General features: G+C 44.2%; 1 protein-coding gene across 2 annotated transcripts; it reads right to left on the bottom strand.

Annotated features, from left to right (window-relative positions):
* Positions 1-10,036: 10,036 nt before the first annotated feature.
* Positions 10,037-51,213, bottom strand: DYNC1LI2 (dynein cytoplasmic 1 light intermediate chain 2). 2 transcript variants are annotated; one of them, XM_075838633.1, is made up of 13 exons: positions 51,050-51,213; positions 45,161-45,234; positions 44,300-44,416; positions 38,684-38,914; positions 23,503-23,672; positions 21,427-21,520; positions 20,849-20,984; positions 19,580-19,691; positions 19,435-19,494; positions 18,280-18,321; positions 15,292-15,409; positions 12,333-12,452; positions 10,037-11,413 (listed from the first exon to the last, which is right to left on the bottom strand). In XM_075838633.1, exons 1-13 carry the CDS (start codon positions 51,172-51,174, stop codon positions 11,310-11,312), a joined length of 1,503 nt encoding a protein of 500 aa, XP_075694748.1. In that variant the 5' UTR covers positions 51,175-51,213; the 3' UTR covers positions 10,037-11,309. The 2 variants fall into 2 exon arrangements, with proteins under 2 accessions (XP_075694748.1, XP_075694749.1); XM_075838634.1 differs by lacking the exon at positions 51,050-51,213 and adding an exon at positions 50,906-51,017.
* Between the last annotated feature and the right edge of the window lie 982 nt (positions 51,214-52,195).

Raw genomic sequence — 52,195 nt, 5'->3', positions numbered from 1 at the left:
TACTGCTGCTGCTACTACTACTACTATTACTAATAATAATAATACTGCTGCTGCTGCTACTACTACTACTACTAATAATAATAATACTGCTGCTGCTACTACTACTACTACTACTACTAATAATAATACTGCTGCTGCTGCTGCTACTACTACTAATAATAATAATAATACTGCTGCTGCTACTACTACTAATAATAATAATAATAATAATACTGCTGCTGCTACTACTACTACTACTAATAATAATACTGCTGCTGCTACTACTACTACTACTAATAATAATAATAATAATACTGCTGCTACTACTACTACTACTACTACTAATAATAATAATACTGCTACTGCTGCTACTACTAATAATACTGCTGCTGCTGCTGCTACTACTACTACTACTACTACTACTACTAATAATACTACTGCTGCTACTACTACTATTACTACTACTACAGCTACTTCTTCTATTACTACTAATGCTGCTGCTGCTACTACTATTAATAATACTACTACTGCTGCTACTACTACTATTACGGCTACTAATAATAATAATGCTACTACTGCTACTGCTACTATTACGGCTACTACTAATAATAATACTGCTGCTGCTACTACTACTACTACTACTATTACTACTACTAATACTACTGCTGCTGCTGCTGCTGCTGCTGCTGCTACTACTATTACTACTACTACTACTACAGCTACTTCTTCTACTACTACTAATGCTGCTGCTACTACTATTAATAATAATACTACTACTACTACTACTACTACTACAACTACTTCTTCTTCTACTACTACTACTACTACTAATGCTGCTGCTGCTACTACTACTACTACTGCTATTACTACTACCACCTACTTACTATTCAATGACCATCCAATAATCCCAAATATTTGGTCATCCAACACCTATCAGGACCCATTGACGTAGGAAATAAGTAATTTTACAATGGTTTACCTCCTTGCCATGCGACACTAAGGAACCAATATTACACCTCTTCAAAAGGGAACAGCGCCATTCGTAGGGCTGAATTTTGGGAACTTCCCAGTATACTGGTATCATTTCTGCAAACCGGACAAAGAATTTTGTATCTGGCACAACCCGTGGCCGGCAGTTCCCTGGAAAATCCACATATCAAAGACCCAGTCTACAGAGGTGTCGTGCTCCTAGTCACCAGGTCTCACTACATCATTCGCTCCATATCCGATGTGGGTAATGCCCTATGTCTGCGCCATTTTTTACCTTTCAGCTTCACTATATCCCGATATTTTATATCCCCTGGTATGCTATAGCTGGATACCAGGGCTCAGGATAGGTCTTATGTATAATAAAATATGTTGCAGCAACAAGACAGAAAGTAGCTTTTGCCTTTGATTGCACCTGAACTGCAGCCACCGATGTGCATCATTGTAAGGTATGTTCACACGCAGCAGATTTGGTACAGAAATTTCTGAAACTGAAAATCAGTTCCATGCACGTGAATGTGGTTGTTTCTGCAGCAGGTGCAAGTTCAACACAGAGGAGTCAGAACGTCACAGCGTGTGAATATACCCGAATACGGTTTCATTTTAATGTCCGTGTTTTGGCGTTAATACACATCGGCGTTGGCCGTAATGGATGGTTTTGGCCGACGATCATTTGTAAATGGACTGCTGCCTGCTAAAAATGTGTGGTCAGGTTGGAATTTTTTTTCGTCCGTTAACGCCAGAAAATAGACATTTATGGCATGATCGGCCAACCTACTCTGTTATTTATTTTTTATTCTCCCCCTAATCTGGCAGTTTAGTCTGGTATGATGGCTGGATCGGCCATACAAACAATCCGCTGTGCGGGCGATTATCTAATGTGCATGGCCAGCTTTAGGGTATGGGTCAGTGGTAAGTATATAGAGCAGTCTGGTCTGGGGTCTGAAAATATTTAGGGGTCTGGTCCTGGATATGTATTTAGGGGGGTTGAAGTAATGTAGGGGTGTGGTCTCGAGTCAGAATTCATTAAGGGGTCTGGTAAGGGTTCAGAAGTTATTTAGGCATCTGGTCTTGGTTCTTTATATAGGGGCCTGAAGTAATTTTGTGGTCTGGCCTGGGGTCTGAAGTAATTTTGGGCTCTGGGAGGTCTGACGAAATTAAGGGGTCGGGTCCGGGGCATGAGGAGACAGACGCAGATCTGCGTTCTCTTAAACATGAGATTGGGGTGTTCGAACCCCTTAAAGAGGCTCTGTCACCAGATTTTGCAACCCCTATCTCGTATTGCAGCAGATCGGCGCTACAATGTAGATTACAGTAACGTTTTTATTTTTAAAAAACGAGCATTTTTGGCCAAGTTATGACCATTATTGTATTTATGCAAATGAGGCTTGCAAAAGTACAACTGGGCGTGTTGAAAAGTAAAAGTACAACTGGGCGTGTATTATGTGCGTACATCGGGGCGTGTTTACTACTTTTACTAGCTGGGCGTTCTAACGAGAAGTATCATCCACTTCTCTTCAGAACGCCCAGCTTCTGGCAGTGCAGATCTGTGACGTCACTCACAGGTCCTGCATCGTGTCGGCACCAGAGGCTACAGATGATTCTGCAGCAGCATCGGCGTTAGCAGGTAAGTCGATGTAGCTACTTACCTGCAAACGCTGATGCTGCTGCAGAATCATCTGTAGCCTCTGGTGCCGATGTGTCCTCGCTCGTCTGACACGATGCAGGACCTGTGAGTGACGTCACAGCGTGATCTCTCGAGAACACGCTGTGTCTGCACTGCCAGAAGCTGGGCGTTCTGAAGAGAAGTGGATGATACTTCTCGTCAGAACGCCCAGCTAGTAAAAGTAGTAAAAACGCCCCGATGTACGCACATAATACACGCCCACTTGGACTTTTACTTTTCAACACGCCCAGTTGCACTTTTGCAAGCCTCATTTGCATAAATACAAAAATGGTCATAACTTGGCCAAAAATGCTCGTTTTTAAAAAATAAAAACGTTACTGTAATCTACATTGCAGCGCCCATCACATGCAATAGCAGATAGGGGTTGCAAAATCTGGTGACAGAGCCTCTTTAACAATAAGCGTAACATCCATTCTGTGGACTGAAACATTCAGTACATTAAATTTTTTTACGTTTTGAGAAGGTCGCTCACGCTCACTCTTAGGGTATGTGCACACACACTAATTACGTCCGTAATTGACGGACGTATTTCAGCCGCAAGTAGTGGACCGAACACAGTGCAGGGAGCCGGGCTCCTAGCATCATAGTTATGTACGACGCTAGGAGTCCCTGCCTCTCCGTGGAACTACTGTCCCGTACTGAAAACATGATTACAGTACGGGACAGTTGTCCTGCAGAGCGGCAGGGACTCCTAGCGACGTACATAACTACGATGCTAGGAGCCCGGCTCCCTGCACTAAGTTCGGTCCGGGACTTCCGGCCGAAATACGTCCGTCAATTACGGACGTAATTAGTGTGTGTGCACATACCCTAATGGTAATGTGCGCTCAACCCAGGGCCAGAGGTTGAGCGCCTATTACATTTACGCTTAATCCTAGGCAGCTACTGGATTGCCATTTCTGCTGCAAGTGAACTTTGCCTTAGGCTGGGTTCACACGAGCACATTAACGTCCGTAATGGACGGACGTATTTCGGTCGCAAGTCCCGGACCGAACTCAGTGCAGGGAGCCGGGCTCCTAGCATCATAGTTATGTACGACGCTAGGAGTCCCTGCCTCTCCGTGGAACTACTGTCCCGTACTGAAAACATGATTACAGTACGGGACAGTTGTCCCGCAGTGAGGCAGGGACTCCTAGCATCGTACATAACTATGATGCCAGGAGCCCGGCTCCCTGCACTGAGTTCGGTCCGGGACTTCCGGCCGAAATACGTCTGTCCATTACGGACGTTTATGTGGTCGTGTGAACCCAGCCTTACATTCAATCCCAGGTAGTTGAGTCTGTGCATGTCTGCAGAGGAGAAAGCAATCAACTGTAGACAAATTGATCTCTCCAGCAAAACCCCCTTTATGCATAATGTCCTGTATACAAAGCAAATCAAACAAATAATACTGCCCCCATGGACCAAAGTCGCCCTTTCAAATTTTTAATATCCAAAACTACCGTTCAGACATAGGGGGCGGCATCTCACTGTGATCTCTAAACCATCTACATAGACAGAAAAACAAAGACACATACAAAAGTTTTGAAAGCAAGAAAAAGATCTTTTAAGTAACCCTCATCACTTACCTACTTTTTTATAAGGAAAACTCCAGTGAACACCAAAGTTTTCTATGTGATTGTCACCTGTATCATGATGTCGGATGTCACTGAATAATAAAAAAATAAGCAATGGGTCTGGGCTGTTGCATAGCAAAAATTCAGGAATGCACTGGGTGACAACCACGAATTCTGCTGTTGTCACTGACTGTCCTTCAGGGGGCTTTCTATAGATAATGTAATGCTATTGCCATCCCTGCAGTTTACACAGTGCCTGTAACATGCATGCTGCTGTAAAGGAAACTGCTCGCAGCCACTCATGTGCCTTAGACCTGAATCTGTGACTTCTCAGCATTCTGCGCACAATTCTGAATGATCTATAGAACTACTTCTTCTGATAGCTGTGATCCAGCCACACTTCTATACCAGAGCTACAGGGCTGCGGCTGATAGGGCATGATGGGTGTTGTAGTTTAGCAATAGCTGGAGAGCCACAGGTTCAAGAACATTTGGCTGCAGTCAATCCATTATAGCACAGAAACGAATCATGACCAGAAACAGCGACTCCACCAGCAGAATAGTGAGTGCAGCTCTGGAGTATAATGCAGGATGTAACTCAGGATCAGTACAGGATAAGTAATAGTATTTATTTATCAAGTCATTCATCTTATGTAAATATTTAAACTGAAAATGAAAATGTTGTTCAAAGGTGAATATAAGGGGCATATAGAAACTCCGGTAGGGCACATTCACCCTCCCTTCCCCCCCACTTAGATAATTGTAGGTTTTGCAACTCTTGGCGCAAAAGAAAAATCCCAGTCACATTATTAAAAGATCCAGTAAATTTTACATGTAGGCAGAACATTAGAACACAGTGCAGACATTTGAATAGAATTAGCTGTAATATTTCATTCCGTTCCATCTTTTTTTCCCCAGCAGGAGGCGCCATTACACTGCACCCAGACCAGCAATAGACATCAGTGATTTGGGGAGCTGCAGCCCGGTGCTCCCCTGGAGTAAGGTCCAGACTAGGTGACATTCCTGTGCAATCTTGTGTTCAGGAGGGTAACGAGATGCCATAATAACAGTGTCATTTTCCCTACTTGAGTTGCAGTTCAACAGCGGTAAATGGTAAATGTTACAAAATAAGTGTCTGTCTGCACGGACTTCTATTTCTATTGGCATCGCTACAACGTCATTATGTTGCTGAAACTATATGTATATCTGTCTGAAAAATGCAACATGATAATGTCAAAAGAATCGCAACGATTTTTGTCAATGTGGTGGATATAAGAATTAACAGAAATGCTAGCACAGGCTTCCAGTATCCGTAGTTTCAGTTGCTGCACATCTCGTATCTTCACAGCATAGACAATTGCCTTCAGATCACCCCAAAGATAAAAGTCTAAGGGGGTCAGATCGGGAGGCATTTCTTCTGCGGTGTTGCTATCAGTGTGTGAAGAGTGGGAGAAGAGGGTTGCATTGACAATCCAACACAATGGGCAGCACTTTGAACACATTTTATAAGTGGTCAGAAACTTGTAAATAACTCATGAAAGAATAAAGTAACGTTAAAACCAAGAACACCATTGTTTTTCTTGTGAAATTCTCGATAAGTTTGATGTGTCACATGACCCTCTTCCCATTGAAAAAACTAAAGTTGGATACAAAATGGCCGCCATGGTCAACACCCAGCCTTGAAAAGTTTCCCCCCTCCCATATATACTAATGTGCCACAAACAGGAAGTTAATATCACCAACCATTCCCATTTTATTTAGATGTATCCATATAAATGGCCCACCCTGTATATTATATCTAAAGGTAAACTGTAAAATCATGATCAGGGTTCAACCTACACTCAAGTGCGCCCATCACCTGCACAGAGGAGGCAGTCATTTCAAGGGACTCAATATTTAACATAAATCTTTACCTTTTATCATCATGTCATTTTTATGTTCAACTTTCTGTGCAGATTAATTTGTCAATATATCTTCTATATAGCGGACAGAGCAGTTTCTCTGATACAGAGCTCCAAATCCCCTGCATAAAGTTCAATGATAAAATTCTGTCGTCTTGCAGTCACCACTAGAGGGAGCCTACTGAATACTATTTAAAGAGACTCTGTCACCACATTATAAGTGCCCTGTCTCCTACTTAAGGAGATCGGCGCTATAATGTAGGTGACAGCAGTGCTTTTTATTTAGAAAAACGATCTATTTTTACCACTTTAAGAAACTCATTAAAAATCGCTCAATGCCCAACTGGGCGTGTTTTTACTTTAGACCAAGTGGGCGTTGTACAGAGGAGTGTATGACGCTGACCAATCAGTGACCAATCAGCGTCATACACTTCTCTCCATTCATTTACACGGCATCGTGTTCCTACTAGAACACAATGTGCAGCCACATAATGTGTGTGTATGTGGCTGCACATTGTGTTCTAGTAGGAACACGATGCTGCTGTGTAAATGAATGGAGAGAAGTGTATGACGCTGATTGGTCACTGATTGGTCAGCGTCATACACTCCTCTGTACAACGCCCACTTGGTCTAAAGTAAAAACACGCCCACTTGGGAATTAAGAAACAAATTAGCATAAATCTAAAAATCGCTCATAAAGTGGTAAAAATAGATCGTTTTTCTAAATAAAAAGCATTACTGTCACCTACATTACAGCGCCCATCTCCTTATGCAAGAGACAGGGCACTTATAATGTGGTCACAGAGCCGCTTTAATAGAGGGGGTCACCAGATTTTGCAGCCCCTATCTGCTATTGCAGCAGATCGGCGCTGCAATGTAGATTACAGTAACGTTTTTTTTTTTATTAAACGAGCATTTTTGGCCAAGTTATGACCATTTTTGTAGTTATGCAAATGAGGCTTGCAAAAGTCCAAGTGGGCGTGTTTAAAGTAAAAGTCCAAGTGGGCGTGTATTATGTGCGTACATCGGGGCGTGTTTACTACTTTTACTAGCTGGGCTTTCTGAAGAGAAGTATCATCCACTTCTCTTCAGAACGCCCAGCTTCTGACAGTGCAGATCTGTGACGTCACTCACAGGTCCTGCATCGTGACGGCCACATCGGCACCAGAGGCTACAGTTGATTCTGCAGCAGCATCGGCGTTTGCAGGTAAATCGATGTAGCTACTTACCTGCAAACGCCGATGCTGCTGCAGAATCAACTGTAGCCTCTGGTGCCGATGTGTCCTCGCTCGTCTGACACGATGCAGGACCTGTGAGTGACGTCACAGATCTGCACTGCCAGAAGCTGGGCGTTGTGTAGAGAAGTGGATGATACTTCTCATCAGAACGCCCAGCTAGTAAAAGTAGTAAACACGCCCCGATGTACGCACATAATACACGCCCACTTGGACTTTTACTTTAAACACGCCCACTTGGACTTTTGCAAGCCTCATTTGCATAAATACAAAAATGGTCATCACTTGGCCAAAAATGCTCGTTTTTTAAAAATAAAAACGTTACTGTAATCTACATTGCAGCGCCGATCTGCTGCAATAGCAGATAGGGGTTGCGAAATCTGGTGACAGAGCCTCTTTAAGTATAGAGTTTAAGGTATTACAGTATGCAATAAGTGCCTTCTAGTGGTGACTGAAGGTAATCAGAATTTTATCATTGAAAAACGTCTATGCAGGGGATTTCGAGCTCCATATAAGAAATTAAAAAGAACGGAGCTCTAACCACAGGATTTTTTTTAAATAGACATTAGCCCCAATTACATTAGACAAAGAGAGTCAATTAACAAGGGAAAAGCCAGGAGCAGGGATATTCCCTAGAGGAGAGCATATGATTGTTAAAGGGGTTGTCCAGGATTCAAACAATATGGCTGCTTTCTTGCAAACAGTGCCACAACGGTCCATGGGTTATGTGTGGTTTTGCAGCTCAGTCTCATTCATTTCAATAGAGCTGAGCTGCAATATCAGACAACCCATGGACAGGTGCGACGTAGTTTTTGGAAGAAGGCCGCCATGTTCTTCTAGTGTTTGATTACATAACTCAGGGCAAAAAAAATGGAACTTCCAGTGGTGAATACAGACATCCTCCTACTATACACATATGCTGGAATATATATTGGATTATACTGCGTTTGAGCACATACACCGCGTTCCAAATTATTATGCAAATGTTATTTTTCGCTGATTTTCCTAAATAGTCGATGCAAATGACAGTCAGTATAATCTTCAAGCCATCAACCGTTGGAGTATAATGCAAATTTTATTGTACAAATCTCCTAATGATAACAGGTTTTTTTTTAGAAGTAAAAAACTCAAAATACACCGTTTCAAATTATTATGCACAACAGAGATCAAACATTTTAAAGCTTGTAAGGAGAACTAAAATGGTAATTTTTTGATTTTGCAGCATCAGGAGGTCATATTTACTGAAATCAAAAGCTCTTTCAATCCAAAAAAACGTAACAGGCCAAGTTACATGTTAACATAGGACCCCTTCTCTGATATCACCTTCACAATTCTTGCATCCATTGAATTTGTGAGTATTTGGACAGTTTCTGCTTGAATATCTTTGCAGGATGTCAGAATCGCCTCCCAGAGCTTCTGTTTTGATGTGAACTGCCTCCCACCCTCTTAGATATTTTGCTTGAGAATGCTCCAAAGGTTCTCAATAGGGCTGAGGTCAGGGGAACATGGGGGCCACACCATGAGTTTCTCTCCTTTTATGCCCATAGCAGCCAATGACACAGAGGTATTCTTTGCAGCATGAGATGGTGCATTGTCATGCATGAAGATAATTTTGCTACGGAAGGCACGGTTCTTCTTTTTGTACCACGGAAGAAAGTGGTCAGTCATAAACTCTACGTACTTTGCAGAGGTCATTTTCACACCATCAGGGACCCTAAAGGGGCCTACCAGCTCTCTCCCCATGATTCCAGCCCAAAACATGACTCCGCCACCTCCTTGCTGACGTCGCAGCCTTGTTGGGACATGGTGGCCATTCACCAACCATCCACTACTCCATCCATCTGGACCATCCAGGGTTGCACGGCACTCATCAGTAAACAACACGGTTGAAAATTAGTCTTCATGTATTTCTGAGCCCACTGCAACCGTTTCTGCTTGTGAGCATTGTTTAGGGGTGGCCGAATAATAGCTTTATGCACACTTGCAAACCTCTGGAGGATCCTACACCTTGAGGTTCGCGGGACTCCAGAGGCACCTGCGGCTTCAAATACCTGTTTGCTGCTTTGAAATGGCATTTTAGCAGCTGCTCTCCTAATCCTATTCATTTGTCTGGCAGAAACCTTCCTCATTATGCCTTTATGTGAACTAACCCGTCTGTGCTCTGAATCAGCCACAAATCTTTTCACAGTACGATGATCACGCCTAAGTTTTCTTGAAATATCCAATGTTTTCATACCTTGTCCAAGGTATTGCACTATTTCACGCTTTTCGGCGGCAGAGAGATCCTTTTTCTTTCCCATATTGCTTGAAACCTGTGGCCTGCTTAATAATGTGGAACGTCCTTCTTAAGTAGTTTTCCTTTGATTGGGCACAACTGGCAAACTAATTATCACAGGTGTCTGAGATTGATTACAATGATCCAAAGAGCCCTAAGACACAATACCATCCACGAGTTTCATTGAAAAACGATTAAATGTTTATGACACTTAAATCCAATGTGCAAAATAATTTGGAACACGGTGTAGATGTTGTTCTCAGGCAGAACAACCCAATCCTTTGTCATATTGTAGCAAGTGACCATAAAATTCAATATGCAGCAGCAATACGGGAGGATAAAACACAGAGGTGTAGCATTACACGGCGTGAGGTTCTTGTCGTGCATTGAGACACATTAAAGACTAAATATACAAAATCGGTTGTTACCATTTATTGAAACTGCAAGTAATAGGTTTAATGGCCTGCCAACGAAGAGGTTAAAATAAATAAATTAATATAAAATTCTTACGGGGTGGTGTAAGGCAAGACAAGGCGCCGAAAGTGGTTTTGTCATAAGGAAACCTGCAGCAATATTTTCCCATAGTGCTTTGCATTGCGGACCAGTAAAGCAGGAGCTCCTTGTGCCTCCTATAATGAAAAGGCGAGCGTTCCCAGTATAACGACCTGCAATAGAACATGCAGAAATACTTGCCTTGCGTCTCTCTACAGCTTAAAAAAGTCCATGGCGAAAAAATAAAAATCTGATAAAAAAAAAAAGGTTGGGCCGGACACAAACCCTACTTCTATATGTTGAGGCCTCTTAACACATCCAGGAGGGGGTTACACCGAGAGGTTACGCAGTGGGAATCTGGACAGATAACAAAGAGGTTGCTGCTCGAGCAATTGCAAATAATATAATATATATTTTATATATAAAAGTGACTGTTAATACAGTGCATAAATCCACCAAGCGCCTCCTAGTGGCACATCCTGAACCGCTCTAGGCACTTGGACCTGACCAAACATGCTTTGTTTGCCCCATGTGATCGCCACCATACCCAACCCCAAGAACTTTTACACTGGCAGCAGATCAAAATCCTTAATACCTTTGCTGCAGCCTATATGAAATAAAAGCAAAGGATTCCCCAGAACCGTTGGAAAGACAGATATTAATGAACCTATCCACAACAAAAGCATCCCGCAGGAAAGGAAGGGGTTAAATGTATAAAGGGGTAGGTCACGCTGCTAGTCGTTCATAACCGGGCCTACAAACTAAACGTTGCCGCAGCCGGCAGCACTTTCTTGTTTCAGTTTAAGATCCAACTTGCGAGATCCCTTCTCCATCCACAGGGCCGGCAGCACGGAGCGCAGCTAAACGGGGGAAATGCCATGGCCAGAACCATAATCTTACCGTCTGACCCTGACCGGATGGACCGCAACCTGTTCTAAGTGCTTACGGGGGCAGAAACAGGAGCGATTCTAGCCGCTTTCTGCACTCGAGGGGTTAACCAGGTGGAATATTTCAAGGCAAGCTTCACGTAGGGGGGCACGTAACACTGGAGTCGGGCTAGTAGAGCCCGCCTCGTTCCATGACAAAACCTACAGTATCCGCTGTGTCAGAGCAGCCTTTGTATCATTAAGTCCAATATACATTGTTATTATTTGGTCATTTACATAAGTGTTGTGTAATCGAGTGCTTCATACGCTCATCAGGCCTCATTCTCCGTAGCGGAAGAATTAGCTAACACGGTGTCCGGCTGGCGGCTCATTCTGTCCAGCTCCTCCTGGACGTTGGTCAGCACGGGCTTCTGTCCTGTATAGATAGAGGGCACACCATCAGCATAGAGAAAAGTCACTGAATAATTAAAGCATCACGAAAAATATGTGTAAGGGACTGAGCTGCAATACCAAACTAAACCCTAGAGTGGCGCTGTTTCTGGAAAAAAAAAAATAGGGATTTTTTTTTTTCTTCTCATACACATCAAGGCAACTATTTCTCAGTGATATCCAATTCTGGAAAAACACTGGCAGCTCTAAGTGAAGCCGTTTTGTTAGCCGTTTTGTTTTTCATCCATCTATCGCGAGAATGGTGCTTCCTTAACTCTTGTTCTGCCAGGCAAGGTTGCTTCCGTAAGGGCCTGTTCACATCACCGTAGCCCTTCCATTGAGGGGTTCCGTCAGAAGTTTCCGTCAGGTTAACCCCTCAACGGAAGGCAAAACGGAAACCTAAGCTTCCGTTTCCCTCACCATCGAGATCAATGGTGACGGAATCATTGCTAAAGGTTTCTGTTTGTCACCGTTGTGACAGGGTTCTGTTGTTTTGAGGGAATCAATAGCGCAGTCAACTGCACTATTGATTGTCAAAAACGACGGAACCCGGTCCCAACGGTGACAAACAGAAACCATTAGCAATGATTCCGTCACCATTGAGATCAATGTTGAGGGAAATGGAAGATTAGGTTTCAGTTTGCCTTTCCGTTGAGGGGTTAACCCGATGGAAACCCCTCAATGGAAGGGCAACGGTGATGTGAACATGAAGAGACACGCGTGTACACACTCAAGACGGACGTCTCTCTATTCAGACCCCGGCTTTGGAGTGGTCGCCACAGTCCTCCTGGCGGAACAGGGGTCAGGACTCCTATCAGACATTTATTGTGTATACGCCATAAAAGTCTGACGACGGGAGTACCCGTTTACACCCACATGCTACAAGAACGCATCGTTTGGCTTACCTGGTTTCTTGGCAGAGCTCGGAGCAGACCCCGGCCCACCTGGACTCCCAGGAGATCCTGTCTTTTTACTCAACAGACTATTGAAGAAACTTGCCAGGACTCCTTCACTGGCCGCAGCATCTGTAATAAGAAACACAATGGATTGTGAGATGATTAGTTCTACAATTAACGTGTAATAAATATTGTGGTGCGTTACTTAGACTGCCCACTCACGGTAGAGGACTAATGCTCAGTCTGGACTACGGCGCTAAATTGGTCTTCTTTCTGGGACACCAAGACACGGTTTTAAATAGAATGCAATTCATATCCCGCTAGATCAGCTGGCACAGAGCAGTCTATGTATGGGCACTCATCTCTCCGACAGTCAGCGGATTCAGTGCCACGTTTCTGGAAACATCTTTCTGGTGATCGCCATTTAATATCTATGACAGCCCTGAGCCAGCCAAGAAGCGATCAGAGATTTAGTCACCATAATCCTTCCTAGAAGAGCATTTCCTTGTACTGCAGTAACCAGTGTATTGAGTGGCTTCCAATAGTGTCCTCCACCAATGAATCAAAGTCTTTGGATTTTCGAGACTATGTTTAGACCTTTAAAACACTTCTAGACCGTAGAAACGTTAACATCAATGCATTTATTATTCACAAGTACTAAAGAAACACACAAATCCTCAGGAACATGGGCATAAATGTACGATCAAGTAAGGGTATGTTCACACAGAGTTTTTTGCAGGCAGAAAATTCTGCCTCAAAATTCAGTTTTGAGGCATTTTGATCTGCCTGCACGCCGTTTGTTGCCCGTGGCCATTGAGCGTCGATGCACAAAAACGCCGTGAAATGCGCTTTCTCTGCCTCCCATGTCAATGAGAGGTCAGGGACGTAAACGCCCGAATATAGGGCGTCACTTTTTCCCGCGAGACTGTTTTTCCGTTCGCGGGAAAAAACCGCCTCCACCTCCCACGGAAATCAACGGGAGGCATTTTCGACGCGGTTTCCACATAACAAAAACTCAAGGGAGAACGAATATGCTGCAACCCGGCAGAGAACCTATCACAATAACGACGTTATATAATGTGCCAGAGAAAAATCCCAAAATCATGTCACCAGCTGCCTGTCACCTAGAAGAAAACAGAAAACATCTTCCAAGGCTATATATAGCTATATATATATATAGCTATATATATATATATATATATATATATATATATATATATATATATATATATATATATATATATATATATATATATATAACCCCTTAATGACCAGGCCATTTTGCACGTTAATGACCAAGGATTAGTTTTGTTTTTTCACGGTCGCATTCCAGTCGTAACTTTTTTTTTATTCCGTCGACATAGCCGTATAAGGGCTTGTTTTTTGCGGGACGAGTTGTATTTTGTAATTGTAACATTTTTAGATGCTTATAATATATTGATTAACTTTTATTAACTTTATTTTAGGAGAGAATTGAAAATAAGCAGCTATTCCAGCATTAATTTTCACGTTATAAATTTACGCCGTTTACTATGCAGCGTAAATAACATGTTCACTTTATTCTATGGGTCGGCACGATTACGGGGATACCAAATATGTAAAGGGTTTATAGGTTTTCCTACATTTGCACAATAAAAAGCCTTTTAGGAAAAAATTACTTGTTTTTGCATCGCCGCATTCCAAGAGGCGTAATTTTTTTATTTTTCCCGGGATGTGGCCATATGCGGGCTTGATTTTTGCGGGACAATGTGTCGTTTTCATTAGTACTATTTTGGGGTACATAGGACTTATAGATTAACTTTTATTTATTTTTTTAAGGGGGGAATGGAAGAAAAGAGAAAATTTTGCCGTTGTTTTTTGCGGACGCTGTTCATCCGGCGGTTTTAATTAATGTGTTCATTTTATTGGTCAAGTCGTTACGATCGCGGGGATACCATATATGTATGTGTTTTGACACTTTTACTTCACTATGGGATCTGTTGATCGCATATATAATGCTTTGGTATACTTCGTATACCAAAGCATTATTGCCTGTCAGTGTAAAACGGACAGGCAACCTGTTAGGTCATGCCTCCGGCATCGCCTAACAGGCGTTTGCTGAAAACAGACCTGGGGGTTTTTGTTAGGCCCCCGGCTGCCATGGAAACCCGACGGCGACCCGCGATTTCTTTGCAGCGGCGTCGCTCCCTCCCTCTGTCAAACACATTAGATGTCGCTGTCACTATTGACAGCGGCATTTAATGGGTTAAACTGCCGGAATCGGAGCGCGCTTCGATTCCGGCAGTTGCAGCAGGAGCCAGGCTGTGTATAACAGCCGTGCTCCTGCCGCTGATCGCGTGGGTACAGTGACAGTACCCGCGCCATCACAGGACGGATATATCCGTCCTCCTGCGCGATCTAGCAGCTGCAGAGGACGGATATATCCGTCCTTCGGCGTTAAGGGGTTAAAGGTGTTTTCCCACAAACACATGTATCCCCTCTCTATTCAGGCCGCCACCGCATCCAGGCACAGAATAACCAGAGAGGTTGCCCCTGAATGAGCACGGCTCAGAAACGGCCTAGAACTTAAAATAGCTGTCGGACGACTGTATCCCACGGATGTGGCATAAAAATCATAGATGGGAATAACCCTTTAAGGTGCCCATATACACTAGATGAAGGTCAGCTGAACCTGCCATTTTTGGCAGGACCAGCCGAATATCTAATGTGTATAAGGGAGTACCATGCTCGCTCCTTTGTTCCAGCGAAGCCTGACAACAGCTTATTCCCCTTCCCCATTTAAAAACCCCAGCACGCTCGGCCAACGTCGGGAGGAAACAAACGTTTAATCAGCCATCTAAAGAGTATGGACAGCTTTATTCCTCAGTGGATCTTTCGTGAAGAGTCTATAAACACTGTCGGGGTCCAGGAAGAAGCATCCATGTTTTTCTAAGATAACTGGTAGATCCGGTGAGTGTACGACACTTACTCTTAATATTGGGGTCTGGTTTTTTGACGGCCGCCATTGGTGAGGAGCTGGGCACGGTGGTGGGTCCTGTACGACCTGGAGTTCGAGGGGAACTGGTGGGAGCTCTGGCTGGAGACTCCTGAAAGGTAAGAATTGTGGATTTTAATGGATTTCTTGCTGCAGTCATCTTCTGTATACATCAAGAGTCAAAGCAGGAGTTAAATCTTCCCGGCTTTGAAGAATGATCGCTCTTGTTTAGTTCAGGACCAGTCCCACACCCAATAACTTGTGAGCATCACGCTGCTCTGCCCTCAGGCGTTCAACTATTGGGGCTACACTGGCAGATAGCCATCGATACATAAGATGAGACATATGAACGGTTCCACGCCTAGAGACGATCTATATCCATTGTAAGAAAACTAGTCTGAGGCCAAGTAGCTCAAAATAGAGGAAGAAAACTAATCAGATTTTTCAAGTAAAAGTTATTAAGAACCAAACCCAATGACAGAACAAGAAGGCACAGAAAACTTTTACCTATGTCGGAGCTGAATGCCATGGTCTGACTAATGAATCAATTCTTAAAGGAACACTCCTAGAAAACTGATATACTGCGTTATGCCTAGTGCAGGGCCTGAGGGGGTGGAGCAGGACGTCTCTCTTCAAATCCCTGAGTCACGCTCCGCCTTCTCAGGCCGTGCACTGGACATAAATAGTGTATCAATTTTATTTGGAGAATTGCTTTAAGGAAAATGGCTACAGTCATAACATGTAAAGCTGGCCATAAATATTAGATATATGTCGGCTGAACCCAGCGATTTTGGCAAAACCGGCTGACCATCTAATACGTATAGCGGCGGCATCTGGCTCTCGCAAGACGGCAGATGCCGGGGGAGAGAAGGGTCGGGCATATTGAATTTCAACATTCCGATCCCTTTATTGGTTAGTAGATAAGGCAATCCCAGAGGCTCTCACCCTTCTCCCTATTGAAAACACATGCATGCTCGGTCGAGCCGAGGGTGCATGCGTATGAGGGAGTCGGAAGAAATAGCTGTCGGACTAAAGTGTACGGCCAGCTTAAAGAGGCTCGGTCACCAGATTTTGCAACCCCTATCTGCTATTGCATGTGATCGGCGCTGCAATGTAGATTACAGTAACGTTTTTATTTTTTAAAAACGAGCATTTTTGGCCAAGTTATGACCATTTTTGTATTTATGCAAATGAGGCTTGCAAAAGTACAACTGGGCGTGTTTACAGTAAAAGTACAACTGGGCGTGTATTATGTGTGTACATCGGGGCGTTTTTACTACTTTTACTAGCTCGGCGTTCTGACGAGAAGTATCATCCACTTCTCTTCAGAACGCCCAGCTTCTGGCAGTGCAGACACACAGCGTGTTCTCGAGAGATCACGCTGTGTCGTCACTCACAGGTCCTGCATCGTGTCAGAAGAGCGAGGACACATCGGCACCAGAGGCTACAGATGATTCTGCAGCAGCATCAGCGTTTGCAGGTAAGTAGCTACATCGACTTACCTGCAAACGCTGATGCTGCTGCAGAATCATCTGTAGCCTCTGGTGCCGATGTGTCCTCGCTCGTCCGACACGATGCAGGACCTGTGAGTGACGTCACAGCGTGATCTGGCAGAAGCTGGGCGTTCTGAAGAGAAGTGGATGATACTTCTCGTCAGAACACCCAGCTAGTAAAAGTAGTAAACATGCCCCGATGTACGCACATAATACACGCCCACTTGGACTTTTACTGTAAACACGCCCAGTTGTACTTTTGCAAGCCTCATTTGCATAAATACAAAAATGGTCATAACTTGGCCAAAAATGCTCGTTTTTAAAAAATAAAAAACGTTACTGTAATCTACATTGCAGCGCCGATCACATGCAATAGCAGATAGGGGTTGCAAAATCTGGTGACAGAGCCTCTTTAAGATTGTGGGGCTTTATATGGAGAAATTGCATTTCCATAAAATGATTAAGGGACAAATGAAATGGAACAAAGCCCAGAGGAATATTCTGGGGCCCCAGATTTATGTTAAAGAGGCTCTGTCACCAGATTTTGCAACCCCTATCTGCTATTGCAGCAGATAGGCGCTGCAATGTAGATTACAGTAACGTTTTTATTTTGAAAAAACGAGCATTTTTGGCCAAGTTATGACCATTTTCGTATTTATGCAAATGAGGTTTGCAAAAGTACAACTGGGCGTGTTGAAAAGTAAAAGTACAACTGGGCGTGTATTATGTGCGTACATCGGGGCGTGTTTACTACTTTTACTAGCTGGGCGTTCTGATGAGAAGTATCATCCACTTCTCTTCAGAACGCCCAGCTTCTGGCAATGCAGATCTGTGACGTCACTCACAGGTCCTGCATCGTGTCGGCACCAGAGGCTACAGTTGATTCTGCAGCAGCATCAGCATTTGTAGGTAAGTAGCTACATCGACTTACCTGCAAACGCTGATGCTGCTGCAGAATCATCTGTAGCCTCTGGTGCCGATGTGTCCTCGCCCTTCTGACACGATGCAGGACCTGTGAGTGACGTCACAGCGTGATCTCTTGAGAACACGCTGTGTCTGCACTGTCAGAAGCTGGGCGTTGTGAAGAGAAGTGGATGATACTTCTATTCACAACGCCCAGCTAGTAAAAGTAGTAAACACGCCCCGATGTACGCACATAATACACGCCCAGTTGTACTTTTACTTTTCAACACGCCCAGTTGTACTTTTGCAAGCCTCATTTGCATAAATACGAAAATGGTCATAACTTGGCCAAAAATGCTCGTTTTTTAAAAATAAAAACGTTACTGTAATCTATATTACAGCGCCTATCTGCTGCAATAGCAGATAGGGGCTGCAAAATCTGGTGACAGAGCCTCTTTAACTTGTTTCCAAGCATTCACTTTTGTTACGGGTCTGAATATGGACAATCAACTAAACTAAACCAATGTAATCCTGTGACGACACTGGCACAAAGTAATAAAGCTGGCACAGGCCTGTCTTAACTCACCGAGGCTCTTGTCGGAGTGGCCGGCTGCTTTGCCAAGTAAGACTACAAAAAAAAACAAACACATAAAATAGTTATTAATTCCATTGCAGAATAAATATTTAATAAAGTCCATGAAGTCCACTTCTGTCATGTTAGTAAACAATTTAGCCATTTTTACAAAGATTTCTAGGAAAGCCTAGTGTCCGCTACAATGTCTTCCAGAAGGGTGGACACCCAGCTTTCCCCAGACACCTGAATGGCAAACCGATCAACTTATGCTGTGATACAAGAACAGGGGATACACCACTGCTGTATTGTGATTCCAACCAACAAAGCTTATGAAAAGTTGTCTTTTTCAGATATACTTTGTATATGAATTCATTAGTTTTCAAATTCTCTGCTTGTAGTCATTGAATAGGAACCTTCACGGTTTACATTTTGTAATATAATGCTCAAGTAGGGGCAGAGCTTTCAAAACTGTTCTGTTAAGAGCCACACGTCCTGGACAGATTATCATCCTCTGAATGTAAACCATGAAGGTTTATTTCGATGCTGTGTCACAAAGGTTTTGTTGTTGCTGAAAATAAAAAATTACTTGATTTTAAAAAAAAAACATGAAGGTTTCTATTCAATGATTACAATCCAAAATTGTAAAAACCGTAAGGAATTGATGCACTACTATTATAGAAAAAAACTGCATAACCTTTTGATTATACAATAAATAAAAAAGTATTTGCTGAAACGGAAACGGAGAAGGGCGACAATCAATATGAAAGCTGTAAAGGCAATTCTGTAAAGTTGTCACCCAGAATTCCAAGAAAGGGATAGAACCAAGAAGTTGTTGAATTAGATCTTTAGTTGTTCCATGCGTTAAGATGCGACCCTGCACCCAGTCCTGGCTCATACTGGATATGCCAGTTTAACGGAATTGACATACTGCGGCCCAGATTAAACAGCCAAGGGGCGATACAGAACGTGGCATCATAGCCATGCAATGTCCGGGTGGGACAACGCAAAGAAACAGTGGAGCCTCAGATGACAGCGACGGCTCATTACTAGGGAAAGATTCCCCCAAACATTGACTGATGTTTAACCATGAAAGTGAATATACTTGTAATAAAGTTTGATATGTTTTACATGACACTACAAAGGTGTTGTCTGATGGATCTTCCATACCTGCTGCTTCATAAGGAAAACCTGCTCGTCTTCTGCTGCCACCTCCTTATCATGGACCAGCTGGTGAAAGAAAAGCATGTTACGTTGAAAAGGCTTTTTCCAACACGGTTTTGTGCAGGCGGGTAATGAGAGGAGGACCCCCTACCTTTCTTATAGGCGGCTGTACTATAAAGTCTTCAAAGGCATCTTCAGGTTTGATGCTAGTGAAATTTTCGTGCAAAATGCCTATTTTCTTCTCGTTGTCCCAGCCAGCAGGACTGATGAAAGAGTCAGAATATAAAGTGTTAGTAATCCACAGCGGGCAATACAGAACCTTCATACAGATGTTTAAACATTTCCAGGGTCCCTTTTCTGCTCATCTACAGCACAATAGAGCTGAGCATTGAATACTTTAAATGTCAGAACACGACTTGCCTGCTCTCCTGACATGTCTTAGTAAATACTTGTATTCCCTATAAAATTACCTTCTGGAGCATCTTTTCTTTTGACTTTGCGTTGTACTGTTCCTCTGTTAATCCTCACACAAATTTATGAATAATTTGACAGCTGGGTGTTACCAGTTGGGGGTGTGTCCCTACAGACTGCCACTGTCCAATCACGGCTGTAGGGACATGCCCCTTTGACAAGAGGTAAGGTAACACCTAGTTGTCAATTTTATTCATACATTTTTAGGAGGAATAACAGAGGAATGGCACAATGCAGAGTTCTAAGAAAATATGTTCCAGAATTGTGATCTTAAGGGGTATCCAAGTGTTTACTAAAACATGTCAGGAGAGGTGACAGGTACTCTTTAAAGCAGACTTCGTGTCCTGTATCTAACCTCTATTTTTAGGGGCCGTTGTTCCAGGCACTATCACTGCACCCATTAGGAGATGTGATAATGGCCGGGAACTCACAGTGACTGACAAGGACTTAATGGGAGGCGAGCCCAGGGAACATGGTTTGAATAATTTCTGTTCGAAGGGAACCCTTGGCGATAAACTGATCACAGGGTGTCCTATTGCTGGGACCCTCAGATCAGCTGTAAGCCAAGAAGGAATCTGGTAGCAAGTTTCCAATTTCTCTGCAGTGCCACCACAGAAGAAATTAAGCATTACATGGTGCCTAGTGAAATCAATGGGCTGTCCGTGTAATGCACTGAGGTGCCAGGTCCTCCGGTAGGAGAGACGTTCCTTGCAGCTCCTCTGGTTATAAGACGGGGCTCCCTCTCTACTGCCTCAGAATTCCCTATTAGGGTATTAGAAAAATGTGTTTTCTATACGAGAAAAATCCATTTAAAGCCTATAAAACAATATCTGTGTGAATGCACTAATGTTTTTGGACCATTGATGCAATAATAAAACCCACATGAGATGATCACCCACAAGGGAGAGCAGTCTAGGCCTGCCTGAATATTATATTACAATAATCTTACATAAACACCGCATCCTTCTCCACCACCAAGGCAGACGTGCTAAAGTGGAATCCATAGGTTTTATGGACAATGTACTTGTACAACAGATCCAAGTTCTTCTCTTCTTTCACTGAAGTATAAATTAAGGCCGCTCCATCTGTCAGGTTCAATTAAGGAAAACATTGCGCAGTGAATGGAGAACAAAATACAATCACATGTATCCAACGCTTCACTGCAGAATGTATACAGAGCAAAAAATGACAAGGAAAAGGACTAGCCAAGAATGTCGAAAATAAACAGGAATATTTTAGTTCCTCACAACTAGAAGTTTATTTCAGCTTCTTGTAAAGAAAATTTGTCCGTCAGTCGCTGCTGAGAGGGGGGGGGGGGGGTTCCCCTCATAAATGCACCGGACTCTTAGTTAGGAGTCCGGCGTATTTTTTTGATCGCTCCTATAAAACGGCAGAATATTTTTCTTTTGTGCCATTTGGGCCAGCAGTGCAGCGGACCTGCACCCATACCACGCTGCCCTTAAACATAGCAGCATAGTCTGATGACAGATCAGCTTTGACGTGAATGATGATAGTCTGATAGGATACACTGCAGGCAGAACCTCCGGATGTGAGACTGAATGAAATCAAAATATACATCTTTGTAGTCATGCTCCTTCTCCAACACGCTGACCGCGTCACACTGAAAAACAAGACAACGTGTAAGAAAGTAAATTACCTGGAACAATGGGTCTAAAGAAAGTCCCAGATTATGACACTAAGGCCTTATTCATACGAACGTGTCCATTTTGCGTGCGTAAAAAACGCAGCGTTTTTCTTGTGTTGCAGTTCCGTGTCTGCGTTTTTTACACGCGTATGTCACACATTTTTTACGCCAGCAAAATAAACTGAAGGAGGTGGTTTTCTTTAGCAACTGTTGCGTGAATCACGCACAGCACACGGATGACGTCCGTGTGCTGTCCGTTTTTTTCACGCACCCATAGACTTCAACTGGTGCGTGATGCGCAAAAACGCGCAAGAATAGGACATGCAGTGAGTGTCACGCAGCGGACACACGATGCGTGAAAAACAGTGAATGTCTGAATGGCCCCATTGAAATGCATAGATCCGTGTGAAGTCCGTAGTTTTAATGCGCGTAACATGGACGTGAAATACGCTTGTGTGAATAAGGCCTAAGGCTACATTCAGACAAACGTAGCCAACCTCGGACGTAAAAAAAAAAAAAAAATCGCTGTTTTTCACGTTCGAGGCGCTCCCGTGCAGGACGAATTATCGCACATCCCCCATACACTAGTCTATGGGGGAATGTGTGAAGCGCAAAAAAATAGAACATGTCCTATTTTTCAGGGACCCTTCACATGCTCCGTTGAAACAACGGTCGTGTGAACGGCCCCATTAAAGTACGAGTCCGTGTGACGGCCGTTACACGGACTACATATACGCTCCTCTGAATGAGCCCTAAGCGACCTATACAAAGGAAAACCATATTATCCATCTATTAATCCATCTATCCAAGTTAGAGGGATCGGTACCAGAGAGCCGTCCTTATGGGATAAGCCCTTTAATTGGTTACACGTTAATATAGGGACAGTTCTAGCAATCCTAGTATAGGACATTACAAATCCTCCTCTGTTTCTCCAACACTTCTGACACATTAGAGGATTGCACACCAATCACTAGACGAAAAAGCCCCCCCCCCCCCCCCCCGCCACGCACATTGCTTTCCATTTAAAGAGGCTCTGTCACCGGTTTATAACTGCCCTATCTCTACCTAATCACTAACTCCCGCAGTTCCTTCACCGGAGCGACTGGAGAATGACCAGACATCGCCTCCAGCCGTGCCAAGACTGCTGCTGCTGAGGAGTATAAACGTCCTGGCACGGCTGGAGGCGACGTCTGGTCATTCTCCCGTCGCTCCAGTGAAGGACCTGTGGGAGTAAGTGATGTCACAGCGTGATCTCGCGAGATCACGCTGTGCTGTGAATTAAGCTGGGCATGGATGAAGAGAAGTGTATGATGCCAATTGGTCAGCGTCATACTCTTTTCTTTACAACGCCCACTTGGTGAAAAGCAAAAAAAACGCCCAGTTGGGCATTTAGAACAAATTAGAATAAAACTAAAATGACCATAACTTGGTCAAAAATAAAAGTTTAAAAAAAAAAAAAAAAAAAGTTATCTACATTACAGCGCCTATTCGGTTAGGTAGGAGATAGAGCAGTTATAAACTGGTGAACGGATCATAAACATTAGTTCTGGGATGCAGAGATCTCCAAGTCGTAAAGGCCGAGCCCAGGGGCCCTCTTGATTTTAGCGATCATGGGGCTCCAACCTAATGGACTGACGTGTTCAGAGACACGACTGCTTCCTTTTCACATCAAGAATGAAAACATAACATAGTAAATGGATGTGTATTACAAACAGTGAGATTCATGGAGTTCCTCATGTGATGTTATGTCAGGGGCACAGCTATAGGGGTGCAGAGGTAGCAGTGGTGCCTCAGGAGGGCCCAAAGACCACTCTGCCACATATGACACCAGTATTACAAATGAAACATGATAGGGGGGAGGGGGGCTGTTACAGATTATGCATTGGGGACATAACACAGAGGTATTAACGCCTCCGTGTTATGTCATGAGTGTCATGAACCGCCAACAAACAACTAACCTTAGTGCAAACAACTAGCACAGGAATGCCGAGATTGTGAGTGAGAATATTGTCTCCAAGAGGCAGAATAATGTTCTCATCCTCTGTGCCGGATGAAGTAGGACCTCTTCTTTGCGGGGACCCTGAAGACGCATCTTCCGGCTCCACATATTCTTGAAAATCTTTAATGACTGGAAAGAGAATTACAATAAAGTTGTTTTAAATAAATTTTAAAAAAACAAAGACAAAAAAAAACAAAAAAGGATTGTCATGAGATGCTGCGCACACAGGAGTGGTCGCACAACTTTGCAAAAATCTTGAACACACAAGCCTACACGTTAATGCAAAATTTACATTACGCCCTGCACCCTCTCGCCTACTGCACAATCTTTTTGTCAGTCTACACTGTTGTTCTTGCATTCTATTCACCAACAAGCTAAATCAGAATGAATAGCAATTCAGCATCGGCCTTGTGAGGAGGGCTCCGCATTCATTTTAGATGAAGGGATACTTCCCCTTTAAGCAATGCAAATAAGCGGCCAGTGAATACGTGCGATTAGCATGTCCACACAATGAAGACATTCACAGTGGACCCGTGTGTTCTAGAAACCATCAGCAATGGACAAAGACGACTTGACACTGCACAGAGCATGAGACTTGTCATTGTGAGGCTGGATAGTGCAGGTGTCCCGTCCCGTCCCCCCCCCCCAGCTCCTTATAGCCATGATCATTTCCAAAACCTCATCCATCTCCAGTGCTGCAGGATATAGCACATAGATGACCGGATGTAGGAGCTGCTGCTCTTGGTAAATGCGAAGGAGTTTATTGTAAATTGAAGACTTACATTTAGAGAAATCCAGCGCTGAGAAGTGGCAGCCATATTGCCCTTTCCCGGACACTGCAGAGGACGTGTTTGCGCCGCCAGCACTTCTAGTGAATCAGAGACACATCCAGATCTAGTAATGCAAATCATGTCCGCCCGGTGATCAAACCACAGACAACAACTCCAACATATTTACACAGGGCATTCACGGTGGACTCCGTAAAATCTGCTCCGGTCCTGCACACAGATTAGCTCCGTTCAGTGAGGCTCACCTGCCTGTGGTTACCCCACGCGGTTGTCGCATCAGAAAACAACGTGGAAACTGCGTCAAGAAGTGACAAGAGTTCAGTTTACCATTGAAGACAATGGGAGGAGTCTTTACAAGCGCTATTCACGCTGATCCTGGCACGGTTCACAATGAAAATTCTGCCGTGTGAACATGGCCGCAAAAAGCAAAAGAAGAGGTTCCTAATAACGTGGAATGAAAAGGTCCAAACAAAGAGAACCGCCGAAATTTATAAATTATTAAAACCAAAGCTACTGGGGGCATTTCCAGGGATATAGAGAACCTTGAACGGGTTCCCCGACATTAAATAACGAAGCTTAATCATTGTATAACGTCGTTTTGTGCAACTTTCTAGTATTTGTTTCTTAAAATGTATCACCATTTAAGATCTCTGCTTGCGCTCAGCATATAAAAAAATATTGTTGACATCCAGAGTTTGAAAACCCATCAGGATCGCTGACCCAGGTGCACGGGCCGTCACAGCGTATCAGAGTTTTGTCTGGTAACAAACAGTGAATGTGAACTAGAATGATTCCATTCAATAATAGCAAGCAGAGATTTTGAAAATGTTGACAAACTGAAACACAAAACATTTTCATTATACAATGATCAAGCTGGGAGTTGCATTTTGCATATCTGTTCCTGACAACCAATAACGCTGTCAACACTTATCCCACAGGATGGTCACCCAGCTTTCCCAGACTCCTGAGAAGGGGAAAGACTTCTAATTACTGCCGAGCCTTAGTAATGATTTCAATACAGACTACATGTAACGCATTCCATATTGTAATAGTAGACTGGAAAAACACTGAGGGAATCATGTATTTATACATTACATTCCCCCAGCATGAAGCGGGGGTGCAAATACACTCATGGGGCTGGACGCAAATACCGGCGCCACATCACCGAGGGACGATATGAACATGAAACCAGAGGGAACAACCTTACCGCGCGCCACAGACAAACAGACACGTATTTGTATAGCGCAGACACGCGTTCACGGCTCCTGTAATATCAATATTTGCTGGGAAATTGCTTCCTGTTCATCTTAATAATCTGACAAATATTTGTCCCCTTGGGATTTATAGCATCAAGTTGTAAGGAAATGTCCTAATACCGTCAGATTTCCTGCATCACATAAAGATCGGGCTAGTTAAAGGGACGGTAAAAGAAAAAAAAATTATTAAATTACAATGCTGTCCATATCATGGTCCAGTCCCTGTGTGTTGCAGAAATCATCCATTTGTCTCCCACATCATCTCCAGCGCTAGTGGATGTAAAATTAAAAAATAATGGAAAGGGACGGGTTTAGGCCACTTTCACACGCCAGTATTTAGGTCAGTATTTTGCATCAATGTTTGGAAGGCAAAACCAGGAGAGGAGTGTCCAGAACATGGAGAAGGTACAAATATTTCCTTTACACTTTTCTCTTCGGTCCCGCTCCTAATTTTTGGTTACAATACAGATACAAAATACTGACCTAAACATCGCCGTCTGAACGAGGCCATAGGCTCTGTTGATATCTGCGTCGGAGGTTACGCTAAGAGTCTCCGTTGCAGATCCTGTCATTTTTTCTGGACAAAAGAGAGCAGCATGCAGCGCTATTTCGTCTGGCAAAATTACAGAAACCCGATGGAACTTATTGAAGTCAATAGGTTTCTTTGGGCGCTGTTTGTTTCTGTCATATTATGAATCCAGCGCTTCCATTTTTCTCATCTCTCTGCTCCTATGACAGAGCAGAACGTAAAACAGAACGCAGATGTGAACACAGCCTTAGGCCCTGTTCACACAGCATAATTTTTGCGGTGGATTCCGCCAAAACATTCCGCCTCCCATTCATTTAAATAGGAGTCAGCCGCTTCTTTTTCCCACTAGCTGATTTTTATAGCTAGCGGACAAAAGAAGTATCCTGACCAATCTTCGGGCGCATTTTGCCCAAACCTCCCATTGAAGTGAATGGGAATAGGAATCTTTCTGCCGACGGTAGGAATAATTCTGCGGTGGATTTTGCGACGGGACCCGCCAAGCAAAATCTGCCGTGTGAACATAGCCGGAGTCTGCGTAGTCTATCGCTATGAGGAATTCCGAAGTAGTAGAAACCTTCCTCCCCTGCTCTGTCTGGTTTTCCGGTTTCTGTAGATAAAGTTTATCCTTTGTATAAATCAGAGCTATGTCTATCGACAAGCCAAATAACGAATAGCCCCATCAGTCTAACATTACAATCCAGGAGGAAATGGACATCTCTCAAGGAGTCTTAACTTTTTGTCTCTTTAGTAAACTTATGAAAAAGTAAAATATACAGAAGAGAACTTCCACGAGCAACTAAAATTAGCCGGCCAAATATCTCAGGTCCTCAAATATAATTGTCTGCCAAAAATAGAACAGAAAGATTCGCCGCAGACTGATAAAAAAAGCCGGAGGAAGGAAACGGCAGATTCCACCAGGACCCTGCTCAAATCAACAGCAGACAAGTCCTATGTAATGGGTGTTTATACAATTCACCTGCTCTTTCTATGAAAAAACAGCGAATCACTACAAGAGTCAAGACACACTTAGACGCTGCAGACCGAGTGACCGACTTAGACGCTGCAGACCGAGTGGGTTTGGTGCTTTTTGGTTACCTGCAAAAAAGCCGTTGTAAAACGACAAACTTCCAGCATGCCCCAACAGCCAGATGCTGGGAGTTGTAGTGTTGCAGCAGAGAGAGAGCCAGCGATTAGCACCCTATAGGGATAGAGGTTGTCAATCAAACTTCCCCAGCAAATATGCAGCATGTCGGTAGTTCACTTTTAGTCGGATATAGTATAGTAATCGCTCACTGGATAGAAATTTATTGCACAAACTCTAAACAATTCGTTGCGTTCATAAAGATAATTTTCCAGTGTAAATGAGCAATAAAAACCATCATTCACCACAGACGGAATTGATTGTTCGCACACAAAATATATGGACGTTCTAATGAATAGATATCACTTGACAATCGCTTATTGGCAATTACTTATTGCAAATGGCCCTGTAGACGTCTCCTGCTTTAGAAGGGTCTCACGTCTCTAGATGAAAACGATCTGAACCAGATGCTGCACCAGACGTCTGTAGAGAGGCCTTCAGGAATGTTCCCTCTCCACGGATCAACACAGTGACTGCCAAGCTACGTCCGGCTCAACACAAACATGTGTGAGAGATGCACCCAGGGTGCGAAAACCCGAGAAAACCTCTGCCGCTCCCAAACACACAGGAGGACGGGTTATTAAAGAGGACTTGTCAGTTTCCCCATGAAAAAACAATGTTGGATCATCTTTTCTGCTGTCCCTCTGTTATTCCTCCTGGAAATGTATAAATTAATTGACATCTGCATGTTAACATGTCATTGGGGGCGTATTCCTATTCAGTCTGAAACTGTCCAACCAGGTCTGAGAGAGTGAGGTTGTGTAGGGACACACCGTATTAAAAAAAAAGAACGGTCAAGCCCAGTTGTCAATTTATTCATACATTTCCAGGAAGAATACAAGTATTTACTGAAACAGGTATGTCAGGAGAGGTGACCGTTCCTCCTAAAATCCAACCTGTCCAATCCACGTCTCCCCCAACAGGAAGTAACACAGGACGGTCTGGCGGCCACCAAAGAAAATATAAATCACCGACTTGACAATTTTCAAGTTGTTAAAAATGATATTTAGTATTCTTAGTTATTTCAGTTCTTGAAAAATTGTGTGACAACCACAATTACAGCTGCCGGAGCGGTTGTTACCCAGCTTTCCCAAAACTCTGAATATCAAGCTTAGCTAGGTAGAGATAGGAGAGCTGAGAAAGAATCACTGCACAAGTAATGAGACTGGTCAGTATAGCAGAGACGAATTGGCAGCCATATTGGTTGTCAACCCAGCTTTCTTACAAACAGATACAAGAAAGTGCTGAACGGGAGGACCACTCAGGACTTGTATTTACAGGGGGATTGTTCTTTCAAAGGGTAACTAAACGTTCAACAAACTTCTGACATGTCATAGTGACATGTCAGAAGTTTTGATTGGTTGTTGTCCGAGCATGGAGACCCCCCACGATCACTAAACCGAAGCAACAGAAGTGCTCATGTGAGCGCTCAGTCGCTTCGTTTCGGTTTGGCTTTTTCCGGAAAGCTGATGTATCAGAGTGCGGGCTCAGAGACTTTCTATAGAGCCCGTACTCCGCTACATTGATTTCCAGAAAAAGCCGAACAGAAAGTACACGAGCGCTTCTGCTGCATCGTTTCAGCTATTGTTGGGGTCTCAGTGCTTGAACCCCAACCAATCAAAACTTCTGACATGTCACTATAACATGTCAGAAGTTTGTTGAATGTTTTTTTTAAATCAAACCAGTTTTTATTGATAATACAACATACATTATACATCTCATGTACATTAACTTGGGTCCAACAGTCAATACATTTTCAGTTTTGTACATCATATACAGTTATATGTAACATAACTCCCCCTTCCCTCCATCCCAACTCCCCCCCCCCCCCCCGCAGTACCTCCTCCTTTCCCTGACTCGTATAACCATTCTCTCTCCTGCCTCCTACTTATATATCCATACTTGCCTCCTGATCATTCCACCTTAAGGTGTATTCTACCTCCCTGCAGTGCCATAATTGTGTACCCATTTTCCCCATTGCTTATCGTGTTTGTGTATTGCCCCACGTTTTAGATATATCCGATGTTCCAATGCCACCGTGTGATTAACGTATCCCACTAGTTCAGACACCTCCGGGGGATCCGTATTCAGCCAATATTTTGCTATTAGTTTCCTAGCATGATACAAAACCTTTTTTATGGCCAGTAATTCAGCTCCATCTCCTCCCTCTTCCCCCATGCAGCCCAACACATAGATCTTAGGTTCTAACGGAAAAACTCTCCCAAATACCCTCTCTACCATGCCTCCAACCTCCTTCCAGTAATCATTCAGCTTCGGACAACTCCAGAACATATGCTTTATGTCTGCCCCCTCAAACGAACACCTGGGACACTCCTGCGTTGGTCTGAGTCTCATTTGCATTAACACCTTAGGCGTCCTATACACTCTATGTAGGAGAAAAAGTTGTGACCTCCTGTGTGCTACATTAATGGAGAGCATTTTGGGCGATTCAAGTATCTCCTCCCACTCATCATCCGTTATATTCCCCACATCCTCTTCCCATTTGCGTCTGATCTCCCCCATCGGATCTCCAAGGAATTTGGAAAGTAATGTACCATAGATCACAGAAATAATCCCTTTAGTGTCCTTTGCTCCCAATACCTGTTCCATCACTCCCATAGTAGAGCAGCTCAAGTCCACCAATCTACCCTGGGCCTGCGCCGCGTGACGCAACTGGAGGTATTGATAAAACATCCGATGTAGGAGTCCAAACTCCTCCTGTAGCTGTGAGAACAATTTGAGACTTCCCCCCTCATATACCTGGTATACATATCTGACCCCAGCTTGTTCCCACTCCTGAAAGCCGTCCAAGATATGGAATTCCCATAAGTATGGATTATCCCATAGAGGCATATAATTGGAGCACCCAGTAACGCCCAGTATTTTTTTGCATTCCCACCAGACCCTATGTATCAATAGCAAAGTCGGTTTCCCTTTCGCCTCCCTCCTCAGTTTATGAGACTCCATTGCCTCTAGTATATCCTCACACCGACTCAAATGATGCACCAGTTTCCCACTAGAACCCCACTCTTCCCTATTCTTCCAACCTTTAAAATGTTGTGCTTGGGCTGCTAAGTAATATATCCACGCATTTGGAATAGCTAATCCTCCCTTTTCCGTTGGTAATTGTAATTTTTCCAATTTAATCCTGGGGATCCCCCTTTTCCACACTAAGTCCCTAAACAGATTATGTATTCTCCTGAACCAGTATTTAGGCAACCACACTGGGGCATTATGCATCACATACAGAACCTGAGGCATCAGAATCATTTTAATCAGGTTTGCTCTTCCTAGCGCTGAAAGTGGTAGTCCAAGCCATATTCTAGTCTTATCTTTTAGTTTGTCCAATAATGGTTTCACATTCAGCGCAACAAAATCCTGCACCCTCACCGAGACCTTAATCCCCAGATATTTAAATTCCTTAACACAAGGTACAGCAATTCCCCCCACCACCAGTGGCACCTCCAATGGTTTGAGTGGCAGCAATGTCGATTTACTCCAATTAATTTGCAACCCTGAAAATTTGCCAAACCGTTCCAATATGGTCATTATCAACGGCAGTGACCAAACTATCTCTCCCAGGAATAGTAAAATATCATCCGCATATAATGCTATGCGTTCCTCCAGCTCCCCACATCGAAACCCTTCTATACCCGGATGTTGCCTTACCACATTTGCCAGAGGTTCGATCGCTAGAGCGAATAATAGCGGGGAAAGTGGACATCCCTGACGCGTCCCCCTCCCCAGTCTAAAGGAATCTGACATCCGCCCATTGGCTCTAATCCTAGCCACCGGTTCCTTATACAGCAATTTTACCCATGTTATAAAATTATTCCCAAATCCAAACCGCTCCAAAACAGCCCACAGATACCCCCACTCCACACTATCAAATGCCTTAGCCGCGTCTAAGGACAACACTGCTCTACACTGTGTATCTGCAGCCTCTGTCTGCAAATTCAAGAATAATCTTCTTAGATTAACTGCTGTAGATCTTGATGGCATAAATCCCGACTGATCCGGGCCCACTACCTTAGTCACCACTCTTGTCAGCCTATTAGCCAGAACCTTTGCCAAGATTTTTACATCTGCGGACAGCAGGGATATTGGTCTATAAGAATCCGGCTGTGTTCGATCTTTCCCCTCTTTAGGAATGACTACTATTGCCGCTTCATACATAGTCTGCGGCAGTCGTCCCCTGGCAAAACTATCTTGGAACACCTCTAATAACTCTGGCAGAAGCTCCCCCCCATATGTTTTGTACATCTCAGTAGGTATACCATCCATTCCTGGAGCCTTTTCATTTGCCATAGAACTCACTGCTTCCTGCAGTTCCTCCAAAGTAATTGGCTCTTCCAGCCACTCTCTCTCCTCTTCCCCTAAAGTAACCCACTCCATTTCCTCTAGATAGTCTGTCAGTAGATCTTCCGGATAATCTACCCTCGTACGATACAGCTCGGTATAGAAGGACTTCAACACACCCAGTATGTCCCCTGTTTCTCCAACCAGTGTCCCCTCTTTGTCCTGCAATTGGTGGATGAACGCACCCTCCCGCTGAGGTCTAGCCATATTTGCCAACAATCTGCCCGTCATTTCCCCCTCCTCATAGTATTTTTGTTGCAAAAACAACCTTTTATTAGCTGCTTGTTCCAGCTGATGTTCCTTTAGTAATTTTAGGGCTACCTTCCACTGGGCCTTCGTTTCTGCTGTATTATTAGCTACATGGTTCTCCTCGGATAATGTCACCCTTTCCAGCAGATGTTTTCCCACCTGTCGTGATCTATTTTTTATGGTCGTGATTTCCCGAATATACACCCCCCTGATATTTGCCTTCATAGCGTCCCATAAGATATCTATAGGAACCGTACCTTTATTAAACTCAAAGTACTCCTGCAAGCTCGCAGTTATTATCTCCTCCCCCACTAGTCGTATCCAGAACGGATTTAGCCTCCAATGCAGTCTTAGCCCCCCTATCTGCGGACTAGTTCGGACCTTCAATATCATTGGGGAGTGATCAGACAGTGACCTTGGCAAATATTCCACCCCTTCCACACACTCAATCCCTAACCCGTTACTAAACATCAAATCTATTCTAGACAACGATCCATAAGTAGATGACACACAAGAATATTGCGTAGTAGAGGGCCACTTTGCCCGCCAAACATCCGTGTACCCCACCTCCATCATGTACTTCCCAAACCGCGTCAGAACAGCCTCTCCTACCCCCCCCCCCCCTTTTGGAAATTTATCACGTCTTATATCCATTACATTGTTGAAGTCTCCCATAAGTATAGTCGGGACAATCGGCCAACTAGCCAGCCTTTCCAACACTTCTCTTATTGGAACCACAGAGTATGGGGGAGGTACATACAGTACCACAATTATACATTCCCAATTAAACAACTTACAATGTACCCCTACATATCTGCCCTCTCCATCTCTAAAGGAAGCCAAACAGCAAAAAGGTACATCCCTATGAACCAGGAGACTAACCCCCCTTGAGTATGTGGAATGAAAGGAGTGAAAACTGTGTCTAATCCACACCCTATGTGCCTGTTGCACAGTATCAGCGGTAAGATGCGTTTCCTGTAGTCCCATCACTCCAGCAGACTGCCCTTTCAGAAAGTCAAATATAGCTCGCCGTTTTGTTGCCTCTCCCATACCTCTCACATTCCAGGACAAAAGATTTACCCTACCCCCCATCTATCCATTTTTTTTTATCTGACAGAGGCCATTACCCTTGAATCCAGTGCCAATCAGAGCGTACTGCATTTCCAACTCCCTTTCCCTCCAAAACATGCTCCTCCCTCCACCCCCCTCCCTAGCCCACCCAACATTCCAGAAACTTACCCTCCAAAGAGGGCCCGGGCTGGCGAAGAAATCTCCACCAATGTGACTGTTCAGCTTCCCATTTACACTGCAGAAACACATCTTTTCCCGCAATATAAACCTGAGAACCACAAACCTCCCGCCACCTTACTACCATAGACATATAGCATTTTAGTGACTCCAACATCTTCAATTAAACTGACATCTCTGTCTTTCCTTCAGCATTATAAACCTAGAGGCTGCAGCCCCAAATTAGAACAGCAAATAAAATGCAGAAAAAACAATGCCTTATTCCCCTGTGCGGCACATCCTCCTTCTTTTTCATAATAAGCAGAGTCCCCTCTTCAACCATCCACCTGATGATCACGCAGCAGCTTCCTCTCGATTCTGACGAAGGCGATCCTCGTGACTGTCCAGCCATCTTAACGCATCTTTTGAGTTCTCAAAAAATTGTACGGATCCCAGCGCCGCAACTCGAAGTTTCGCCGGGTACAACATGGAGTATTGAACACGCAGATCCCTCAGTCGTCGTTTGATATCCAGAAATTGCATCCTTCTTTTCTGGACCTCCACAGAAAAATCCGGGTAAAATGACACTTTCACACCATTCACCCGTATATCTTGCTTTTCCCGGGCCTGCCGAAGAATTAAATCTCTGTCTTTATAATGAAGCAGCTTTACCAGCACAGGTCTTGGCGGCCGTCCAGGTGGACCCGGGCGAGTTGGTACTCTATGAGCTCTTTCCACCGCAAACAATGGTGTCAACGACTCCTTACCAAACACCTCCAGTAGCCATTTTTCGAAATAGGAATCCGGATTGGACCCTTCCACTTTTTCGGGTATTCCCACCATCCTTACGTTATTGCGACGTAAACGGTTCTCCAGGTCATCCGTTTTAGATAACAGATAAGTAACATCCACAGCTACCGCATTTACATCTCTCCTCATGGGCAGCATTCTGTCTTCCACATCACTGACTCTACCTTCCACCGCTGTTGTACGCTCCGACACCTTCTGTAGATCGTGCCGTATTATGGAAATATCCTCCTTAATTCCGCCCACCTGGCAAGTGAGTTTAGCTAGCGTGGCATTACATAGGCTTACCGCCGAAAAAACATCTGCCAGCGTAGGCCCAGGCTTATTTGAATTGTGCGGGCCTCGATCCAGCCCTCCTCCTGAGCTGCCTGCAGCATCTTCTCCATTCTCCTCCTCCTCCTCTGAGTCCATCTGTGCCCGCAGCGGTTCATATCTGGACCCGGAGCAGCCTGCCTGCTTTTTCCCTCCACCTGTCATCCCTCCTCCATCATCTGCCTTCACGGGTGTCTTTCTGGCAAAGCGCTCCAGTCGGGATGCCGCCGCCCCTCTCAGGTCTCTGCTCTCTGCCATCACGCACATGTCGGCGCCATCTTGTAATCCCAGCTCACCTTCCTCTGCCGCCTTAGACTTCCTTGAACGGGTCATTACAGCCTCCAGATTCTGCAGAATAGTGTCACCAGGTTCTCCTCCTTCTCCCCTCTCTGCACAGGTATGTCTCCGTTAGAAGAATTTAGCCACAGGATGCGTATCAGGATATCGGCAGCGGGAGCTCCGGTTCCTGCGTCTGCTCACATATGCCGCTAAGCCACGCCCCAGTTTGTTGAATGTTTAGTTACACTTTTAGCCCTGGAACAGTCGCTGGTAATAGTTCAGATTTGATTTAGGTCAAAAGGAAAATATCAGGTTCCACAGAAAAGGAATATTTACACCTGTAACTTTACCTCCTTTTGTAAATAGCAGAGACAATGTTCAAGCCGAGATAGAAAGTTTCCCACTCGAATGCCTTGGTTACTCCTCTGTTTTACAGGAATAAAGCCATCATCGATTTACTGTATGCACAGTCAGTGAGGACAAGGAGTCCTGCTTTTCTAAATAAAGGGTGCTGCTATACTTGTCCATGATATCATGGAATTAAAAAGGATGTCTGGTTATTTATCTCCCCCAATGAAGGACCCCTTCCCCTCTGCAGGAAAGCAGGCAAGAACGACTTGATTTGCAATGGACAACCTCTCCCCGTTCAAAACTGTACGACCCCTTTAATAAGACGTATCCTAGAGTGTTTACAACAGACTAAAGGCCCTATTACACCGGACGACTTTGGCCGGTGCAGCGAGTGCCGATCAACGAGACATTGTTGATCGGTGCTTGTTGGCTCCTGCCACATTGAGCTATGGATGGGGACGAACGGTCATTACTCCGATCGCTCGTCCCCATACATTATCATGTTGGCAGCGCGTCTCCCCGTTTGCACAGGTAGATGTGCTGCCAACGACAATAATATTTAACTTTTTTAAAACAATACGATCAGCAGGTGATCGGGCGTTTGCTCGTTCATCTGCTGATCGCTGCCCTGTTTACGTTTTCTATGAACGCATGTCTACCCGATAATCGGCCAGTGTAAAACCCCCTTAAGCTTACGTGCATCGTTGCATTGAGTATGATACAAGCGCTGCCACCTCTGTTTGATCCTACTTTCGGAATGGGGTAGACAACCACTTGCCAGGGGACACTGCCGTCCAGGAGGTCACCGACCTTTAAAGTGTAACTAAAATTTAAAAACTTGTGACATGTCATAGTAACATGTCAGAAGTTTTGATTGGTGGGGTCCCGAGCACTGAGACCCCCACCGATCGCTAAAACGAAGCAGCAGAAGCGCCCGGTGAGCGCTGTGCTGCTTCGTTTCTGATCTACTTTTCTCGGCTACCAGTCCGTACACCACTTGCTCGGCTTTACGAGGAAAGCCGAGCGTTTCTGACACTTCGTTTTATTGATCGGTGGGGGTCTCCGTGCTCGAACCCCCAGCATTGAAGCCTTCTGACATGTCACTATGACATGTCAAAAGTTTAGTTAACTTTTAAGCAGACAGACGGGAATGTTTCATAGATCCCTCACATGTGACAGGCAGCATAGCCCCTACCTGTCCATACCTCCTATAGGGGCATATGAAGGTAATAGAGGGAAAGCTCTCGCTGCGGAGGGTTGCTGGAATCCTTGCATTACCTGGGTATCCACTGGCTTCAAAATTAGCACTTACCACAGTTTCTCTGACAACAAAACCAGGGAAGGTCACCAACCGTAATAGCGATCATGATCAGCTGGGCATCGGGGGACCTACTTCATGACGATACCATGCTCTCAGCAGTGCAGGTGTTCTGTGCACAATCCCTTATTTATTAAAGAGGCTCTGTCACCACATTATAAGTGCCCTGTCTCCTACATAAGGAGATGGGCGCTGTAATGTAGGTGACAGCAGTGCTTTTTATTTAAAGAGGCTCTGTCACCAGATTTTGCAGCCCCTATCTGCTATTGCAGAAGATCGGCGCTGCAATGTAGATAAGAGTAACGTTTTTATTTTTAAAAAACGAGCATTTTTGGCCAAGTTATGACCATTTTCGTATTTATGCAAATGAGGCTTGCAAAAGTACAACTGGGCGTGTTGAAAAGTAAAAGTACAACTGGGCGTGTATTATGTGCGTACATCGGGGCGTGTTTACTACTATTACTAGCTGGGCGTTGTGTATAGAAGTGTCATCCACTTCTCTTCACAACGCCCAGCTTCTGGCAGTGCAGCACTGTGACGTCACTCACAGGTCCTGCATCGTGTCGGCACCAGAGGCTACAGATGATTCTGCAGCAGCATCAGCGTTTGCAGGTAAGTAGCTACATCGACTTACCTGCAAACGCCGATGCTGCTGCAGAATCATCTGTAGCCTCTGGTGCCGACACGATGCAGGACCTGTGAGTGACGTCACAGTGCTGCACTGCCAGAAGCTGGGCGTTGTGAAGAGAAGTGGATGATACTTCTATACACAACGCCCAGCTAGTAAAAGTAGTAAACACGCCCCGATGTACGCACATAATACACGCCCAGTTGTACTTTTACTTTTCAACACGCCCAGTTGTACTTTTGCAAGCCTCATTTGCATAAATACGAAAATGGTCATAACTTGGCCAAAAATGCTCGTTTTTTAAAAATAAAAACGTTACTGTAATCTACATTGCAGCGCCGATCTGCTGCAATAGCAGATAGGGGCTGCAAAATCTGGTGACAGAGCCTCTTTAATAAAACGATCTGTTTTCACAATTTTATAAGCGATTTTGGTTTATGCTAATGAGTTGCTTAATGCCCAACTGGGCGTATTTTTACTTTAGACCAAGTGGGCGTTGTACAGAGGAGTGTATGACGCTGACCAATCAGCGTCATACACTCCTCTCCATTCATTTACTCAGCGCATAGGGATCCTGCTAGATCCTTATGTGCTGTCTTAGGCCTGATTTACACGAGCGTGTGCGTTTTGCGCGCGCAAAAAACGCTGCGTTTTGCGCGTGCAAAAGGCATTTGACAGCTCCGTGTGTCATCCGTGTATGATGCGCGGCTGCGTGATTTTCGCGCAGCCGCCATCATAGAGATGAGGCTAGTCGACGCCCGTCACTGTCCAAGGTGCTGAAAGAGCTAACTGATCGGCAGTAACTCTTTCAGCACCCTCGACAGTGAGTTCCGATCACAATAGACACCAACCTGTGAATCAAAAAAAGACGTTCATACTTACCATGAACTTCCTGCTTCCTCCAGTCCGGTCTCCCGGCCGTTGCCTTGGTGACGCGTCCCTCTCTTGTCATCCGGCCCCACCTCCCAGGATGACGCGGCAGTCCATGAGACCGCTGCAGCCTGTGATTGGCTGCAGGCTGTGCTTGGCCTGTGATTGGCTGCAGCTGTCACTTGGACTGAATTGTCATCCCGGGAGGTCAGACTGGAGGAAGAAGCCGGGAGTTCTCGGTCAGAACTTCTTTTTTTTTTTACACGTTCATGTATATTGTGATCGGAAGTCACTGTCCATGGTGCTGAACCAGTTTAACTCTTTCAGCACCGTGGACAGTGACTGTCTCCTGCCGTCGCGTACCCGAACATTTTTTGCCGGGTTCGGTCAAAACGAGTTCGGCCGAACCCGGTGAAGTTCGGTTCGCTCGTCTCTAATTTGACACTCCGTTTGGATGTTTGTAAACAGAAAAGCACGTGGTGCTTTTCTGTTTACATTCATCCTTTTGACAGCTCTTGCGCGAATCACGCAGTTCGCACGGAAGTGCTTCCGTGCGGCATGCGTGGTTTTCACGCACCCATTGACTTCAATGGGTGCGTGTTGCGTGAAAAACGCACGATTATAGAACATGTCGTGAGTTTTACGCAACGCACTCACGCTGCGCAAAATTCACGCATCGTCTAAACTGCCCCAGAGTAATATAGGTGCGTACGACACGCGTGAAAAGCACGCGCGTCGCACGCGCGTATATTACGCTCGTGTAAATGAGGCCTTATACTTACACAGTAACGATACTGAAGTGTTTAGACAGTGAATAGACATTCCACAGGATTCTATTAAGCCAATCATTAGCATAAATCTAAAATCGCTAATAAAGTGGTAAAAATAGATCGTTTTTTTAAAAATAAAAACCACTGTTATCTACATTCCAGCGCCCATCTCATTATGTAGGAGATAGGGCACTTATAATCTGGTGACCGAGCCTCTTAGACAAGATACAAGGTGAACCTTTTCTTGGACACTTACTCTTCTGTTCCAGGTTTCTTATCTCTTCCGGTGGAATCTTCAGCTTGTCTATGTGCTCTCTTAAGACGCTGGCCCACTTCAGCAGCGATTCCATTATCGTCCACGGCCTGGACATGTCTGCCACAAACACAACCAGAGTGTCATGGATTGTGTCCGCAGAAAGGGCAAATTTCAAAAGGCCTTTGTGGTACAAGTCTCCATCCAAGATCCAGACGTTGCAGCGCGTATTATCTGCGGGCAAAAAAGCAAACACAGTCATTCCTTTATTTACGAACACCAGGTCCATAACTAAATGCTACATGGATCTACACAATTGCGGCTTCCTCTTTGGGGAAACACAGTAATGCACTTATGTCACCCCCTCATTCACATATCCAGTGGTAAAGGATATCTCATAACCCGTCCGTGACAGGAGAGGTCAGCAGCACAATACTCCGATATGGAAAATCACTGTATTTGCTTTCAACCACAATTTGCCATTTCTCGGCATCTGACAGACGACAGAACATGTATATATTCAGAAATGAGCTCATGTGCATGGCAGCCAAGCAATGAGCTGGATCCCACAGTAAAAGCACTCATTGTTTTTGAACAATATCAACCATAATTTGTCACACAGCTGCTGCTTGGCACCGACGGGTGCCGTAAATAGCTGGCAACGTGCTGCCGAGAGACGGCAAGCCACGTACTGCAAGCTGCAAATAGTCTGGCTCACCAAAATAGAAACCTGATGGTACTAGATTATGTAAATTAATGTCTGCACATACAAATAATAGAAATGTAAGCGACGACTATTAGAGCGCAATAATAGAATAAACATTACGCACAGCTGGTAACTCTTTCAGCGACCGCAAAAAATTTGGGTGAAGAAAGGAAAATCGCGCTGTCACCTCCCTCTGCCTCAGCTCACGAGACATACGAGCTCTGACTTATTCACACAGTGGCTGCTGATGGGATGCTGTGAACTATTCAAGACATTTCGTTCACACCTAGAGAGGCAATGTGTCATCTTTTTTAAAGGGCTCTGGTACCTTAAAGACTTTCTCACATATTTACCAATTCTCTTTCCACTACCAACGGTCTCCACCAGTCCAGTATTATTAATTACCATCCAGAGTGATGTAACGTCACATGAACGCATCAGCCAATGGGTAGTTCAGACCATTACGTCACTATGGATAAAACTTCCACTGGACACCGCGGTCATGTGACGTTACATCCCACCTTTTATATTATCCCGTTTTGAGCACCAATGTCAATACCAATCCCATGTGACTGAATATCATACTCTATATTCCATTCCTACTCATTGAAGCAAGAGGCTATAGCTGCCCATAGACCTGGCATGATGCACACAGCCCTTACAGCCGGCACAAGGAGTCCCTACGTTTTTATGGAACCGTAGACACTCAATATACCAACTTATGGTGCCTTGGTATCCCTAGAAGAATACCTCCATAATACAGCATGTGATGGTACATGCCACGTATGTCTCTGTATGAAATCGGAAGCATTTTGAAATACAGAATGGGCCGATTTACATGGGTGCCATATTACGGATTTGTACAACATGGAACTGATACAGCTGTGTGTATAGAGCCTTAAAGGGCTTTTCCCATCAGGGACGTTTATGAAATATCCACCGGATACGTCAATTGTCAGATAAACGCGGGTCCCCACCTCTGGGACCCACATCTAACTCTAGAAGGGGCCCCCCTAAATCCCGTTCTACCACTCTGTGCTCCGGCTGACTCGTGTGATTTCCGACCATGAAGAAGGAAACAGCGTAGTCCCATAGAACTGAATGGTAGTTACGGAAACAGCGTAGCTCGCATGCTACACTTCTTCTGTAACTGCCATTCACTACTATGGGAGTTAAGGAAACAGGGTAGCTCAGCGAGCTACGCTGTTTTTGCAACTCCCGACGATAGAGTCAGGAAGTGACCGGCAGGCAGCCAGAGCAGAAAAAGGTAGGACAGGGTTTTGGGGGCCCCGTTCTAGAGATAGGTGGGACCCGCATCTATCTGACATTTATGAGACAAGCTGTGGATATGTCATAAATGTCCCTGATGGGAAAACCACTTTAAGGTCCTTTTACATTGGCCCATTTTGGCCGGTACAACGAGCGCCGATCAACGAGACAGGTCCATTCAGAAGGAGCTAGTATGCTGATGAGCGCTCGCAACTATGATCACTAGTCCCCACAAATTTCTATCATTTTGGCAGCACGTCTCCCTGTTTACACAGTGAGATGTGCTGCCAACAACAATATTATTTTGGGAATTTAAAACGATACAATCAGCCGATGAACAAGCATATGCTCGTTCATCGGCTGTTTGTTGCCCTGTTCACACAGGGTAATTATTGCGAATGAGTATTCTGTGAACGCTCATTTGCCCGATAATTGCTTGGTGTGAAAGGGCCCATAGAGAAAAATCTGCAGTCAAATGTACAACATTGTAAGACAGGAAGATAAACATAGCGACCCTGGAGGTGAGGAGTGATGGAAGCGTGCCCAAAACAACAACTAGAACACCTTAAACTTAATTTTACATTAGCTTAATTGCTGAAAATCTCCAACACGGCAGATCAGATTTTCTACAATGTGTACAGAGGGGGTGGCAAAAAACAGTGACAAAAAAAAACAAATATTCGCCTATCAGCATATATGTTCGGTTGATATAGTGATTATGTAATGTCTACAGCCAGCATAAAGGTGACACAAACCAATCAGAAACCAAATCCTGAAGCGTCACCAGATTACGGCCTCATTCATATCTCGCGCTCGCCATTCCGTTGTTCTGCTCCGTCAGAGAGGCAGAACAAGGGAATTACCAGAAGCGCGGGTTCTGTTACACCACCGACAGTACCGGCAGCCGACAGAACCCATTGACTTTAATGGGTTCTGTCAGATTTCTGTGGCTTTACCGGAAACAATAGTGGCGCATGCTGCGCTATTGTTTCTAGAATTCTTCGCTGGAATACGGAGGCCTAAGAAAAACAATGATATAAGATATGCATGATACAAACATGATTCTTTTATCTTCAGATTCATATAATATTATACACTACCGTTCAAAAGTTTAGGGTCACTTAGAAATTTCCTTATTTTTGAAAGAAAAGCAGTTTTTTTCAATGAAGAGAACATTAAATTAATCAGAAATACACTCATACATTGTTAATGTGCTAAATGACTATTCTAGATGCAAACATCTGTTTTTTAATGCAATATCTACATAGGTGTATAGAGGCCCATTTCCAGCAACCATCACTCCAGTGTTCTAATGGTACATTGTGTTTGCTAACTGTGTTAGAAGGCTAATGGATGATTAGAAAACACTTGAAAACCCTTGTGCAATTATGTTAGCACCGCTGTAAACAGTTTTGCTGTTTAGAGGAGCTATAAAACTGACCTTCCTTTGAGCTAGTTGAGAATCTGGAGCATTACATTTGTGGGTTCAATTAAACTCTCCAAATGGCTAGAAAAAGAGAGCTTTCATGTGAAACTCGACAGTCTATTCTTGTTCTTAGAAATGAAGGCTATTCCATGCGAGAAATTGCCAAGAAACTGAAGATTTCCTACAACGGTGTGTACTACTCCCTTCAGAGGACAGCACACACAGGCTCTAACCAGAGTAGAAAGAGAAGTGGGAGGCCCCCGCTGCACAACTGAGCAACAAGACAAGTACATTAGAGTCTCTAGTTTGAGAAATAGACGCCTCACAGGTCCTCAACTGGCAGCTTCATTAAATAGTACCCGCAAAACGCCAGCGTCAACGTCTACAGTGAAGAGGCGACTCCGGGATGCTGGCCCTCAGGGCAGAGTGGCAAAGAAAAAGCCATATCTGAGACTGGCTAATAAAAGGAAAAGATTAATATGGGCAAAAGCACACAGACATTGGACAGAGGAAGATTGGAAAAAAGTGTTATGGACAGACGAATCGAAGTTTGAGGTGTTTGGATCACACAGAAGAACATTTGTGAGACGAAGAACAACTGAAAAGATGCTGGAAGAGTGCCTGACGTCATCTGTCAAGCATGGTGGAGGTCATGTGATGGTCTGGGGTTGCTTTGGTGCTGGTAAAGTGGGAGATTTGTATAAGGTAAAAGGGATTTTGAATAAGGAAGGCTATCGCTCCATTTTGCAACGCCATGCCATACCCTGTGGACAGCGCTTGATTGGAGCCAATTTCATCCTACAACAGGACAATGACCCAAAGCACACCTCCAAATTATGCAAGAACTATTTAGGGAAGAAGCAGGCAGCTGGTATTCTATCTGTAATGGAGTGGCCCGCGCAGTCACCAGATCTCAACCCCATAGAGCTGTTGTGGGAGCAGCTTGACCGTATGGTACGCAAGAAGTGCCCATCAAGCCAATCCAACTTGTGGGAGGGGCTTCTGGAAGCATGGGGTGAAATTTCTCCCGATTACCTCAGCAAATTAACAGCTAGAATGCCAAAGGTCTGCAATGCTGTAATTGCTGCAAATGGAGCATTCCAAGACCAAAGCAAAGTTTGAAGGAGAAAATTATTATTTCAAATAAAAATCATTATTTCTAACTTTGTCAATGTCTTGACTATATTTTCTAGTCATTTTGCAACTCATTCGATAAATATAAGTGTGAGTTTTCATGGAAAACACAAAACTGTCTGGGTGACCCCAAACTTTTGAACGGTAGTGTACATTCTACAGCACCACATACATTTTATGTAAGCAAAAAAAGACAAAAAGAGAGAGGAAGGTAATAAAACAAACAGAAAGTGTTGCGTGCTATTTAAAAAAATGATTAAAAGAAAAAAAGTCTGTAAAAGCTGTCACGTTCCGTTTGGTGTTGTAGTTTTGGTAGGGATTGAAGATCACTGCTGTAGAGGTGAGTCATATTGGCGGGGGGTGGGATGAAATTTATGGGGAAGTACCACTTCCCTCAGTCAAAAACCTCAATGCCATGTTTTTTGGAAGAAGAAGGAGCAGAGTGGTAAACAACTAACTTTATACAATTGGGGGCCTCATGTAAAACTCTCTCAAAGAACAATCTGCCCTTGTCCAGACCGACGAATCATAAAGAAGAATTCCACAGTATACTTAGTGTTTCAATTCTTCACCAGCTTCAAGACCTTTGCTAGCTGTCAGTGGATTGAAACATTCTTGGTTAAAATCAGAGACTGAAAACCTGTCCTGATCAGGTCCTGCGCACACTGATGCACAATTCGGATACACCTGTATCGTGTGATGAGCCCAGTACCTGTATGAGTAGGACATGATCAGAAGAGGCCTATGAAACTAAGCAATGATTCCTTTCACTGACTGCAAGCACATGTCATGACATACAAAGAATATTAGAGGCGGGGACAATCTCAGTATTATAAAATAATTAAGCTTTATTTCCATAAAACTGCAAGCCCCCTTTAAATCAAGGGATCTTTCAGAAGCTGTAACAAAGCTACGCGAGGGATAACGTCCTGTATGTAAAATGGATCGCTCTCTGCTAACTGGTCGAGAGGGGTCATCTGACCAGCTCCACAGACACTGGATGGAGAGTATCAGGCAAATGTGATAAAAAGTTTATAGTCCTTAAAATGGGATGATGAAAGGTTTGGAGTGGAATATTTCTCACCATCTCTGTCCTCATCATGAATGCTCAGATACAAATACTCCAGGCCTCGTCCCTTCTTGTTGTGATCAGCTCCCTGTAGTTTTGCCATAAGCGCCGTCTTTCCTGATCCATCTTCCCCTGCACAGAAAGGATAAATGAGGAAGCCTCATCACAATGCAAATGCACGAGAAATAATAAATTGGGAAAAAACATTTATCTTACAAAACCAAAAATCTCTTCATATAGTTAAAGCGTGCTGGGCTGTTTCTGTAACTCCCATAGACTAAAATGGGAAAAGCTGTGCTGGTGTGGACATCTCCCTATTGAATCTCTCCGTGGATGAGGAGGCGGCTGGTGGCTGCCTCACCTGACAGATTGGGGGTCTCCTACAAAATTTTCAACGTAAGATGAAGTTATCCTAAGAAAACATGAATTCGAAATGCAATCGACTGGGCCAACCATTACACTGTGTATGGAAAACTCGGCAGTCCTTCTCCAAACTGGGCTTCTGTAGTCCCCAGTAATATGTCCACTGCTCACCATAGGTGTTTGGGTATGTGCGCGCTGGGCGGATTAGCTGTCAATTTTATTGCAGCAATAAATTGCCTTTTTTTTTTTTGTCTGCACGTCTTTCCGCAGTGGCAATTCAGGTAAAAAAAATCTGCACCACAATTTGGTGTGATTTTTCGGTCGGAATTCCCTACGGGTTCCAGGTCGGATACGCGGTGTGCACTTCTACGCAGCGTATCCGACCTGTGTGAACATAACCCTAGTAAAACATCTACCGCCGTATGGCCAGCTACACATCCATCCTCACCTGAAGCTCAAGAATATGATGGATCCATTCAAAATATAGGAAGAAGAGTACAGGATGCCACTCACCAAATACCAGGATATTTTTCCCGCAGGGTAGCTTGTTCCGTGCCCTGGTAGAAACATCGCTGAGAATGGATGACCTACACAAGATAAAAAGATGGGTTAGTTTGTTGTAAGTGGACGACGAATGCAAGAACGAGGGGAATAGACCAGGTTTTACTACAGCAACTACTGAGCCTCCTCAACTCCACCTTTATTTGCCGTATATTCCCATTATAAAAACCTCAGCCCTAAAACCAGAAAATCTCTCTCTAAACAGGTGGGGGAGGGTGATATTTTATTTATCAGCTCAGCGATCTCCGCAGTGCATCTCCCCGGCTCGCTGCTGTATAGTAACAATACATCACGGTAAAACCGAAGTGTTTCCTACCTACTACAGCACCAACCTATTAATGCATTACTAAACGTAGCGCAGTCAGATATGGAAGCTCCTTCAGAATAATGGCATCTGATCAATCTATTTGTGCGTTTTTCTCAATGGAGAGGAGTGAATTTGCTTTATACAATTACAATAAACCGGTTCTTGATTTGTCAGCCATTAAGACGCACAGGGCAAACAGAGGGGGAAGTCCTATTTTCCGCAGGATATGCCATTCCTGCCTGATTGGTGCAACTCTTTCCATCACTCAAACAGACTTCAATAGAAAGGACACTGTACAATTGCGGTCACTTCTCTGTTGAATTCAATGGGGAAAGCGGACGCGGTGAATCGGCAAACAGGTGTCCCGGGAGTCCCCCTCTAACAACAGGTGAGGGTCCCAGAAGGGATCTGCACCTATCAAGCAGAAATGTGTAAGATGGGAATGCCCCTTTAAAATAAGTGGCGTCATGAACACAACCCCTGCCCTAATAACAGCCGCCTCAATGATCAGTTGTTCACGAACAGCGATCCCCATTGCGGCACGGACTCGCATATACCATAGAAGTCTATGAGCGCTTCCGCAATTGCGGACGGCTATGGATGTGTATCTGTAGCCGTCCATAATTGCTGAAGCGTTGCTATGCGACAGCAGAGGATTCACCATGGAGACCTTTTTCAAAGGGTTGACACTTGTTGCTGACATCATTTGTAGCCTCCCTTTTCCTTTTTTTGGGGGGATCCGCAAATATGGATGTACTACGGACCGTATTTGCAGACAGAATGAAAGATAGGTGGATGATTTGCGGATGACTACAGATCCGTATTTGAGGACAGTAAAAATCCTCAGAGATCACGATTTGATTATTTACTTCCAAAATCTAATATTTAAAGAATATCTGCACATTTTAAAAACTTTTCATGTCATAGAGACATAGAAGACATTTTGATCAGTGGGTCCGGGTGCTGTGACCTCCACATAAGATGCAAAGCGCTCAGCTGAGTGCCCTGCACCTTTGTCTGCAATTGGCGCTCCTGGTCAGGCTGAAGACGGCACATGGAAAGTTTATGAGCCCGTTGTCTGCATTACAAGGAGCACCAATCACAGCAGAAGATGCAGGGCGCTCATATGAGCGATCCTGCACCTTTGTCTCGGTACCCGGACCCTCACCGATCAAACATCTGAAATGTGTCTATGACATATAAAAAGTTTTTGGAAAGTGCAGATACCCTTTGGCCGAGTTCACACGGGGCGGATACTCTGCGAAAAAGCAAGCAGCGTATCCGCCGCGTGTGCCGCATGGAATTCCGTCCGAAAAGCCGCACCAAGCTGTGGTGCAGTTTATCGCCCAGAACGTCCCCTGCGGCTAGCAGGCCGGCCTCCTTGGATGACGTTTCATCTCACGTGACCACCGCTACAGCCTGTGATTGGCTGCAGCATTCATCCCAGAAGGCCGCACTGGAGGGAGGAACACAGACTTCTGGGTAAGTATGAGACGATTTTTTTTCTGAGTTGAGTTTGTTCACGGCGGGATCGCTGCAAAAAAACGCAACAACTGCTATTTGCTGCAGGAATCACCTCCCCATTGAATTCAATGGGAAAAACTCGAAACAAATAAGCAGCGTTTACGCAACTACAATTGACATGATGCAGAATAAAATTCCGCACCGCAGGTCAATTTCAGAGCGGTTTATCCGCTCCGTATTTACGCAGCGTGTGGATGAGATTAGTTTATTTGCTTCGGATTTTCAGCAACTAATTCCGTTGTGGAAAAACCGCAGTATTTCCGCGACGTGTGAACTCACCCTTTAAGTTTAAAAATCCCCAGTCCATACACTTCTAGGAGTCGCCCTTATCTACCAGGGGCTACAATTACCATTCACAGAGGTTGTCACCCAGCTTTCCCACAAACTGGTCTGTCTGGTCTGGCAGCAGTATGGAGTGGCCGATGTGGGATTACATAACTAGGCAGATTTGCTGTTCATGACTGTGGGAAAAGAGTGACAATGTCTGTAGGATCTACAATAACTGCTATATTGGTGGTCACCCAGCATTCCAAGAAACGGATTTAACTAAGAAACAACTGGATAGAATTTAACAAGACTTCACATGAGGACGACTCAAGGACTTTACCGGTGATTTTCTAGTGTAAAGGCTCCTTAGCACTTACTCATAGATGCCATAAAGCGTAATGACAGAAAGCAGCGCGATCCGCACAGCTAGACAAGCCTGGGTGTGGTAATCCCCGAGGCAGGGAAGGATTTAAGCTCAGAGCTTGGTAGTTTTACAAAATATCACTAAAGAGAAGGCAGAACTGTAATCTAATATTACCAACGCCTGTAAAAGCTGAAAAGTGCTGTACACAGGGAAACCATAGACATGTCTACATCTATAGCGCCCTCCTGGCAAGTCTGTTGCAGAAAATAATTGCATTCCCAATAAAATAATAACGCTGGAGCATCTATTCTTGTCATGCCGTTACTCTGCTATTCCTCCTGGAAATGAATGAATAAAATCGAAAACTTGGCATTACCATCGCCCTTGTCAATAGGATGTGTACCTACACTATCTGACAATGTCAGTACTGATGGGCCAGCGTCAGTATCTAGGGAGTACGCCCCATTACCGAGGGGAATCGTGACCCCCAGTTGTAAGGGTATGTGCACACGGGGCGGAGTAGCTGCCAATTTCCCGCAACAGATTTGATTGCAGAAAATCCGCAGCGTAGAACAGTAGCAGCCAAGCAGATGAGATTTTAACAGATCTCGGAGTAGAGCGGAAACTGACATGCAGTGCAGATTCTCAATGTGCAGCATGTCAATTTCTCTTGTGAAAATGTTGCGGAATTTCCGCACAGAAAATTAGGACGGAAAAACTTGCAAAGTGTGAAAATACCCTAAATGGATTCATATATAACCAATAGGAGTAACAGAGGAACCGCGCAATGCATAGGTCTAAGAAAAATACATATCCTCTTTAAAGGGGTCGTTTTTTAGTTATATCAGTTTCTGGGAAAGGTGGTGATACACAGGTAATAGCGGTTATTTTGGTTATTTAGGTTTTAGCCATATAGATGTATATAGGGACTGGTCCAAACAGTGTGGCCTATACGGTCTGCTGGGACACATGATCTGCCGCACAGGATAAACCTGAGATTTCCCCTTGGCGCCGGTGATGACAGGATGATGGGAGAGGTATGGACAGGCACGGCGCTCTATGACAGCCAGCGTGACTAATCTGACAGCCCTGCAGTATATACAGCTTCGCTCTACGTGTGACGATTCACCGTGCTGGAAGATGAACAAGTCGACCGCAAATAAAAGTTTTACACCTTTCCAGCAGCAGGACGGGAAAAAGACCAATAACTTTTGAATAAACTTTTCTATGCAATTATGTCGTAAATTCTTTCAATGGCACAGGAGCCAATAACAACTAAATCTATGTCCTCCCAGGGGTCGTAGCCGCTATCCAGTCACAATCAACCCCAAGACTATACAATGCAACCAATAACTTCATCCTTACATCACAGTAAATCAATGTTCACAACTTGCTGTCATATCATAGATCAGACTAGATTTTCACAAAAAACACAGACTAAAACTCCGGCTTTGATTTACATTGGTCCTATAATCAAAAATATAAAAATCTAATATATCTTCACTCTCTTGTTACCTGTTTTCACTTATTTCCTGTTTATTTTTAATCAGGCAAAAACTTTTGACACAGGGAAACCATCAGCAAGCAGATTACCTGCTGATTAACGTTGTTATTATGGTTTTATTTTGAACTATGTCAGATGACAACTCAGAAAAGTTCAGCTCATTACCACATGATACCACGGGCAGAAATGGGCCGTTTATGAAGCCAATTTGACTTTAGTAGCCCAGTTATAAGAATTTACATGATATTAAGAAAATAGGGACTAGAATGAAGTGGTCAACGTCCCAGCATCATACTCGGACTTTGATCTCACTGATCTTCAAATCTCCGATCCCTGTCAGCAGCTTGTTCCATTGAAATCCAACGTAAACCCGCTGACAGGACTCTCCGAACTAAAAGGGTGCAAGGATCTCTTCATTCTAGTGACCGTGGGGGGGGGGTCCCAGTTCAAAGACAGACCGATTAGCATATATAAAAAAATATATACCCATGTCGTATATACATATAGCCGTAATGAGCCGTGATAAAAGCACTGAGTAAAAAATAACATCCGTCAACACCAGCTTGCTGACGGTTTCCATGTAGCAACAGATGTTTTCCACAGCAGTAAAAGAAAGATAATGAAGATATACGATATGGATGCTGGATTCACATTTTCTGACTATAGCACCAATGTTGATCAAAGGTGGAGCGTCAAACACAATCTCCCATTACAGACTTTAACGAAACAATCAGCAGGGATGCAGCAGCTGTCAGACTGATCTATTATGAAGCATCCCTCTAAATAAACATTACAGTTAATTCATTGTACATGGACACATCGTAATAGTTACATATTTTACATTACAGACTTGTTACTTTTTTTATCGACAAATTCATATTAAAAAAAATACACAACACAAATTCCTCACACGAATAAAACAATAAATAAGTGACCCCTGAAAAAAAACGGTCATAGACAAAAAGACTAAGATTCTATCAGGCGAATGTTCTCATATTTATCGGACAGTTAACCCTTTAATACGGATGCGGCTACAGAAATCAATTGTTACAAGATTGTATGATTATTACAACCTCCCCCATCAACAAAGAAACTCCTGAAAACGGACGTCCATGTCACAGACTCTACATAATCCAGGGGTAACTACTACATGCAGTTTAGACATTAGTTTACATTTAACGGGGCGGCAAATGTATAAACAAGTTACGCCACCTGGCGACAGCATTTTTATTATTGGAGTTAAGGGTGGCAGCGCCAATGGAACGCACCATTTACAATACATCATAGTGACGGGAAATACGAGACACATAGGGCAACATTTATCAACATTGTCTAGTAACACTGGCCTTGTTGCCCATGGAAACCAATCACAGCGCAGCTTTCATTTCTTCACCTGCCCTAAAAAAATGAAAGCTGCACTGTGATTGGTTGCTATGTGTAACTAGGCCAGTTTTACTATTAGGAAGTGGTAATCAATGAGGCCTACGAGAGACATAATAAAAATACGACTCCAGCAGCTTTGAGAACTACAAGTCCTAGAATGCCATATTGGGACTACAACTCCCAGCATGCATGCTGAGGACTGACTACTATCATCATGACTGGTGTCGTTCGTGTCCCCGCGCACCCGACCCATTCCCCATAATAGGCTGTCACTATTGTAATGCCGGATGATATCTCCCAGTGACAGCGCCATACAACGTCCTCGTGCAGCCAGAGCATCCTCCTCACCATAAACTCTGCCCCTCGTCTTCTTCGCCCCCCATTCCCGGTGCCTCCCCCCGGTCAGCGCCCAGCAGCTTCCTCTCCGCCGCCATCTTGCCACTGCGGCCACCACAAAGAATGACATCACCCGGTACTCTTCCGAGGACCCACCTTTGAGGTGACTTTAGAGATGCCTGAGACAGGACGAGTAGCTTTCTGCTCACGTTATCACAGACAGTGGCATAACAGAAAAGTAGAACTCCTAGTAAGACCGTATTCTGTGAAGTAATTGTCATTAGAGAGACGTATTCGTAGAGTCTGGTATCAGGCAATAGTTGGAACAGCTTAGGCGTCTGGGTCTTCAGGACAGGGGTGAGGTCATGACTAAAGGAGCCGCCCTTGTTTCACATTGCCATCTGCTGGTAGGATGGTGACATTACATGAGATGATGTCAAGGCGTTCAATAATTCTTCTTATATTACATCACTGGTTATAACAGTTTTGTAGTCACTGACTATTATATAAGGGAATTTGCCAGCAATTGCTATATAAACGAATTGCAAGCTGAAACAAATAATTAAATACGACAACAGTGTTTTTGGGATTTCACTTATTGCCGCTCCCCTGCAGGCGCCATTTCTGACAGCTTGTATTTTGTAATGGTGTCTGTCCAAATTTGCTGACGCCGCAGTAGCCCATGTGAGAACACCATACACGGAATATAGGTTGCCATTGGTTACGACACAACTTTTTGATCGCTTTTTATTTTGTTTTTGGGGTGCGGGTTTATTACTGTGCACACTGTACAGCATTAATAATATGTTCATTTTATCAGATGGGTCATTATCGATGCGGCAATACCAATTATGTACAGGGGTTTTTTTATTGATTTTTTACAATAATGGAATAATTTTTTTCTAAAAACTTTTTGAAATTGTATTTTTACTTAACCCTGCATTTCTCTGATCGCTTTTATAATACTCTACAGTACTTCAGTATTTCAATGTATTATGCCGATCAGTGTTACACTGACAGGCAGCCTAGTAGGTGCTGCCTCTGGCAGGGCCTAATGGGCTTACGTACATGAAAGTCCTGGGGGCTATTCTTAGGCCCTTGGCCGCCATAGCAACCCATCAGCACCTGCAGTCGCTTCACGGGGACGCCGATGTGGTGACTGACGGAGTCCACCCCCTCTATCGAATCACTTAGATGCCACATTCACCATTGTCTGAAGCCTTCAAGGGGTTAAACTGCCAGGATCGGCCGTTAGAGCGGGGTATCGGCCTTATAATACAGCCAGCACCCACATGTGATGTT

The sequence above is a fragment of the Rhinoderma darwinii genome, chromosome 9 (assembly GCF_050947455.1).
Source record: "Rhinoderma darwinii isolate aRhiDar2 chromosome 9, aRhiDar2.hap1, whole genome shotgun sequence".
Lineage (NCBI taxonomy): Eukaryota > Metazoa > Chordata > Amphibia > Anura > Rhinodermatidae > Rhinoderma > Rhinoderma darwinii.
The sequence above is the reverse complement of the archived record's forward strand: the minus strand, read 5'-3'. Positions and strand labels throughout refer to the sequence as shown.

Bases quoted from the DNA above. Each gene is read 5' to 3' on its own strand.
- DYNC1LI2 (XM_075838633.1), bottom strand. From the start codon at position 51,174: ATGACAATTACTTCACAGAATACGGTCTTACTAGGAGTTCTACTTTTC. The intron at 21,521-23,502 runs GTTAGTTGTTTG...CTTGTTTTTCAG, and splicing joins TGCTAGTTGTTTGCACTAAG to TGTGACGCGGTCAGCGTGTT. The intron at 20,985-21,426 runs GTATCCTATCAG...TGAACCTGACAG, and splicing joins CCGGAGGTTCTGCCTGCAGT to ATGGAGCGGCCTTAATTTAT.